Source organism: Mustela lutreola, chromosome 9 (assembly GCF_030435805.1).
Source record: "Mustela lutreola isolate mMusLut2 chromosome 9, mMusLut2.pri, whole genome shotgun sequence".
NCBI classification, from domain to species: Eukaryota; Metazoa; Chordata; class Mammalia; order Carnivora; family Mustelidae; genus Mustela; species Mustela lutreola.
The window spans coordinates 33,274,829-33,346,917 of record NC_081298.1 but is presented as its reverse complement, the minus strand read 5'-3'; positions in this window follow the sequence as shown (position 1 = coordinate 33,346,917).

The following is a 72,089-nucleotide window of genomic DNA, read 5'->3' as shown; positions in this document are numbered from 1 at the left end:
ACCACCAGGTTCTGCCTCTTTAAGAGGACTCTGCATACCTTTACTTTATCTGTGGGCCTCACGTTTAATTTTATTCCCAGTTGTAAGAGGGACAACCACCCATGTGCCCCGTAGCTTGTTCTCAGTGAGGCTCTAACACTAATCGGTTTTACACAGCACTTGGCCTCTGGCGGCCTCAAGTATTTGCCACTTTTATAGGCTGTTGTATATTCCTTTGTCTGGGATGGGTAGCCGGAAGCTTAATTAGTGACTCAAAGTTAGTGGCTGCAATTTTCCAAAAACCTTCAACATTTAAGGAATGTTTTCTTTTGCTTTAAAAATAAAATCAGACTAGTAATTTGTATTTTTATTATGAAAGTCACAGACATCTAGCTAAAACATTTCTTACTTTAATAAGTAAAAAAACCTAACACCCAGTTAGATTGATTGTCTTATTCAAATTCAGACAATTGGCCAGTGACGAAGCAGGACAGGAATCCGCATCTTCCAAACTAGTCAAATGGGAATCATTTGATTAAATCCTAGTTTAATTATGGAGCCTAATTGAGGACAGAGTTACTTGATCTTTATATTTCAGTACGGTCTCCCAGGGAGCCAATGGAACAAAAGCCACCAGAGTTAGGCAATTTTGTTATTGCTGCCAAACATTTATATCCAAAGTTCTTTATGTTCATTATAAAAGTTAGTAATGAAATAAACATTGCTATGGTTACCATGGTGTTAGACAAAAATTTCAACATACGCTGCTTGGAGGCATTGATTGGCTACTTCAGATGTAATTTCCAAGGTAAAGATTGTGGTAACAGTGACTCCTATGAAGGAGTCAGCTCTTACAAATATTGGGCTTCCTTATTGCAATGTCTTTCATACATTTATTTATTCTGATCTGGGCGGAATTCAGAAATATCGTGTGATTAAACTGGTCGATACCAAGGAGGTGAAAAACAGTCTTTTTTTTTTTTTTTTTTTCCTTCCAGAATGATACAATGTGCATAAAACTACTTTTATAGAAATGTTGGGGGTACATTTTCTTTTTGTGCCCAAATGTGAATCAATCAAAGAAATATTAATTGGGAACAGATTGGAATAACGTTAACCGCGCAGTTTTCAGAACAATAGAGTTTGTTTGACCGTGAGTTATATTTGGTTGGTGTCTTTTATAAAGTTAAAAGAGCTTTGTGATAAAAGTAGAATTTCTTAAATTTTGACTTCACTGTAGTGAGTAGCCAGGATAACAAGGACACATTCTGTGTCCGTCGAATTGTTTTCAATATTTTCTTCTTTCTTTTTATGGTGGACTTTTTCCTCTATAAAAGAAAAAAGATTTATGCGATCTGAAGAGAAACCATGTGCTTTGGTGAGTGCTGTGAAGTGTGTAAACCTGGCGATTCACAGACCTGTACCCCTGGGGATAAAAATATATGTTTATAAAAAATAAAAAATTTAAAAAAAAAAAGAAAGAAAAAAGAAGCCATGATCTTATTCACTGTCTTATTATTAACTCAGGGAAGTCAATATTCAAAGTCTGTTAGTAGATTTTACCTTGAACTGGCATTATTTTACAGAAGGTGAAGACCTTTTCAACGGCTTTGTCACTGAAGATAATACATTGGAATGGCCAAGAGTTCATAATGTCAAAGTGTGCTTCAAAGAAATAAAGGAACAATGAGGATAATTCCTGTAAGTGATTATAGGTAATTAGACTACATATAAGTTTCTTTGTTTTCACCCAAAGAGATACTATGTTTCAAATGAGCGTCTTTTGTTCCTGTGTCCTGAGAGCCTGAATAATAGGCTAAAAGAATAAAGCAAAGATGCAGAGCTCAGTGCACTCCCAGGGAACAAGTAACCACACTAAGACTGGGCATGAATCATACTGACTTTGTGAGTGTCATGTCCTGTGTGTTTTATAACAATTTGTGCAATATTTAGTCTGGGTGGTAAGTGGATTTAATTATATTGTGTAGGACTTTTTTTTTTGTTTTTTCCTTCTCAAAGAGTGAAGAGAAAGGATTTGGGGTTAGTAGGGATAATTGTAGCAGTGAATATAGTAAAGCTTGTTAGAAACAGAATAAATTTTATTATGATACAGATTGGTTTCCTATAAGTCTTTCTTTCATGGAATGATGTACAATCTTAACTTAAAGATATTCCAAGGATTATTTTCCATTAAAAAAGCAGATGAAATTCAAAGTATAAGCATAATGGAATTATCTGAATATTAGAGACTATGTCGATTTAAAAAGGGTGGGAGAAAACAATGTCAGTCCTGTAGACGAGATTGAAGGGGAGAGATGAAAGTGCATTGTAGTCATTTAAAAAAAAAATTCTATAATATCTAGATCCTTGAGACTCAAAGTGTGGTCCAAGGACAGGCAACATCCACATCTCCTGGGAACTGGTTAGAAATGCTAAATGACAAATGTTTCCACAGTAGATTCAGAATTGCATTTTAACAAGATCTCCAGGTAATTTACATGTGTGCTGAATTTTGAGAATTGCTGATACATAGTTTTTTTTTTTTTCTTGTAAATGTCTATAGAGGTAAAAACATGAAGTTTCTCTGTTGATGTGCAAAAGTGAGACACCTTTCTCCTTCCTACAGGAAAGACAGACATCAGGGGAACTCCTAGCCCCAGACGAGATGGCTAAAATAAGCGTCCTTCTCCACAACTGGAGTAACTGTGGATACAGAAGTCACATCTTTAAGGGATCAGATGTGGCTCGCCAATACCGTGCTGAGGTGATTTATTTATTTATTTTCACAAGGAGTGGAGGGAAGGTTGCATTCATTGGAGGAAGTTGTTTCTTATGCTAGATTCGACTGTGTCGCTTCTGGTAAATACTAACTTTTCTTTCCAAAGTGTGCTTGCCTCTTAGGTAATTAATTAGTTAATTAGTTAATTAACTGCAGCACTCCACAGTTAAGAGCCTAAAGTGGGTTCTCACATTCTACTTTCTTTTCTGGTCTTGGAAATGAGCAACTGTCTACCCTTTAGGGAGTCTATTAGGGCCAGCATCCGGGGTTTAATGGAGTTAAGTAGACACTGAAAGAGACCAAGAAACTCTTCAACTTTTGTGGGAAATGATGAATTTTCTCAGGAATTGGTTGAAGAACAAGGAGCCAGAGTTTAAATATAAGGGTGTGTGTGTGTGTGTGTGTTGTGGTGTTAAGTTGTATAATTTTTTAAAATATATTTTGGATACTAACCCCTTACTGGATAGCTATATGTGTGGTGGGCAAGCACGATGTATGGAGAGGTTGAATCACTGTGGTGTATACCAGAAAGTAATGTGACATTGTCAACAAAACAAAACAAAACCCCTCAAAGTTAAAAAAAAAAAAAAAAGGAATACTGAAAAATCAATAAATAACAATAAGGGTTGTGAGAATAGGATGGTGAAACTAAGGAAGAAGAGAGATCACAAGAGGGAACATTCACAAAGGATTTTCTCTGTGGTTCTCAACTTTTTGTTGCACATTAGAATCACCTGGGATGAGTTTAAAATTTCTACTTCTTTGGCTGTACCTAGACCAATAAAAGAATTTCTGGTGGGACCTATGTATCAGGTGCCTTGTTGTTGTTGTTGTTGTTTGTTATTGTTGTTGTTTTTTCAAAGATCTCCAATCATTCAATTTTTTAACTAAGATTTAGAACCACTAAAGGTCAAGGTTTATAAAACTTCCTCCCCTTATGTGGTCAGTATGTTCTGTGTGGGAAGTTTAGTAGGGAGGAACTATTCCAGCTTCCTGATTATTTGAGGAAAGCTCAGGGGTTGAATGGAGATAGGAGGCTCCCTTTGGGAATCACTAGGCAAAACATGCTCAGGCACCAGAGAGAGTGTGATTAAATTCTTTTTGGTAATGTCTTCTGCTCCCTCTTCTCAACCCCTGTAATATAGCAAGCAATGGTGCTGAGTATGGTAGCCGGCCTCTAAGATGGCCCCCAGTGATCCTAGTCTCCAAATAGTCATGCTTTAGAGCACTCCTTGAATCAGTCTCGGCTGACTTGTGTAATCAATAGAGTATGCTAGAAGTGATGATTTGAGATACACAAGGCTAGGTCGTAAGAGCTATAACAGCTTTGGCTTTAGCCAAAAGCTCTAGCTCTGGCTAGAGCTCTTTAGCCAAAAGCTCTAGCTCTGGCTCTAACTCTACCAGAAGCCAGCTACCATGTTGTAAAGACACTTACGAAGTCTCATGGAGATGAACCAACAAGTCACCTTAGCAGTGATCATCCAGGTCATCTCAGTCTTGAGATAACTGCAGGCCTGGCTGACATTTGACTGTAACTTCATTGAAGACTCGGGCACAACTGAGTTGCTGCCAGAATTATGGTCTATATGAGAGAGAATTAGTGGTTACTACTTTTTTAAGCTACTATATTTTGGAATGATTTGTTATGCATTTGGAATGATTTGTTCCAAACTCTGGTTATCCAGTAAAGCAATCAGTTCGGGGACATGTTTATAAATGACTTTGAGAGCATGGGAACAGAGATGAATATTTTCACAAGTTGCATTCAATTCTACCTTAAATCACACTAACTACTTTGTAAGCCAAATACAGACATTTGTGGCCAACTAGGGATGTCATTAAAACCTCAGCTTTTTGGGCACCTGGGTGGCTCAGTGGGTTAAGCCATTGCCTTCGGCTCAGGTCATGATCTCAGGGTCCTGGAATCGATTCGCATTGGGCTCTCTGCTCAGCAGGGAGCCTGCTTCCCCGTCTCTCTCTCTCTGCCTGCCTTTCTGCCTACTTGTGATCTCTCTCTGTCAAATAAATAAATAAAATCTTAAAAAAACAAAACAAAATAAAAACACTTTAGCTTTTCATTAGGTGTTAACATGTAGCTAGATGGTATTTGGTACATGGATCAGCACTGTTGACTATAACAATCTGCAACTAAGGAAATGTTCTATATCTGCATTGTCTAGCATGGTAGCCATCAGCCAATAGTTGCCTACTGAGCCCTGGAAATATGCCTAGTATAACTGAGCTGAATTTTTAATTTATTTAATTTTAAGTTGTTGCTAGCATATGGTCAGAACAGTTTATATAATTTCTGGGAAGAATGGAGATGAAAAAAATAATCTGCCCTAGTTTGTAAGTTGTGAATTGAGAAATATGTGGAAAACTCAGTAAGAGGGGCAGTATACCTATAGTATACACAGTTAAAATGTTTTTTAAATTTCTTTTAACCCCTATATATGGGTCTCTTGGAGTAAATGATGATAAACCACAAAGAAGCAGGTCATAAGCAAAACACCATATATCCAAGATGTAATTGATTTCAGGCTTTCTAAAGATAAAGGAAGTTATATTGGAATTTGAGAGGACTTCTGAGATGTTTTCAAACGCAGCTGTCTATATGATTACCTGCTGAGCTGAGTTCCAGAAAGGTACTGACTCTGCCATCTTCTGGCAGAGTCTTCTTCAGCTGTCATCTTCTTCCTTTTGACCCACCTTTAAAAAAAAATTTTTTTTTTTAGATTTTATTTATTTATTTGAGAGAGAGAGATAGCAACAGAGAGCACAGGTGGGGAGGAGAGGAAGAAGCAAACTCCCTGCTACGCAGGGAGCCTGACACAGAGCTCCATCCCAGGACCCTGGAGCTCAGTTCAAGGATCAGGACCTGAGCCAAAGACAGAGGCTTTACTGACGTAGCCACCCAGGTTCTCCCTGCCCCTACTTTTGCTTCATCTTATTGAGTGACTACATACTACAATGTAGGCTCAGAAAGATTTCCAGGGAATATGTCATCAACGTGGTCTATTTATAGTGTCTATCATCTGGAAATGTTTCTTTGCGATGATGTGATGATGATGATGGTGACAATGACAATTAGTAAATATCAATTACTAGTTAGGATCAAACATAATTTATTGTATTTGTCTAGCCTCTTGTACTTTTTTTGGTATTTAATCAGAGCAAATATTCAAAATCAGGAGACCAGAAATAAATTAATAGAAATTCCTACCACCTTTTTTTGTTTTCTGCTTTATCCAAATTTTTAATGTGTGGAAAATTATGTGTAGGTTAAATTTTGTCGACTGAGTTTTATTTAAAAATACATGTGAAATAGTCCCATTTTATGATCATTTGGCTATAGTTTAATAGAAAAAAATGTTAACTTATTATTATAGTAATCAGAGGTGGCTGAAATGTTCTTTAATAAAGTAAGGATATTTTCTGTCATACAGGTATCTTTTAATTTCTGCCTTCTTATTTTGGATATTTGCTTATACCATTTACCAAACTTCTTTTTTATTTGTTCATTATTACTTTTTTATTATTACTTTTATTACTATTAGTACTACTGTTATTACTACTACTACTACTAAGAGTACTAATTAGTACTATTAGTACTCATTACTTTTTTGCTTGTTTATTATTATTACAAAAATAAAATGTAATTTATTTTTGAAAAACTAAATCAGACACATAATGAAAAGAAGTAAAAACAATACACATCACAAATCTGGCCACCTATATACTTTGAATTGTGTTTATATACACACATTTTTATACAAATGAGTTCATATTATACATACTTCTTTGAAACTGTTTATTTTACAAGAAAAACCTAATTGTCATATTTTCATGCCATTGAATGTCCTATAGTTATTTTACAGAGCACTGAAATGAATAATTATTTAAAATTGTCCAGTCTTTAAAGAACATCTGATACACATTTGTGTATATATTCACATTCTACTGCTAGTCTGTGAATTCTAGAAGTATGCTATGTCTTCAACAAATCAAGATGCAAGTGAGGAAAATAATAGATGTCAAAGCCAGATATACACAGATGTTCCATTTAAATCTATGTCAGTCTACTGCTGTCTGGGGCAAGTCAGTTTTTTCCAGCGTGCAGAGGAGAGTACATGATTTTGTTTGGAAACGTGGGGAAAATGCTTGCAATAAGAAGTCACCAAAACATCTGTTACACCACTAAGCTCTGGAGGTCGATCTGAATGACTGCTCCAATTTTAAATATTCAAGGATGCATTCTTCAGTGTTGTGGATGGAAGAGCTAAACCCTTCTTCCTCCATCCACCTGTCTTGCTTCCCCAATGTCCTCCTGGCACTTCATGGGGTTACCTCCAAAATAAACTGCTTGCATTTGAATACCGTTTCTGGGAGGAGCTAAATCAAAACACCTACTTTTGAGAGGATATTTGGTATAAGAATAAGATCAAATTTGTTGTTTCTCAGAAATACATTGACAAGTGACAGAGAGAAAACTGAAGTCCTATTTTGTATCAGTCTTCGTTAGGGAAAAGGTTTTTCTAACGGGGAGGAATAGACTGATAATTGTGGTACGGAGTGAGTCATTGAGTGAATTTGAGACCTAAGGCCTTGACTGATTATGTCTCATTGCTTCATTCAACATCCTTCTATGCAATGGTGATATTATGCTGGGGACACTACTTTAGACACTGTACTGAGAAAAATCAGACAAAATCTTATGCACTTATGGGCAAGGGAGAGACAGAGAACTACATGTAAAGTGAAACATAAATGAACAAGATAACTTCATACAGTGACAGTCTATGAAGAAAATATCATACCGTGACAGTCTATGAAGAAAATAAAACCGGGGCACATCGGGCTTTCTGCTCAGCAGGGAGCCTGCTTCCTCTTCTCTCTCTCTGCCTGCCTCTTTGTCTACTTGTGATCTCTGTCTGTCAAATAAATGAATAAAATCTTAAAAAAAGAAAAGAAAAGAAAACCAAAGAATGTAATAGTTCATGTACTTTTCATTCATTTATTAGTTCTTTCATTTAATAAATATTTGTTGCTAGTGTAAGATAGCTATACTCTAATTTTGAAGAAATAGAGAACAGGATTTCTGGGAAAAGCCTGAACTAGGAAGTGTATCTTGGCCTTAACAATGGTGACAAGCTTATAAACTTATTGTAGAAATCATTTCCTTTTCTTTTTTTAGCTAATACAATATTCTAGAGTGAATTGCCATACCTGGAGTTTATAAGCTTTAGGAGTTACTATAGATACTCTCTAGAGCTAGTATCCACTCACTCAAGATAGACTATGCTAAATTCAAATGATTTCTCATTTTGTTAGAATCTCTAGAAAATAGAAAATTCCAGAGATAAAATGCATTTTCATTATTTTGATGACATTACTGCATGGAACAATATCTTTTGCAAGAACATTTGGTTAAGAACTACTTTGAATGAGGGGCACCCGGGTGGCTCAGTGGGTTGGGCCTCTGCCTTCCGCTCAGGTCATGATCTCAGGTTCTGGGATTGAGCCCTGCATCGGGCTCTCTGCTTCCTCCTCTCTCTCTGCCTGCCTGTCTGCCTACTTGTGATCTTTATCTGTCAAATAAATAAATAAAATCTTTAAAAAAAAAAAGAACTACTTTGAATGATTGAGTTACTGATATCTAGTGCTCTTACCTGCTATGTGTTGGCAAGTCATTTTATAGTTTTTGAACAGAATTTGGCTAGGCTATACTCTTAGCCATGTTGGCTCAATATTTATGGAGGTCATTTTGATAGAATTTAGAAAAGGAGATGCATAGGTGGGATGCATAACTAAAACTGTGTTACACCAAGCATGAAAGTGATGTCAACTGAAGGAGACACACTGGTCCAAAACAAAAGAAATGAAATTTAGCAGAAACTCATTTCAAGTTCTGTTTATGTTCAGAAAGTCAGCTGCATGAGAGTGAGCTGGCTTGGCTACTGTACAGATGGCAAAGTTGTGAGACTTCCATTTGATGACAACCATGAAAAAAGTCAATAGTGTGATGTGGCTGTTAGAAAAATAAGCTAGCATGACTGTCAGTTGCATTAATGAGATATGGGATCTAGCACAATAGAAAAAACAACAAATAACAGTTTCACCAAATTCTGTTCTAGTGAGATGACTTACGAAATAAGGTGTCAAATTTCTTGCATTATATTTTAGGACAGACTTCTCCAATTGGAGTATGTTCAAAGGAAGGCACACAGAATTCATAAAATCCTATCTTTTGAGACAAGTCTGAAAGAATGGGGCGTTGTTTTCCTGTAGGAGAAAAGACCAAGGGGATATTTGCAGGGTGTTTTTGTCTACATGGCAATCTTTCATGTGAAGAAACCCAAGATTTGTTCTCTGCTCACCTAGAAGGTTAATCTAGAATAAGAGTTTGAAGTTAGAGAGATGACGATTTTGGTTTCATATGAGAAACAAAAGAGAATTATCCTAAATATGGTTAACCCATGAAAGGTGTCCCCTTTACTAGAGTGGTTTAATCCAAAAGCTGCATCTCAGAGCGGAAATTTTGGATCAGATGGTATACAAGTTATCTATCACTGCATAACGAATTATCCCAAAGGGCTAGCACAACAGTTTTATTTTATTCATCCTTTTGTGGGCCAGGAACTCAGAAGGACTGCTTTCTTGGTCAATTCTTGCTTGGGGTTTCTCATGCATTTACATTATGTACCAACTGCAACCATATGACATTACGTACCAACTGGAACTTTGTGAACGTTTTACTGGGTTGCATGTTCAAGGTGGCTTACTCACCTGGCTGGCAGGTTTTGCTGGCAGTTGGTTGACAGTTCAGCTGGGGCTGCCTACTGGAACATGTATGTGCAACTTCTTTATGTGTTCTTTAAAAAAAAATTGAAGATATTTTATTTCATTTATTTGAGAGAGAGAGCTTGAGTGGGAGGAGGGTCAGAGGGAGAAGGAGAAGCAGACTCCCTGCTGAGCAAAGAGTCGACCTTGGGGCTCCATCCCAGGACCCCAGGACCATGACCTGAGCTGAAGCCTGATGCTTAACTGACTGAGCCACCCAGGTGCCCTACTTCTTTATATGTTCTTGACTTCTTCATAGCATAGTTGCATCAGAATAGTTGGGCTCCTCTTACCTGGTAGCTCAGAGATATAAAGTCATGTGTCCTAGTGTTCAAGGCAGAAGCTGTATTGCCTTAGAAGTCATGAAACATCACTTTTCATACATTAACGTCTTTGAAAGTGAGTGAGAAGCCTAGGTAGATGCATGAGAGGGAGACATAGACCCCGTTTTTGATGAAAAAGGTATAAAGCTTATGAACATGAAAAAACTGTCACAGGTTAACTCTTAACTTCTAACTTGAAGCCTCTGATTTTATGACACTTACTGCTTTTTGTAAGATTTTAAGAGAAATACGGGAATTTTTATCTTTTCTTACCAAAAATTTGGTATGGGTATCTGGGCTCTCTTGAAATTATTCATTGCTGTTATCAAAGAGAGAATTTTTAGCTTGATGTTATACACACACACAGAGTAGATATTATGAGAAATATACAACTAAAATTATAGATGTTTGCAGGTAATTTGTTGGATACTATGAATATAAATATGAAAATAAAGCTCTAAGACACTATTATAAAACAGGAGAGTTTATCTAGTTTTTCCACTAGAGAGACCATGATAAGACAGGTATGCAATTGAAAAGCTCACAGAATTTGAGGTTTCTACACCTGTCTTGCCGGGTAGAAATGGGTATTAGAAATAAAAATTTGAATGTAACTACCATGTTAGGTGACAAATAAACCTAAATTGTTGTGCCTTACAGGCATATAGAGTTATACTCATGACGATGGAGGAACCCTTATAGAATTTCAGTTCAAATAATCATTGAAGACAGCATGCGTGTGTATGTGTGTCTTTGTGTGTGTGTGTGTGTGTGTGTGTGTGTGTGTGTGTACAAGTTCCTGTCAACCAATTTCTTGTTAACTCCTCAGATCCTCAACTATCAACAAAAGTTTCATATGCTTTTGGGTTCTCCTGATACCTGACCCTGAACAAACCCTTACTCTATTTCTACCACAATAAATAGATATTTTAGCATTCTGTCTACTTCCTAATGGTATCTGACCCTTGCTCTGAATCTGACTTTGTCTTGGTGTCCTTCTTAAACATTGACAAATCTACCCCCCTTCATCACATTGCTGAGATCCACCTGTTATGAATTCCCCTTCTAAGATTTTGTTTTTTAATTTTTTAAAGTTTTATTTATTTATTTATTTTAAGAGGGAATGAGAGAGAGAAGAGGGAGGGGCAGGGGGAGAGGGAGAGAATCTCAAGCAGGCTCCCCACAGAGCATGAAGGCCAATGCAGGTTTTGATCTCAGGACGCTGAGATCAGGACCTGAGCCAAAATCAAGAGTCGGAGGTTTAACCAACTGACCCACCAAGGTGACCCTCCCCATCTGTGATTTTAGTGAAGGGGTTTGCTTCTCATACTTTTTTTAGGTTTACTTTCCCTATTGACTCAAACTTTCATTATCTTCTTTCACATTGATTAGTGCTTTTGGGGGGAAATATTTACAGAAGACTTAGCTGTTGCTTTGCTGTCATGAGACTAAGTAAAGGACTACTTTGTACTGCCCAAAGAAAATTCAGACAGTATTTTTCTAAAAAGAAATTTCATTTTAAAAATCCAATTTGCAGGGGTACCTGGGTGGCTCAGTCGGTTAAGCGAATATCTTCTGCTCTGGTCATGATCCCAGGGTCCTGGGATCGAGTCCCACTTTGGGCTCCCTGTTCAATGGGGAACATGCTTCTCCCTCTCCCTCTGTTGATCCCCCTGTTTGTGCTCTCTCTCTCTCTTTCTCTCTGTGTCAAGTAAACAAATAAAATCTTAAAAAAAATAAAAAATAAAAATCCAATCTGCTTGTGGTGCCTGGGTGGCTCAGTTGGTTAAACATCTGCCTTTGGCTCAGGTTATGATCTCAGGATCCTGGGATGGAGTCTCTCATCGGGCTCCCTGATCAGCAGGGGAGTCTCCTTCTCACCCTGCCTCATCTTCTCTCTCCCACACTCTTCTCTCTCTAATAAATAAATAATCTTTAAAAAAAATTCAATCTGCTACTCTGTCTAGCAAATATTCTGTATTTTGACTTCAGTTAAACTTCAAATCTAATTTTCATTCACCAGAGCAAAACAGGAAACCTCTGTGTGAAAAGAACCACCAGCTATGGCTTCTCATTAAAAAACAAAAACAAAACCAAACTCTTTTTCATCATGAAATATCAGCTCAGACAGAGCCTCCTGGTATCCAAAATGTGCTGTGAAGAGTCAGGAGAGCCAGAAGGGCAGATGTCATAGGCCCATGGATGGGAATTCATAAAGGTAATTTGGACAAATAAAATGTTGGGTTCCAAGGATTATAATGAGACTCTTATCTATTCTTTAACTTTTCTTTTCCTTTAAAGAACAAAAACAAACTCATTTACAATAAAGCTGCAATGTGATGCCTGCAAGAAGTGAAAATCTGCTCCTTTACTAACACGCTTCCCAGTGGAGTGGTCCCACCCCAGGCTGATTTTAAACAATTTCAAGTCTTTCATGTATGGCCTGGTTTGAAGTAACCCAATTCTGTCAGACGTATCAGCCCCTCCAGGTATAAGCTCAGCATTCAGGCCAACATTTGGCCAATGTCTGTAAAGCCTGGTCAAATCGATTCTTTATTTTTTTGGAAGCTGAAGCAGAGATGAAATATGGTTTGAGAGCTTGTGCCAAATTTTTCCTTGAAAAAAATCAGAGAAGTTACTCCTGTAAAATGTCCAGCAATGCAGTAAGAAAGTAAAATAAGGCAGCCTGTTCTTCAGCAAGATGTGTGCTCTTAGTACAGTGTCAATGATACACACGCTGTATTGTTCCTGATCTGTTATTGGCAGTGATGACCATTCTGTCACCCTCGCCAAAACAATGTCAAAAAGGTGGATGCAGAACAGGTTCTCAGAGGGCATTATTGCTCAGTAAATGGAGGTACTTTACTGGACTCAATAATCACTACCCGAGGAATATGTGGTTACTTTGGACAGGGTCACACTTTGCCATCCCATTGCCCCAGGACAGCTGGTTATGGACCCAGAATCTGAGTTGTGGGGCTGTTTCGTGGCAAGAGGTAATTGCAAAGATGAGAACAAAGGTTAAACCTCTTCTAACTAGAAACAGTGTCTGAACTAGTGGTAATAGAAACACAGTTTCCAGAATGTTCAGATGAATTGAAACAATAAAAACAGTGTATTAACTTTTACATACTTTACAAGAGATTAATAGAAAGTCTGGTCATGTTCACCAATGGAAAAGAAACGATCTTTATGTTTGAACAATGACAAATAAGGTCACAGCCAGTTTTATTTTTGTTTTGTTTTTTAAGATTTTTTTTTTATTTGACAGAGATAGTAGTGAGAGGGAACACAAGCCAGGGGACAGGGTGAGGGAGAAGCAGGTTTCCTGCTGAGCAGGGAACCTGATTCAGGGCTTGATACCAGGACCCTAGGATCATGATCTGAGTCAAAGGCAGATGCTTATTATCTGAGCCACCCAGGTGCTGGGTCATAGCCCGTTTAAAATTTAAAACAAATTTTTTTTTCATTTTTTTGCTGAAAAAGAATTTTTTTCTCTGCAAAAAATTAGCACATGAATGAAGCACATATAATAAGAAAGAAAACAAGTAAATTAAGAAAAATAATAGAGATTAAATTAAAAAATTAAATTAATTAAAAATTTTTTAAAATTAAAAAAAATTAAATTAAAAAATAAGAAAACAAAAGTACAAAACAAGCAAACCATGATTTTAGATTAAATAAGAATTGATTTTTAATCAATTGTTTTGATTGTTTTTACTCACATAATCTAAGTATAGGGTACACAGCAAAATAGGTAGATGTCGTGTTTTGCTCTATCTGATGGATACTTTTTAGACATATTTTTCATGTCACATTTTTCTAAGGACATTGTTTCCATTGGTTATATAGTGTTCCATCATAAAGATACAGAGAACCTACTGTTGCATATTTAGGTTTTTCTATCCTTTAAAATAAATTAATGAACACTACTGTGGTAAATAAGCTTGTAGATTTAGTGTTATGCAGCTAATGATTTTTCTTCTTAGGGAAAATTCTTCCAACTGTAAAGCCTTCAGTGACTCTAGACTGCTCATACGCTAAAGATAGGTTCTCTTACTCTGTCTCCTATTTTGCTCGCTCGCTCTCAGATCCAACTACACCGCACACGTGATTACTGTGCTGTTGAAGTCCTGCAGCTTTCTGGTATCTTTGCACCTGCTGAGAGGGCATTCCCTGGGCCCCTCTGTGGTTGGCTGAGGCCATGTGACTAATTATGACCTTTTAACTTTTCCCTTTAGTATGGTGATGGGTAACTAGCATTCTGGATAGTGGTTGCTTTATTAAACTGTGTTTCCATGTGAGATGAACAAGGAGCAGAGCTGCTGGGAGCAAAGTCAATTCACGCTGGTTAAGAAATGTGAGTGAGAATGAAATCTCTGTTGGTTTAAATCATGAAGACTTTGGGGTTGTTTGTTACAGTTGAATGGCAGAGTCTATGCTAACTGACACATTGGAACAGAGCCCATGCTAACTGATACACTGGCCTTTATATTCTGTATTCCCTTGCCTTCGTTATGTTGTTTGTACATGGTATTACATTTTATGGGTGTTCCTTTTTCTTACCTACTAAGCATTGGCTTACTCAGTGCTTCATAGATAGGTGAATCGTAGGAAATTTTGTTAGAATTCTGGGACTGCTCAGCTTACCTTATTATAGGCACCTCTAAGTCCATCTAAATCCTTTTCAGGGTTTGTCACAATTACAATTTTACACTGTTTGCTTTTTCAGTATGCCTATCTTGGGGAAGTGTCTATCCTATCTTGCAGAACGTAATGACTGTGAGAGGTAGATGTCTTACACTGTGCTTGGCATATAATAGATGCTTGGCAAAATATTTGTTTAATGAATGAATAAATGCTAAGATAAATTCTTAAACTTTATCATTGTCAAGCCAAGTTGATCTCCTGAAGATTTCCACACTGTACAAAAGTGAACATTCTCTCTGTTATAAGTAACTTCCCAGTTTAAGAGGCAAAAAGATCTCATTGCTCATTGTTTTAATTTTAACCTCTTCCATGAGAGGTTTCAGTGGCTCATTGGCCATTTATATTTCGAGTGGCCTATACCTTATTCTTTGCTCAATATGAGTTGAGTTTCTATCACAATTGAAAGGGTACTAAATGATGCAAAATGACGAGTAAATTCAGCTTCATTCTGCTATGTAGACAGTGACTGCTCTCTTTCATTCTGGATCTCTGAGCCTCTCTCCTTTCTCCAAAACATTCTAGGAGGGCCAAGTTCATTGTCCTTGCGAGTATTAAAGTTCTTCAGGAGCTAGTAATAACATAATATTTTGACTCCTACTCCATTAATTGCCCCTCTGTAGAGTGTCCTTGGGAATCTCTCAAGGAGATCCACATGATTGACAGGACACTATTAGGACATTCTAGAATTTATGGCTATGAAATAATTATTGAGTCACCAGTTCTTTAGAATCCTGACACAATACATCTTATCTAGCCATGGGTCTCACCCGTGGGACTGACTAAACTCAGTCATGTACATACCACCAACAACCATAGAAATGATAGCCCAGTCCTTGTTATAATACTGATGGCATGGCATTCCAGGAATTAATTTTAACCTATTTGTTTTCTTTTCTCTGGATGCCAAGTGTGAATAAAAATTCATTCAAAATATACAGATTTACCCATGTTCTTTAGTCCTCGCTCCTTGACAAAGTGCACCCTTTCCTTTTATAAGGGTGTTGTCTATATAATCTATAGAAAGATTAGCTTCCTATTAAATTCATACATCTTCAGCCTTGTAATGTAAATCCTATTCTCTTGGATTCTCTTGTAGCAAAACTTAATTTCATATGGATTCTATTTCCTAGTGAAAACGTGAATTGTTTCTCTTTTGGTCACAAAATGTATACATATACCTCCCTAATTTCATCCTAACATCTGCCTGAAAATCCCAGTGGAACAGCCTTTGCAATGCTGACCTTCACTCTAGTCTTGCCTTCCAGAAAAAAAGCAAACTTTTTCTTTTGTATTTCTCTTATTTGACATTTGTGATCTTTTTCCTCTAGAGTTAAGTTTTGTTCAATCGGTTGCTCTCTTTCAGTGGAGTAAAGTGCATTTCCAGATTTATACTGCACAGTCTGTTATAGCGATATGTTGAAGGAATTATTAATAAATATCTCCTATTTATTGTGCATTGTTTCAGAAAGCAGAGGCCTGTGGAGAGGAATGACTCCGGTGTCCATCAGATTCATTTAGTGGTCTTGGGGTGTGAGTGAGTTTGCTTACCATGTCACCGTCACCATATCCTTTGCTTTGTGTTGGGCTAGTCCACAATATATTACTGTTCTATGTACCACACACATGTGCCACAGATGGTCACATTCAATTTCAGAGCTCAAATGTAATAAATTCAGCACATTAATATTTGGCTAAGATTAAGTGCTGGGAGGCTACCACGGAAAACCCATCAGTCAAGTTCATCTCTAACCAGGACGTTGTGATTCCATTGCTACAAAATAAACCTTTGTTACGCCTTCTCCTTGGCTTCACCATCCTTTCTCTTTCTTTGTGAGTAAGATGTAAATCTAATCCACACGCTAACATTTGCTTACAAGCTGTGCAAAAGAACTCAAGGTTTTGGTATTTGGTTAGAACAGACCATTTGGGGAGACATTCTACTAGCTGTATTCATTAGAGCGGGTCCTGTGTTTCTCTTTGCTCTCTGGGTTCTGCATTTATTTTACATATTTATTTTATTTTTTATTGCATATGGGGGAAGGCAATCATATCACCATTAGCAATTCTGGGAGAATCACTGCATTGATGACATAATGTGAGAGGCTTGGGGGGGAATTTGAATTCTGTACTCAGGCCAAGTTTAAAAAAAATAACATCTTCAGGTGGAGAGGTGATAAGGAATACCAGATAAAGTTGGATAAAACTATGGTAGAGACTCCCACCCATTCTTTCTTGTCATCCATCCACGTTTCTTCTTTATTTCTCTCCATTTACAGCTTATATTCCAAAGTTTATAATTTCATAACATCCTTGCCAAAATCCTACCGGCTTACTCTCCTTTTATCCACACTTACCTGGTATTATCTTTATTCCTATTGAGCCCATGCTTGCAGAGATGAACACTGTGCTGTGTTTTGCTGTTTTCACGAGTCTCACTCATTCTTCCATATGTTTGGCCCTGTTGGAACAGTCTGTTTTCCACTCACTCTTCCTCTGCATGGTGACTGTATTACACCATCCTTGCTCTTCTCCATTACCTAACCTCTCCTCTTCATTCTCAGAAGCCCTCACATGCTGTTTAGGTGTTAACCTTCCTCCCAGAATCTATATGCTGTCTTTCCTGGCCATCTTGCTAACTTCAGCTATTTAACCCTTTCTCCCGTGAATATTTAGCCTCCCACTCTTACATGGGTCCTTTCTATTGTCCTGCAAACAGATGTGTCCATTTATAGACTCTCTGTCCTATTCCATTGATCTGTTTATTTTTGCACCAATATAGACTGTTTTAGTTTCAGTATCTTTATAAAAAGTCTTTAGGGTTACCTGGGTGGCTCATTTGATTAAGTGTCTGACCCTTGGTTTAGGCTCAGGTCAGGATCTCAGGGTGGTGAGATCGAGCCCTGAGTCAGGTCCTGCCCTGGGCATGGAGCCTGCTTAAGATTCTTTTTCTCCCTCTGGGGCACCTGGGTGGCTCAGTTGGTTAAGCATCTGACTTCTGCTCATGTCATGATCTCTGGTCCTGCGATCAAGCCCCACATTGGGCTCACTGCTCAGCGTGCAGTTGGCCTGTCCCTCTGCCCCTCCCCCTGCTCATGCTCTCTCTTTCTCTCTCACAAGTAAATAAAAAGAGGGGCAACTCACAAGAAAGGTAAAATAATTCTAAATATATAAGGCAGAATCGATTGTGAAGATCATTTAGTCTTTCCTTTAGCAGGGAATTGCTGTATTAGATAGTTATCAAGGTAGTATATGGGGTCTTCTGTGTCATTCTATATCATTATGAATCTCATTATGTACTTGGGAATTTTTACATGTTCAAGCATTTGTGTTACAGAGGGGGTTATTTTCGATGGTCAGATTAGCTCAAATTTGGCCAATGTGAACCTCTTTAAATGTTTCATCCTTTTAACACATACTAACATGTATGTTGTCTGGGTGTTCCGAACACATCACTTTTTCTACCTGGCATTTTTCCAGCTTAGAATTATTTGGGTCCCCTTCTTTTGCAACTTTTTTGAATTGATCCCCACTCCCCACCCCCCACCCCTACCCCAGGAAGCTTACCAAAACCAAGTTCAGAGTTTCATAGCGGGTCAGTCATATAGGCATGCAGGGCCCTTGTGACTGAACTCAATTACTTGGGCTCTGACTGCAGAGGTCAAACTGACATAGCTTGGCCCAAGGTTTCAGGCACACAAAAACACTCTTATCAAGCAGGATATCCTAAGAGTTCAGAGATTATCTTCCAGGATCCAATCAAGGGCTGATCCTAACAACTGGCCTTTCTCTGGAATGTGTGGTTTTGAGCAGTGCCTCAGGCTGAGTTAACCCTTTCTTGCACACAGGCTGTGGTACGTAAATAAAACTTCAGCCAGTTATTTTCACCTCATGAGTATTAAAATAATACTTTATCCCACAGTTGTTAATTAATATACTTTGAAAACTCAACCCTCTCTAAAATATGCCTATTAGGAAAATGTTACCCTTATTAAGAATTTCTTCCTCTAGAATGAATCTTCTTTTTTGTCTGCTTACTTTACACCTTTCAGTAACATGATTGTTACTGAAAACAATTTTCAGTTTATGGATATAAATACTGAAATTATTAGTAATCATAATAAAAACAAATGTTTTATTATAGTCAGGTCAAGTGTTCTTGACCCCATCAATTTAGGCTCTACCTCCACCCCACCCCCCCACCCCAGTTTTTATCAGAATCTCTTCTTGCTGAGTCTAGGAACACAACTGCCTTTGAAATACTGGAGTATGTCTATGCCCTGGGGAGACCTCAATGAGTACAAGTTATCTTTAATTCCACACAGCCATGGAGAGAACATTCTCTCTATAGTTTATGTCATGTCTGATCTAACTGAGCACCAAAGCATCTTTACTAGATGCCCTAGTCTCTCACAGTCCTTGGTGCAACAGGGTTTTCCTAGCCTGCCTGTAACCCATCCCCACGAGGTTCAGATTAACAGGGGGCGACTCACCACACCCATCCCAGCAACCTTTCCTTCCTGCAGATTTCTTCAGCTCATCCAACCAGCTGCCTGGCAGCTCTTTATTTTTCTGATCATCTGATGTGTGGGCAGAGGTTACAGTGAAATTGGAAGGCTGGTCCCAACGATACCAGATTAGTGTCAATTTCTGAAAACTTGTGGGAATCTCATTCTCTTCTTACACAATAGAGAAATTTGCCAAACATGACCAGTGCACTTTAAAGCAGTGGTTCCCAGACTTAATGCTTAAAAAAAAAAAAAAAAAAAAAAAAAAAAGTTAATCTAAATAAATTTGGGAGAATCTAATAGACTGTCCATATTTTTATTTTTATTTTTTTACTTTTCTAAGAAAGGGTATACAAAATACAGCATACAGCTATCATCTGCTATTCATCCATTTACTCCTGCTTATAGAATACAAGTGTCTATACAAAAGAATAGACAGAACATACTCTAGTAAAAAAAAAATTATTTAAATGAAATAAGTTCAAGTTCTTTAAAAATGTATTTTATTTTTTCTCAGGGTGGAGAAAACTCTGCTATGGTCCAGCTCTGTGTGGAAATCAGTATACATGTCTGCCTTCTTGCAAATTGTTTTGGTCATTCTCATCTTCCAAGAGCCTAACTCAAAGCCTGGCCCATAGTAGATACTCAGTCATTGGACAAATAAATGGGTGAATGAAGCAATGCATAGATGAAATGCTCAGCAGTGGATTGCTACTATTTTACCAATTCTTTTTGTTTTAGTTTATTTTATTTAAAAAATTTAATTCCAATGTAACTAACATACATTGTTCTATTAATTTCAGGTGTACAACATCATGATTCAACAATTCCATATATTGCCCAGTGCGCATCAGGATAAATGTACCTTTCATCCCCTTCACCTATTTTACTCATCCTCCACCCATCTTCTCTCTGGTAACCAACTGTCTGTTCTCTATAGTTAAAAGTTTGCTTTTGGGGGTGTCTAGGTGGCTCAGTTGTTTAAGCATCTGCCTTCAGCTCGGGTCCTGATCCCAGGACCCTCAGGCTCCGTGTTCAGAGGTGAGTCTGCCTCTCCCTCTGCCCCTGCCCACTGCTCCTGCTTTTGCTCTCTCTCTCTTTCTCTCAAATGAATAAATAATAATAAAAAAAAAAACTTAAAAAAAAAGGCCTTGTTTTTGGTTTGTCTCTCTCTTTTTTTTATTCTGCTTGTTTGTTTTGTTTCTTAAATTGCACATATGAGTGAAATCATATGGTGTTTATCTTTCTCTTACTGGTTTATTTCGCCTAGCATCATACTTTCTGGATCCATCCATGTTGTTGCAAATGGTAAGATCTTATTGTTTTTTATGGATGAATAATATATATATATATATATATATATATATATATATATCACATATTCTTTATCCATTCATCCATTCATCTATGATGGACACTTGGGCTGCTACCCATGATTTTCAATTGTCAAACTTCTTTCACAGTTTCAGTGAGTTGAATTATGACTCTCAAAAGATATGTCTATCTAGAACCTCAGAATCTGATTTTATCTGAAAAAGGATGTTTGCTTCTGTAATTATGGTAAGAATCTCATGATGAGACCATCCTGGATTAGGATGCGCCCTAAACTCAATGATGAGTGTCAGACAAACAAGAACAGAGACACAGAGTGAAAACCATTTGAAGGCAAGGTACTGATCAAGAGGGTGCATTTGCAAGTTTAGGAAGCCCAAGGATTGCAGGCAACCCCCGAAGCTAGGAGGGAGGTCTGTAAATAGACTGTACTTCAGAGCCTCCAGGAAGAACCAACACTGCCCACACCTTGATTTTGGATTTCTGGCCTCCAAGAATTGTGAGGGAATACATTTCTCTTGTTTTAAACCACCACCTTTTGGCAACTTGTTGTAACATCCTTGGAACAGAATATGGTAATCAACATAATAACTTGTAGTCAAGGGGCACCTGGGTGGCTCAGTGGGTTAGGTCTCTGCCTTCAGCTCAGGTCATGATCCCAGCGTCCTGGAATTGAGCCCTGCATCGGGCTCACTGCTCCCCCGCCCCCCCACCTGCCTCTCTGCCTGCTTGTGATTTCTTTCTGTCAAATAAATAAAATATTAAAAAAAAAAACCAACTGATCTTGTAGTCAAGTTTATTTATTTAAAAAATTGTGGCATATTTGCATGATAATGGCAACATGTTTCTTTTAAATAATTACGTTTCATTATTCATTATATTTTACAAAATTATTTAAATTGAGTCTTTAATATTCTTTATGCATAGACAATATATATATGTTGTTAGCATTTAAGTTGGGAAAAAAGGCTATTTACTTCTAAAAGTAAAATAATAAAATAGCAAAATAAAACATATGATCATAATATTGTAAAAGACAAAAGCATGATTTGTTGACAAAAATGGCATGTGATGTTTTGTTAGAAGACAGATGTTCATTAGATATATGTGAAATTTAGTTACATATTTTATATCATCAAAAAATAAGGACTAAAAATAAAGACTGGTTTTGTGATCTGATGTTTAGAATATTACCATTTTGGATTAGCAATCGGCTGGCCTATTTTTCTGAAAGATGTGTTTATTTTTAAGTCATAAGAGAACAGACTTGGTATTATTCTATTTTCAAACAGGAGGCACCTCTGGAACTTCTTCACTCATGTTAAACGAAAAGATAAATTGCATATAATCCCTTCTGTATTTTCTCTTTTTAGCCTCTGATTCTCTTAAATCTAAAGTAATTTTGATTTGATCTGTAGGAATTTTAATGAGAAGAATTCAGAATGCTGGTGTGGTGCCAATCATGTTGAGAAAAGTTACATTTGTGTGATCTCCCTATTGTAATCTATATTTCTTTCCTCTTGACTTCAATCAATTACCATCTATGGATACAATTTAAGCATATGTTAAGAACAGTAATAGATTAGATTCTTTTTCAGAAAATATTTTTACTCCCCCCATTCCCTACCCGTGATATTTCCTCACCATTTAACGTTCAACTTAATCTTAATATATACTTTAGTTTTCTGGTGTATATTAAAAAGGAACATCTTATTACTATAATTTCTGCTTACAAATTCAAATAAAAAATAATCAATTTTTAAGTACAAATAATAGGGCTGTCATGTAAGCCCCAAATTGGTTATTGGCCCTTATTATTGACAGTTATAGCATTTAAATTAGTAAATGTTCCAGCATTCAATGTATTTATATTTTTTCTTTTAGTTGAATAGAACCAAGAAAATTTACTTTAGAATAATAAATACCAGGGCGCCTGGTGGCTCAGTGGGTTAAAGCCTTTGCCTTTAGCTCAGGTCATGATCTCAGGATCCTGGAATCCAGCCCTGCATGGGGCTCTCTGCTCAGCAGGGAGCCTGCTTCCCTTCCTCTCTTTCTCTCTGCCTGCCTCTCTGCCTACTTGTGATCTCTGTCTGTCAAATAAATAAATAAAATCTTAAAAAAAAAGAATAATAAATACCTATTGGCTTATTTTTTTAAACTTTGTTTTATAATGTTAGGACTGTCTTTAACTAAACTAGAAATCTTAAAGTGAATTACTAGGTCATTATTTTGTTACAATAGCAATAAACAATATCTCACAATTATTAATGGTCCATTTATTTATTTAAGAGGAGAGGTGCAGAAGCAGAGGGCGAGAAAGAGAGAGTCTGAAGCAGAGTCCACTCTGAGTCTGATGTAGGACTTGATCTCACTGCCCTGAGATCAGGACCTGAGCCCAAACCAAGAGTAGCATGCCTGACCGACTGCACCACACAGGTGTCTCGTCGCAATAGTTAATATTCTTTTTTTTTCTTTTTGGCACCCCAATTGTTAATATTCTTAATTGTAATTATAAAAGTTAGAGAATAAGGAGCCAAACATCATATTAGTGGCTATATGTAATTACTAACAAATGGTAGACTGCTATATGTGACTTATTGAATAATTGCTCTGGCAGAAGTCCCGTCTGAGAGACACACCCAAGCCTTGACTGGTATTTGAGATAACACATAGATTCTAGTGACCTAGTTGCTTGATCTGTGCATGGCAAGTCTGATCTGTGGATGGCAACAACAGCATTGCCTGGAAGCTAACCAGAAATGCAGACTCTCTGGCCTTACCTGAGACCACTAGGTCAAAACTTCAGCAATCTATTTTAACAAGCCACCTGTGCGATTTTTTTGTAATTCAGGTGTGGGAGGTGTTGGGCCAGACACACACTTGGACAGTGTACCTATATACCTATGAATAGGTCAGAAATCACATAAAAGACCAGTCAAGTTCAAGTTTAATGCAGTGCAAGTTTTGTTAATGATTCACTCACAAACATTTCAAATATCTGAAAAAAAGGGCAGAAGGAGATGCATTTAAATGAAATTAAAGAAGAAATTAACTTAGATTCAAATGATTATTACAATATATCCATTTTATATTATATAATTAATTTTGATTTTATATACATAGTTTTTATAAATAGCTAAGTGTATTTCAAACATAAGTCTAGATCAAAATATCTGGAAATTTTGAGATAAAATCCCATGACTTCTGTGTAATTGCTTACAGTTTTGTGAGAGAGAAAAGCAGGAAAAGAGACAACTGGGGCCTGTGAGAACCAGGCAAAACGTACATTGGATACAAAGAGTCAACCCCTGGCAAGGGGGGAGATAGATATGGAACTTTGTAGAGGTAGCAAGGAGTTGTCCGTTTGGAATTACAAAGCCACTGATATGATCTTGTGGTTTTGTACTGATGGGCAAAGAAAGAATAGTCAGCTTCTTCTTTTGATTTTATAGCCATTTTATTGAGATTTAATTCATATACCATAAAATTCACCCATTTCAAGTGTATAATTAATTCAGTGTTTTTTAGCATACTCGCAGAGTTATACCACTATCTAATTTTAGAACATTTTCATTGTCCCACAGAGAAACACACATACTCTGAATATTCTGGACATTTCATATAAGTGGGATCATATGATAACTGTTTTTCTCATTCTTCTGTGCTGGCTCTTCTCACTTTGCATGTGTTCAATGTTCATCCATGATATAGGATGTTATCAATACGTTATTACATTTTATTGTCAAATAATATGCCATTGTATGGCTATAACGGATTTCATTATTCCATTTGTCATCTGAAGGACATTTGAGTTGTTTCTACTTTTTGGCTATTATGGATTAAGTTTGCTATAAATATTCTGAACAAGTGCTTTTGTGGACATATGTTTTCATTTCTCTTGGGTATATACCCAGGGGTGAGATTGTTGGCTCATATGGTAACTACGTTTAATCTTTTGAGAAACTGCCAGACTGAGTTCAAGTAACATTGCACCATCATTTTACATTCTTACCACCAATGTAGGAGGGTTCCAATTTCTCCACACCCCTGCCAACACTTATTACTGACTCTCTTTCTGATTATAGCCATTTTTGTGGATGTGAAGAAGTATTTCATTGCGTCCTCCATTTGCATTTTCCTAATGATGTTTTTTTCATAGGTTCTTTTGGCCATTTCTATGTCTTCTTTGGAGAAATATTAATTCACATATTTCATATTTTATCATTGAGTTTTAATCATTTTTCTATAATCATTACCTGGATGTAAGCCTCTTAGCAGTTATATGATTTTCATGGATAAGTACAATTTACACTTCATCATGCATGCAGACTTCCTCATCAATGTCTCAACTTGGGGCCTCCAAGATGATCCTTGGGTAGGCAAGGGCATGCCCTATACAACCGTCTAGGAGCCCTGAAGCTGCGGGGTAGTGCGCTGGGGGAAAACTGCGCATGCGTCCGCGGAGGAACTGCGCATGCGCCCGCGGAGGGACTCCGCATCCGCTTCCTGTTGACGGACTCTGGACCCGGACCTGCTGGAATATGTCAGACGCCGGACACGAACTGGGATTTCTGGTGGCAGCCACGTGCTGCCAGTTGACGCCCGGTCCCAAACGGATATCACTGTTCCTCTAATGTCAGAGCTCATGGGAGCTCAGCCTTGCCATCCTGAGTAGTGCCGAGGAGTCCACTCATAAGAGACAGTTGGGAGGCCTGACTCCCCCAGACGCCCTGGGTATTTTTCCTGCACTCGGCTGAAGAGGTCGGGCTCAAAAGACCTTCCTTGCTAGGCGTCAGGAATGCAGGTTGGCCCAAGAAGGTGGCCTGCAAGAAGGGGCAGCACCAGCCGCCCAGGGATAGAAGTCCTGAATGCCTGAGGGTGAACATGCTGCCAGCTGGGAATCTGGGAGCCCGGAGCTGGGTCCCTGCGTCGTCTGAGGGGGCACTTCTGGGGGACACACTCTGCTTTTGGGATCCACCCTGCTCCAGAACAGAGTTGCTAATTTCCCTGAAGCAAGATCTCGCCACGACCGCAGAGGCCATTCTGTGCCTGACCAGGGCTGCATGCGATGAGAGACACACCTGTCCATCGTGATGACCAGTCTGTAAGTCCCATATGAATAGCAGGTCCTTTAGGAGTCTTGAGGGTCGCCACCATTCAAATATCCTCATCAAGGAACTGTTTGGGAAACTGCCGACTCCAGGATCCTGGATTAGGATGATGGCAGTCCTTGTCTCAAAGGCTGGGGGATGCCCGAGGGTAGGCGCGTATGAGTGATCTGCGCATGCTCCTGTGGTGTTATTTAGTATCCAGATTCCCAGGTTTTGTATCTGGGTTCAGTCCGTGTGGGATACACGTGGCCACAGGCTGGGACTTCTGGAGCATACAGAGCGACATGCATGGTGTGAGGTAGGTGCATTATTTTATTATTTTGCTTGTTGCTGCCCTGTTGTTTCAGCACCATATTTTGAAAAACTACTACTTCGCCGCTGAATTTTCTCAGCACTCCTATCAAAAATCAATTGACTACCAATGAATGTAAAGGCTTATTTTTGGATCCTGAATACCATTCTATTGATTAATATGTCATTTTATGCCAGTATCATGCTGTCTTGATTACAGTAGCTTCGGGGTTTTCTTTTTGTTTTTGTTTTTGTGGTTGTTACTGTTTTTACTCTTTTTTAAAAAATTTATTTTCAGCAGAACAGTATTCACTGTTTTTGCACCACACCCAGTGCTCCATGCAATCCGTGCCCTCTCTAATACCCACCACCTGGTACCCTGACCTCCCCCTCCCCCACTTCAAAACCCTCAGATTGTTTTTCAGAGTCCATAGTCGCTCATGGTTCACTTCCCCTTCCAATTTCCCCCAACTCCCTTCTCCTCTCTATCTCCCCATGTCCTCCATGTTATTTCTTATGCTCCACAAATAAGCAAAACCATATGATAATTGACTCTGTCTGCTTGACTTATTTCACTCAGCATAATCTCTTCCAGTCCCGTTCATGTTGCTACAAAAGTTGGGTATTCATCCTTTCTGATGGAGGCATAATACTCCATAGTGTATATGGACTACATCTTCCTTATCCATTCATCCATTGAAGGGCATCTTGGTTCTTTCCACAGTTTGGTGACCATGACCATTGCTGCTATAAATATTGGGGTACAGATGGCCCTTCTTTTCACTACATCTGTATCTTTGGTGTAAATACCCAGTAGCGCAATGGCAGGGTCATAGGGAAGTTCTATTTTTAATTTCTTGAGGAATCTCCACACTGTTCTCCAAAGTGGCTGCACCAACTTGCATTCCCACCAATAGTGCAAGAGGGTTCCCCTTTCTCCACATCCCCTCCAACACATGTTGTTTCCTGTCTTACTAATTTTGGCCATTCTAACTGGTGTAAGGTGATATCTCAATGTGGTTTCAATTTGAATCTCCCTGATGGCTAGTGATGATGAACATTTTTTCATGTGTCTGATAGCCATTTGTATGTTTCATTGGAGAAGTGTCTGTTCCTATCTTCTGCCCATTTTTTGATATGATTGTCTGTTTTGTGTGTGTTGAGTTTGAGGAGTTCTTTATAGATCCTGGATATCAACCTTTTGTCTGTACTGTCATTTGCAAATATCTTCTCCCATTCCGGGGGTTGCCTCTTTGTTTTCTTGACTGTTTCCTTTGCTGTGCAGAAACTTTTGATTTTGATGAAGTCCCAAAAGTTCATTTTTGCTTTTGTTTCCTTTGCCTTTGGAGACATATCTTGAAAGAAGTTGCTGTGGCTAATATCGAAGAGGTTACTGCCTATGTTCTTCTCTAGGATTCTGATGGATTCCTGTCTCACATTGAGGTCTTTTATCCATTTTGAGTTTATCTTTGTGTACGGTGTAAGAGAATGGTCGAGTTTCATTCTTCTACATATAGCTGCCCAGTTTTCCCAGCACCGTTTATTGAAGAGACTGTCTTTCCCACTGTATATTTTTTCCTGTTTTGTCGAAGATTATTTGACCATAGAGTTGAGGGTCCATATCTGGGCTCTCTACTCTCTTCCACTGGTCTGTGTGTCTGTTTATATGCCAGTACCATGTTGTCAGCTTTGTAGTAAAGCCTGAAATCAGATAATGTGATGCCTCCAGTTTTATTTTTGTTTTTCATCATTTCCTGAGCGATTCGGGGTCTCTTCTGATTCCATACAAATTTTTGGATTATTTGATCCAGCTCTTTGAAGAATACCGGTGGAATTTTGATCGGAATAGCATTAAAAGTATAGATTGCTCTAGGCAGTATAGACATTTTAACAATGTTTATTCTTCCGATCCAAGAGCATGGAATGGTCTTCCATTGTTTTAGCCATGCTTGCTTCCTTGCATTTCCTTATGAATTTTAGGATCTGCTTTTCAATTTCTGCGCAAAGCCATCTGAGATTTTGATAGATTGCATTTTTTTAAGATTTATTTTTGTATTTGAGAGAGAGCATGAGGGTAGGAAGGGGAGAGGGAGAAGGGGAGAATCCTCAAGCAGATTCCCTGCTGAGCTCAGAGCCCCACAGAGTTCTCAGTCCCAGGACTCTGAGATCATTTCCTAAGTGGAAATCAACAGTCAGCTACTTAACCTACTGAGTCACCCAGGTGCCCCTTGATAGGTTGTATTGAATCTGTAGATTCATTTTATTTTCTTATGTGATTGTAAATGCCTTCACTATGCCAAGAAATCTCAAATATCTATACTTAACCCAGACGTGTTAGAAAGTCTAGACTGCCCAACTGGCCCTCTCTGAGACATCTCAAGTTCATCCTATTTAAATGAATTCTTGGTGTTTTTTCCCATCACCTGGACTTCCTCTAGCCTCCCCCCTCCCTGTTAATGACATTCTTTTTAATGTAGTGGCTTACACCCTGTGTCAGTTCATGTTGGCTGTAGGTAATTTATACATAAAAAGTTTCATTTTCTCATGAAAAAGCAATCTGGAGGTATGCAGGTCTGACTGGCATGTGAGTGTCTACCTTCTCCAACATTTGGCCTTGTCTCCATGGTCCAGCTTGACTGGTGAGGTTACAGTTTTACATCCAGACAGTAGGGTTTAGGAAGAGAAGAGTAAGGCCATGACATTTCAGAAGGTCCCAGTACTTCCACTTATATTTTATTGGCCAGTGCTTAGCTTTATATGTTATAACCATATGTAGCTGAAAGTAATACAGAAAAATCTTATCTGGAACTCTTGGCCAAACAAATAAATTTAGGGTTCTCCTGTTAAGAAGTGAAGGGGGCATGGATATTGGGATAGGATATTAGCAAAAAGGATGTTAGTCATTTTCCTTTTCTTTCCCCTCTCACCCAAACCATCAACAAGTCCTATTCAGTTGACTTTCCAAAAGTACATTAATTTTGTTCACTTTTTATTTCTAGTGCCTTCTTATCCAAGTCATCGTATTTTGTAGGCAGTAGTCTCTGGTTATCTCTCTGCTGCTACTCTTTGCCCCTATGTTCTCTAAATATCTATCAGAGTAACATTTTACAAAATGAAAATCTGGTAACATTGTTTAGCTTAAAACTCCTCTGTAGTTCTCTTTTCAGTTACCTATGCAGCCTTGTGTGGATTGGTTACTACCTATTTCTCCAGTCTTAACTCATACCATGTACTCTGATTCGGCCACATCAACTTTACCAGTTCTTCACATGCATTGTGGGTCCTGTCACAAGGCACGTACTGTTGCCTTTGTTGGAATGCATTTCCCTCTCTCTTTGACTAGTTAAAATAGAACCTTTCATTCTGCTGACCTGTTAAGAAGCCAAATCCTGCTATTAACAGGCTCCCACAGCTTCTCTCCTGTGAAATATGTAGTACTGTGGTAATTTCACATTTATATGATGATTTGCTCTTTGTCTTTTCCCCCAGTAAGCTCCTTAAGGGCAGATACAATGTCTTTATTTGCTCATCATTGTGTTAGAATAGCATTTGACATTTGATATAGTCAGTGAATTTTGGCCAAGTAAATGGAATAATGAATTGAATAGGTATCATGGGGAAGAGTGAACCCATTTTTGTGAGCTTCAGCAATTCAAAATTAGGAGAAATATATTGAATTTTTGGAAAGCAACATTGTTGAAAAAGAAAATGATATATATAGAATGGCCCAACAACTTGGGGGCAACTTTTCTTGTGAATGTGTCATTTTATTCATTCATCAAACAGTTGTTGAGAGCCCATTGTTTGCCCTGCCTCTTGCTGTTTGTATGAATTTGGCAAGTTATTCAATTCTCTTTCTGCTTGCTCATTTCCTCAAGTAACAGTAGTTGATTTCCCTGGACTCTGCTCAGTCTGTTGAGTCTACTCTTGCAGTTTCTATTTCTTGGGCCCCCTCATCTGTTCATTAATGCACTGATAATTAAAGATCTGCCTTTGAGGTTTCCATCTCTCTGGATAGGAAAGTTGTATATTAGTAGATGCTTTCTTCAGATTGACTATATACTGGCATTCCAATGAGCTGTCCTAAGCATTTGGTAGGATTCAGCATTGACCAAATTGGATTTAGTTCCAGTCCTCATGGGAAGTCCTAGTTGAGTGGGGAGGGAGGAAGATGTAAAACAATTTTAAAAATTGTAATTAAATACTACTTTGGAATAGGTATTATGAGCGGAAGTTAGGGACTATGATATGGGTGTGTAGAAAATGTATGTATGTATATATGTATGTATGTATGTATGGCAAGTTGTCAGACTTCTTAGAAAAATAAACAATATGGGGATCATTAGAATTAGGAAATGCTAATATTTAATAAATTAGGAATGTTAATATCCAATCTGTGCTCCTTCACCAGGGGACCTCCTGGGATCTCCCATTTATACTGATCTTACCGGATCTTTCCTGATGAAAACAAGAAAAATAGGAGACAGGCCAGGAAGTATGTATGCTATAGGCGTCTGGTTTACATGAGGGTTTGGGGACTGTTTCTAGTGGTATTTAAGTAAAGACTTGAAGGATGAATATAGAGCTGCACTAGCAAGGAATAGGAGGAAAAACATTACAGGCAGGAGTATTAAGCTTCCATGGGTGACTTTGCAGAAGATCTGGGAGGCTGGTGTGGGCTCAGGCTGCTGAGAACACTTCCTATGTCTCACCTTAATTTTCAACTTCTCCTCTTCAAATATCTCTCCTAAACAAGGACTCAAAGATTTGATAAAGTTCCTCTGCAGCACTATAAGTGCAAAGGATATTCATGTATTCTGCTCCCTATAGCCCTTTTCTTAGGAAGAGTGTGCTTCCATTAATGTAACTGAGCATACATTGGCATTTTTAAGCAGTTCATCAGGTCTGTGCTTATAGTCAGATAAGTCCCCAGAGTCTTGATCAAATAAATGGGTGTTAGAAAAGTTACATGCTTAGAATTAATATTTGAGACCAAAGAGGGCATTATTAATTTTTTAAATTAAATTAATTTTTTTCAGTGTTCCAGGATTTATTGTTTATGCACCACACCCAGTACTCCATGCAATATGTGCCTTTCTTAATACCTACCACCAGACCCTCCCACACCCCCCTCCCCTCCCAAACCCTCAGTTTGTTTCTCAGAGTCCACAGTCTCTCATGGTTCTTCTCCCACTCCAATTTCCCCCGACTCACTTCTCCTCTGCAACACTCAATGTCCTCTGTGTTATTCCTTATGCTCTTAAGTGAAGCTGTATGATAATTGACTCTCTCTGCTCGACTTATTTCACTCAGCATAATCTCCTCCAGTCCCATCCATGTTGATATAATAGTTGGGTATTCATCCTTTCTGATGGAGGCATAATACTCCATTGTATATATGGACCACATCTTCTTTATCCATTCATCTGTTGAAGGGGATCTTGGCTCTTTCCACAGTTTGGTGACTGTGGCCATTGCTGCTATGAACCTTGGGGTACATATGGCCCTTCTTTTCACTACATCTGTATCTTTGTGGTAAATACCCAGTAGTGCAATTGCGGGGTCATAGGGTAGCTCTGTTTTTAATTTCTTAAGGAATCAAAGAGGGCATTTTAAACATCCCTGTTAATCTACTATTATAATGTTATCTTTTATAACACTTTGTTTTTGAGATAATATTTAACCTTCAATCTTATTACACTTTATTTTGCTGTAAGAGATAGCACTAGATACTGTACACCAAGAACATCTTAAGCTTAATTACATACCTTTTTGTTCAGGAGAAGTGACTTATACCTGGGAGAGTAAGCAATAAAATGATGGCAAATATGTCAAAGTGAAGAAAGCATATCCTGCACAATTCTCTAAGTCAAGTATGGTCTTAATTGAAGGCAGGACTTTATTCCTAGTGAACAAATGAACAGATGAAGAGGGCCACAAAATAAAAATAGGAAAAGAAGATTTGGAGGGTATTTTATTTTTTAATCACAGTAATACCAACAAATGGACTGAAAAGTTTCTTAAGGTATCAAGAAGTCAGTCACCCTCACTTGAAATAACTTATATCTAAATGGATGGCAAATACGGTTTGATTATAGTATAGTACACACACATACACACACACACACACAGCACACACACACACAGCACACACACATATTCTTTCCAATAAAGGAAGGGAAATGGAAATAAGGATTCCTATTTAATGTTTTTATATAACAAAGTGCTTAAGTAGTGACGTGTTTCCCGGGAGTTGGGTACACCATCCCTCATACTTTGAGAATTCCCACTAGATGATTTGTAAGCATGTCTAGTATTCACATGTAGCATTGAAAAGATCAACATCCATGAGCTTATATTTATAGTCTGGACAATGCTAGGCACTTGTCAAAATACTGGCCCCAAATGTGATTCCTGGGAGGCTCTTATTCCCAAGACATCATTGAGTGTTTCCAGTGTCCATGGACTGATGTTAGCTTCATGGAGTCAGGACTGGATGAACCCTGGTCAACAAGTGAATTCTTCTTTTCTAGTGCAAAGTGTGACTATGTCCATCTAGTCAACAAAAGACAGATGAGAACCATGTCTGTTCATATTCTCTCTGAAGATTATTTCACAAACTCAGCCATTCATTTTTATATCAAGTGACTTCCTTTGTTAAGCAATTGTTTCTTATGTCTAACCTTTGAAACCTGCTCCTTTCCTATTTTGTCCCAGTCGAGATGAGAAGTTTGGCCACCATATAATCATGGCAATTACTATTCTTTAACTTTTGTCCTTTCTGGTTTACAAAATTATCTTAGTTTCATTTGCTTTCTTTGATTGACATTTAACAATTTTGACCCTTTCTTATGATGTTGAATATTATTATTATTTTTTTAATAAAAAACAATTATAGCAGGGAAAGGAGTTTAACTAAAGGCCAAAAATCAATGAGAAAGTAGATTTCTGAACTCACAGGCTAGTGTTCTTTCTTCTATACCTCAGTAAACTCCCCTTTCTGTTACTGGAACAGTGCCTAAGGATTTCTAGAGTGCAACACTTAGACAAGTAGAGATTCATTGGAGTATGAGTGTTTGGAGGATGATGGTAGTTGGTAGGAGGAGAGTCAATTATCTATTTTAAGCCCTTGGGAATGAGAATTGAGACCATGATGAGTTTCCCATACCTCTTGGGGCAAGCATGTATAGAACTACTCAAAGTAGGAATATGAACACAGTTGAGTTTGTTATCATTCCTAGTCTTGGTTTGGTTTAGGGTTTTGGTGATATAAATAGTCATTATGGCCATCCTACTGCAAGTTCTAGCACAGGATTATAAGAGTCATCAAGTCCACTGGCCTTGACTGGTGCTCCATGAGTGCATTCTGCAGCCCTGGCCAAAGAACACTCTTCACCTCTTTCAACACCTGCTCTGTTATCTTTAATTATAATAATAACAGAACCAACAGTTATTTCACACTTAAAATGTGCCATGCATTTTGCTAAGGGATATATATATATATGTATATATATATATATATATGGATATAAGTAATATAAAATATATATGTACAATATTTTATATATTTTTGTGTAATTCTGTATGTATATGTGTGTAATATTTATATGTGCATATGGAAAAATACATACATGTATTTGAATATATAAACACTGTCTACATAGATACATACACACATACAAACCTATATGCATGGAGTAAGTTCTAGAAAGAGATATAATAAAATACAAACTCTGGTTTTCTAAGGCTTATGGGATTGAAGGTATATTTGCGTTCTTCATATGTTTCTGCATTTTCAAAACTTCTTAGCTGAGCATAAATGGATTTTATCATTAAAAAGAACAAATAAAATGTGGAAGAAGATATCATAGATTCCAAGTATGCAAAATATTATAAAGTTTGAAAATATGTTATGTACATTACCTCATGCATTGTTCTATTGGAGTCACAAGACCGTTTAGTAAAAGATTGAGATAAAGCTATATTTTGGAAGCCCCCGTCCTGTGAAATCTCTGTGAGTATGTATTTGACTTATCGAAGATACCAGCTTCAGTTAGATAGTTCTGGTGCTGGTAATATGTAAATTTGCAGGCAGCTCTCTTTAGTTTTAAGTAAGTGTAATTAGAAGTGAAATTGCAGCCATTCCTTATCCAGGAACTCACGAGGTGAAGTGAGTCAGAGGAAAGATCAATCTACTCAGCAATGAGAATACATTGATATTTATGTTCATATTCATATTTACATATAATTTAGAGAATATAATATAATAAAATATATATTAGAGCCACCATGTTAGTCACTCAGACTATTTACATTTTTGTTTTATGTGCTATGAACAGGTTGGACTAGTCTTTGAGGACATCTCCAGATCTCAGGGTCTGGAATTCTGAGTTGATATGAATCGTACCATTAAAAGACTCTTGGAACACTCACAGGAATGATAGAGTTATAGATGAAGGATAAATGGAAACTTCTTTCTAAGAATCGAGAAACTAATCAGCAGCAAAGGGTCCCAAGGGTAGCTCCACTTACAATAAGAAAAAACTTTTCAGTTTCCACTGAAAACCTTCCTTAATGTTTTTATTGTTGTTTGCAGTGGGGGTTTTTTTCCCCACTGTAGTTAGAAACACCTAAATTGGAAGGGCCTGTGTTACTGTTTTCTGGTCAGCTTGAAAAGACAAGTCAAAATTTTTATAAGACACAGTTCTGTAGATGAGAAGAACCAAGAAGATAAAATGTGTGTGGGAATACCCAGAGTTGAGAGGTTATTGATCCAAATTCTTAGAATCTGAAGATAAGTGGAAAGTGATGTGTAGAGATAGTTTGGGAAAGACATACATACATTTTCTTCCAGAGCTTAAACCTGTCCATAGGCAAGAATGCTGAACTTTTTATCTTCAGATCATGCGGTTCCGATAAGCATGAGACTCAAACATCCAAGTATCCATTTGGCATTTCTGTTTGGATATCTCATAGGCATCTCAAGCTATTATTAATATGGCCAAAACAGAACCCTTAATCTTCCCCTTAAGCCTGGCTCTCCTCAGTCTTTTCCATTTCTATAAATGGCGCCATCATCGACCCAGTTACCAAAGCCAGAAGCTTGAGAGTCATTCTTGATTCCCTTTCCCTCATTCCTACATCCAATTCATCAGCAAGTGCTGTCAGTTTTCTCTCCAAAATATACCTCATTTCCATCTTTCTTCTCAGTCTTGAGAACTCCCACTGTATCAAAATCACTATCACGTTTCACCCAGACCTCGGCAACAGCCTCCAGACTGGTTTCTTCATGTCTGCTCTTGCCCCTCCAATTTATTATCCACATCACAGCCAGAGGGAAGAGATATTTTAAAAATATATGTCACTTACCTATTTAAATCCATTGTTCTTAGAATAAAAGCTGTTCCTATCCATGGACAGTAAGTGTCTGTGTGATCTTGCTCATTTTCTCTGCATCTCCAGGTCCTATTCTTTCCTTTGAAATATCCATGAGATCTAGCTCCTTACTAAGTTTTAAAACAAAACCACTTATTTAGATCTCAAGGCGTTTGTCTACTTTTCCTCTACTTGGAATATATTTTTTTTTAATCATACATTAGTTCTCATTGTGTTTGCCTTTACTATCAGTCTTCCTCTGAAATTTCACTTTATCAAAATGTCCTGAATGTGACCAGTTTATTGAAAATTAGACCTTTCTCTCATGCTGTACCCTGAAACTTGTTAATTTTCTTTTGTCATCAGTATCAGTCAGTTATTACTGTTTATTGATTTAATGAATTGTGAATAGCCAGTCTCACCCTCTTGCATCAGAGCTCTCAGCAGATAGGACCTTTGCCTTCTTTGCGGGATCCACAGCACCTACACAGTGTCTGGCTACTGAAGGGCACTTGGTAAGTCTTTGTCAAATGTATGGATAAATACATAGGCTTGGGCCACAACCAGTGGAAGATCCAAATGCAGTTTTTACCATGGCACTATGACAGGATGGAGAATAAAATCTTCAGAAGTGACTTTTGAAAATCATTCTCAGTTGGATGCATAACCTTTAGAGAGTTTAGATGAAGAAAATAAATGTCATTAGTTTATTTTCAGACCTTTATCTGTATGGTGTCTGCAGACTGGAATGAATTCCAGATCAGTAGTGACACTTGTATTTTCTTAGAGGAATTCTTGGTCCACCATTTTGCTCCTAAAATATGTGTGTCAAATATGAACCCTCCTACTAGCCCCTGCATGGGATATGGAACACAGTTCTAAATGCAGCTTTTCCCAAAGTTTGTATAACTTCAGCAGCCAATGACCCTCCAATCCTCAATTTTCTTATAATACAGAGGAAGAGGGGTTTGGAAATATTTTTTCCTTGGGTTACTTTTGACTCTTAACTTTTTCCAATTGTAAGAGATGAATTTATTCCCTCTTAACCACAAGTAGGGGGCACTTAGCATGGTGTTTCCAAACATTATTACATTTGTGTACTTCCTGTAATTTTTTTTTTTGTCATGTATACTTTCTACCTATACAGTCGCTGATAGATATAATTTTTTTAAAGATTTATTTATTTATTTGGGAGACAGAGAGAGTAAGCAAGCCAGGGAGGGACAGAGGGAGAGGGAGAGAAAATCTCCAACAGACTCTCTGGTCAGTGTGAAGCCTGATGTGCTGTGGTTGGATCTCACCACTTGAGATCATGACCTCAGAGCTGAAACCAAGAACTTGATGCTCAACTGACTGAGCTACGTGAGTAGACATTGTTTTTAAATTGATTCACTTTTGTTTTGGTTACAATATCACTGCTATATATATAAACATAGAATCAATGGTCATAATTAGAATTTAAATTAAAAATATATTTAAAAAATTAAGTATAATGATTATTTGTATCCCTGCAATAATAATTTTATCCTTAACTACTGGTACTATAAAAAATGATCAAAATCCCAAGTTGAAACATGGATAAAAATCCTAGCTCTTTCAAATCCAACTTGGGGGAATTGGAACACACTTTTTGAGCCTTAGTTTTTTCAGCAACAAAGTAAAGATATACACAGATAGATGGCATCAGAAGAAGGACTAACTGGCAAAAGGAGAGAATTCAGAGTTAATTACACCTTTATGGTGTGCTTTGAGTCCTTTTTCTTGCTGGACCTAATAGAGACAAAGAGAGAGGGCACCTGGGTGGCTCAGTTAAGTCTCTGCCTTTGGCTCAGGTCATGATCCCAGGGTCCTGGGATCGAGTCCCATGGGCATCAGGCTCCCTGCTCTGCAGGAGCGTCTCCCTCTCCCACTTCCTGTGCTTGTGTTCCCTCTCTCAGGCACATACTCTCTCTCTGTGAAATAAATAAATAATATCTTTAAAAAAGAAAAAAGAGAGAGGGAGGGAGGGAGGGAGGAAGGGAGGAAACGAAAGAGTAAGAGAGAAAGGAAGGAAGGGAAGTAGGGAGGGAATAAAGAAGGGAGGGAGGAAGGAATCCTGTCTCTAATCATGCCTACTGGAAGACAGGGTAAAACAAGCCACTAAGAGTCATCACAAACTCTTATTGTGCAAAAGCAACAATTGTGACCTTAAAAAGTTGCATTGTCATTGCAGCTATTTATAAGAGCAGCTTATTAAAGTTGTTAATATTTGTTGTGGCTACAACTGTTATATTTAGCAATAAGAAGGCTATTTACAGAAATAGATGCTTAACAGAGTAGCCATGGGAGTCTTTTCACTACTGTGATTCAGTTTTGACTTATTTTTCTCTGCCTTATGTTTATGGTCCAAACAAGCCTGGCTCCTAAGGCTTTCTTTTCCTCTGCTACCTAGTAATTCACCTAGCATCCTTAGCTCCAAGATGTGTTATGAGAACATTGAGCTAGCTTGAGGCTGTCCAGTGGTTCAAAGCTAACTTTGTATAGTCAGCTATCAGCTGGATTTCTCAACACACATTGCTTAATTTCCTTTCCATTCAATGTTTGCATTTTACTCAGCTTTACTTTCCATTGAGCACATATAATGGGCTTTGCCAGTGGTGTAGTTCGTGAAGATACAATTTTCTATCTTGTCTAACTTCAGGTGTGGAAAAGTCAACAGACTTCTCCTGGATCCACAAGGCATAGATAATTTTTTCATGAGAGCTGTTTTCCCCTATGTTTGTAAATAAATACCTCCTCAAAGACACAGTCAACCAAGAATTCCTTTCTGCACTTATTCATTATTTTCTTACTCTTCACAGTAAGCTGGAGTCTGACTTTCAAACTAATTACCAAAATCTTGGCCCCATTATTATTTTCTGTCTGGTGAGTTACATTCATCAGAGTCAACTGAATTTGAAAACCCTTTTAAATGACCTCTGGAAGAAAACCGCTCCTGGCAATTAAAAAAGAATAATTTGTAATCATCATATATTGACTAAGATCAGTCATAATATTTATAAATAACCATAGAAACACATGACTAACAGGATCTACACAGTTGCTTCCAAACCTCCTTCCAGCACCAGGGGAGTCATATAACAGTTACAATCTGAGATGCCAGGTGATGGCAAATATTACTTACATGAAGATAGAGAAACAACCTGCTGGGGTGGTTCCTTAATGGGGTTACTTTGCAAGTAGCCTCACCATATTCATGTAGAGTCCTGATGACGGATGATTGATGAGACCTCAGTCCAGCCACATGCCCACTTAGTTGAGAAAACAGATTTCAAAAACACCAGAAATATGTGAAATAGGATTTACAGTCCATTCTAAATCACAGTAGAGGAAACCTTCATATCTGGAATGGAAGCCATTCATTCAGGATCAAAATAAATGCAGTCTTTTCTCTGATAACAAAAACCAAAGTGCCTTGTGAATGTCATGGCACCAGATGGGTATAGAGCCAAGTGTTGAGGGACTGCTATTACTTGAGAAAGTTATTTCTGCCTAGTTAGCTTTGTCCTATGAAATCACATGGGTAAATACATTGTCCCATGTCACTTACCCAAGGATGACTTCAGGAAGCTGGAAATAAGGATTGTCTCACACCGGAACGTAATGAATCCAAGTTGGCTTTTCACGATCAGAAGCATTAAACCTTGTGTCAGCTCCAATGTCCTGACAGTGTATCACTTGTCCCAGACTCCCATCTGTTCACCCCATTTCCATCAGACATCATATCTCCTGGGTTCTAATACAGTGTTGGAGATATGGCAGTAAATACACAGAATGGTCCTTACTTGAATATGAAAGTGGTTCCTGTAAGTTACTTATCTCAGGTAATTGGCTTTAATGATAATACTATAAGCAGTAGTTAGTAAAGTGTTAAGGATTTATTTGACTTCAATCTAAATGTTAGTTTGGAAATATCTACTTATGAATAAAGTAGCTAAATTAGAATTCTTTGGTATTTTCTTATTTTAATCTTTCATGACTATAATTCTGTTGGAAGTTTATAAAATCACGAAGTCTTAGACAAATCCCCTGTATTTCAGGCCATACTCAATTAAAATTGAAATACTATATATGTTCCTCAAGGGTAGGGATTCTGAATTAGAATTTTTTGGCTTTTAATATTATACTAGGAAGTCCCTGAACAAATATTAAATGAAATGAAACAAAACAGACCCTTTCTCTTGCTTTTAGGATGATAATCTGGGTGCTCTGTTTCTTCATTTGCCACATTTAAGGACTATAAGTTGGAGATGAAATTGGTATTGCTCTGTGTTTTAGGATCCTTCAAAGTCAGGGATGATAGATCAAGGTCCTTTTGTTTGTGCATGTGTATGTGTGTGTTATTCATGTTCATTTTCTGAAATGTTGAGAGTACATTGAAGACATGATTTTCTCTTACCTATAATCACTTCACTGTGTGTTTCCCAAAACCAAGGACATTCTGTGATATAAACACAGTACAATTACCAATATCTGGGAAATCAGCATGTATACAAATAATATTACCTAATATGCAGACCTCTTCAGGTCTTGCCATTTGCCCCCTCAGTATTGTTTTTCTGGCCGATGATCCAATTAAGATCCTACACTGTCATGCTCAATGAAAATAGTTCATCTGAAATTATTTCTGTCCTGCCTGGTCTTGCATGACCCCAACATCCCTGGAGAGTACAAGACAGTCACTGTGTAATGTACCCTCGATTCAGGCATGGTATTTCCTCATAGTCAGATTCTGGTTGTGCATTCCTTGTGGAAATCCACAGAAGCAAGCCTGGGTCTCTCAGTGCATCACACCAGGAGAATGGGTTTTGACACTAGAAACCAGACATGTCAGGCAGTGTGACTTGGGGAAAATCATAGAACTTCTCTGAATTTCAGTTCCTTCTCTTATAAAATGGGAATATTAGTATGAACTCCACATTGTTGCTAGGAAATGATATAATATGGTAAAGACATAGTGCATTGTCTGGCATGTATGAATTGGTTAACAACTGTTAGTAGTTACTACCTTAACCTCAGAAGTAGGCCTTCAGAAATTACAGTAATTGATATCCAGGTTCCCTCATATCTCACCAAGAAAACAATAGCATCCTTGTGATTTGTTGTTAGTTTTGGCAAAGCATTTAGGAGGAAGAAGAGGTGGCTGCAGTTACTGTTTCATGTAAAGTTTAGGATTAACTGAATCATTCAATTCAGCAGACTAACCCTGTCCATGATAACTCATGGAAACTCAGGCTTTAAGTCATAATCCAGCAATGCAGTTAATGTAAAATTCATTTCCCATTCAGTGTCAGTGAGCCAAATTTGGATGAAAGGAGAGTGGGAAGATGGTGGGGGTTTGGCTTTTGAGGAACCAGCTAAAAGACAAGAGATACACATCCAACCACATTTATTTCATTTCACCTAGTGGAACTTTATTTTTTAAAGTTACGAATTGTCTTCTGAACTAGGAGGAAGTCATCTTGGTCTGAACATTCTTGTTTTTTTGTTGTTGTTGTTTCAGACAGATTATTTTTTTTTAGAGCAGCTTTAGATTCACAACAAAATTAAGCAGAATGTATGGAGACTTCCCATATACCCGTTGCCCTCATATTATGTGTACAGCTTCTCTATTAGAATCCTCTGTGGGAGTCATGTTCTTTAAAATCAATCAATCTGTTTCTCCAGGAAATCCATCCTAAGAACACAACCAAGATGAATCCTTTTTTCCTGCTGCACGTGTGAAATGATAGCACGGCCATTGTGACGCTGGGCTGCGGCGGCGTCATAATGTCGTTTAGTATATGGCATGACAGTGGATGCTAGTTCTTAATAATTAACGCTAAACGAAAAGTACAAACAAAAGGTCTGTACGATATGTATGTACACATTGTCACAGACCGTGATTTCTGTGGGTGGTGGTACTGTGATTTTTAATTTCCTCATCGTCCTTTTTCTCTGTTTTGACAATCAGCACTTATTAATTTAGAATTAGAAACAACCCCCAAGTGTCTTCTGAAAAAAAAAAAAAATCAATCAATCTGCATAGATACATCATTACCATCACCCAAAGTCCATAGTTTCCATTAGGGTTCACTCTTGAGTTCCATATTCTATGGGTTTTGACAAATGTGTCTACCATTATAGAATCATACAGGGTAGTTTCACTGCCCTAAAAGTCCTTTGTGCTCTGTTTAGTCATCTCTCCTCCTCCTGACCCTTGGCAACCACTAATCCTTTTACTATCTCCGTAGTTTTGACTTTTTCGGAATCATACATTATGTAGCCTTTTCAGATTGGCTTATTGCACATAGTAATATTTAGGGTTCCTCCATATCTTTTCATGGTTTAATAACTCAGGTTTTTTTTTAAGCCCTGCATAATATTCCATTATCTGGGGGTACTACAGTTTATCAATTCACCTACAGGACATCTTGGTTGCGTTCGTATTTTTGAAATTATGAATAAAGCTGCTTTAAACACCCACGTCCAGGCTTTTCTGTGGGTGTATGCTTTCAGATCTTTTGGGCAAATACGAAGGAATGTGATTGCTGAACTGCATATTAAGAGTATGTTTCGTGATGGGTATTAAGGAGGACATTTGATGTAATGAGCACAGACTGTTGTAACTGATGAATCACTAAATTTTACCCCTGAAACTAATAATACACTACATATTAACTAAAAAAAGAGTACATTTAGATCTATAAGAAATTGCTAAATTATCTTATGAAGTGGTTATACCATTTTGTATTACCACCAACAAAGAAAGAAGCTCTTATCACTCCATATCTTCCTTGGCATTTGATTTTGCTAGCACTTTGGATTTTGGCTATTTTAGTAGGGTTATTTTTTTCCCCCATTTAAAAAATAATGTTAGGATTTTTTTATTATTATTATTGAGTTTTAACAGTTCTTTTTACATTTTAGATAACAGTCCTTTATCAGATGTGTCTTTTGCAAATATCTTTCCCCAGTCTGTGGCTTGTTTTCTCTTGACAGTGTTGTTTGCAAAAACCAAGTTCATCAGTTCTTTCATGAATTATGCCTTTGGTGTTGTATCTAAAAAGTTATCATCATACTCAAAGACATCTAAAATTGCTCCTATCTGACCTTTGGGGAGCTTTATAGTTTTGCATTTTACATTAAAGTCTGTGATCCATTTTGAGGTGTGTGTGTGTGTATGAGAGAGAGAGGGTTAAGTATGTGTGTCCGGTTGTTCCATCTCTATTTGTTAAAAATGCTATGATTTTTCCATTCTATTGCCTTTACTCTTTTGTCAAAGATTTAGTTGACTTTGTTTATGTAGATTTATTTCTGGGCTCTATGCTCTGTTCCTTTGATCTGTCTATTCTTTTGCCAATACCACTCTGTCTTGGTTATTGTAGTTTTATAGTAATTCTTGAAGTTGACAGTTTCAGTCCTCTGATTCTGTTTTTCTCCTCAGTTTTACATTGGCTACTCTGGGTCTTTTGCCTCTCCGCATAAGTTTTAAATTTAGTCTGTTGATACCCACAGAATAAGTTGGTGGGATTTTGATGGATTGCATTGAATCTATATAGGTCAAGTTGGGAAGAACTGACATCATGACAAATTCTATGTTCTTATCCATGAACATGGGATCCCTTCTTTTTTATGTAGTTACTCTTTTATTTCTTTTATCAGAGTTTTGTTGTTTTTCTCATATAGATATCATATATAATTTTTATAAAGATTTTATACACAGAGAGAGTGTAAGAGTACAAGCAGGGGGAGCGTCAGAGGCAGAGGGAGAAGCAGGCTGCTCACTGAGCAAGGAGCCCAATGTGAGACTTGATCCTGGGACCCTAGGGCCATGACCTGAGTGAAGGCAGATGCTTAGTTGATTGAGCTGCCTGGCCATCCTTATAATATTTTACTTATACTGAAATATTTCATTTTTGTGGGTGAAAATATAAATGGTATTATATTGTTAATTTCAAATTCCACTTGTTTATTGTTAGTACATAAGAAAGTGGTTCTTTTACATATTAATGTTGTATCCTGCAACCTTGGTATAATTACTTCTAGGAATGTGTATGTGTATGTGTGTGTGTGTGTGTGTGTGTGTGTGTGTGTGTGTGTGTAATGTGTTTCAGATGTTTTACATAGACAATCATACCATCTATGAACAAAATCAGTTTTTTTTAAAAGATTTTATTTATTTATTTGACAGACAGAGATCACAAGTAGACAGAGAAGCAGGCAGAGAGAGAGGAGGAAGCAGGCTCCCCACTGAGCAGAGAGCCCAGAGTGGGGCTCCATCCCAGGACCCTGAGATCATGACCTGAGCCGAAGACAGAGGCTTTAACCCACTGAGCCACCCAGGCACCCCTGAACAAAATCAGTTTTATATCTTTCTTCCTAGTTAGTGTATCTTTTATTTCCTTTTGTTATTGCATTAGCTAGAGTTTCCAGTATGATGTTTAAAAGGAGTGATCAGAGGGGTCATCCCTGACTACTTACTAATCTTAGGAAAGCTTCCAGTATCTTACTTTTAAATATAATGCAGATTATAGGTATTTTTTGTATTTGTCATTTATCAAGTTGTGGAGGTTCCCCTCTCTTCCGAGTTTGCTGTTTGTTTGTTTATCATGAATGGGTGCTGGATTTTGTCAAATGCTTTTTCTGCATTTGTTAATATGATTATGTGATTTTTCTACTTTAGCCAGTTGTTTCAACTTATATTTTCTTTCCTGTGATCTATTTTAAAAAGGCTTGCAATCAATAAAGAACTTTCCATATTAAGAAATAATCTTAAAAAATATCTTTCTCATAATGCAAAAAAATTAAAAAAATCTTTCTGATATCACCCAATTTCTTTGTTCTCCTTTTCAGGAACATTTCTTGAAATCATTATGATTTCATCTTTGCCTCTGATTCTGTCCCTCCTGGTCCCTTGAAACTACTCTTTTCTAGGTGGCTAATGGCTTCTATCCTGTCAAATCCCATGGCTATTTCTTTGATCTTCTTCATCTCTTAGCAGCACTGGATCCATGGTCCACTCTCCTTTTTCTGATTCATTCTTAGTGTTTATTAGTAAGTTCCAAGATTTCAAGCTTAATGAAAGCCAAGTTTTGAACTATCTTTATTTCTGCAATGTAGAATGATGGTTGGTATACAGATGTTCAATATGTATTTATTGAATGAATGAATTTTCTGAAGTACTATTGCAGACATCATTATATAATCTGATTACTCAACTTTGGTTCACATAATAAATCATTGTCATGAGTTTGATCAAAAAGACAGAGAATACTGGTAGCTTACTCAGGAGATGAAAGGAAAACTAACATTCTCTAGGTGTCTGGTACTATTCAAGGTCCTTTATGTGAATCTGGTCACTTAATTCTTACCCATAAAAGACTTATGGTTAAAGATGAAGAAAACTGTTCAGATATGTTTAGAAATTTTCACAAGATCACATAGTAAATTGCAGAAAATGTATATAAATATATGTTTGAAGACTTCTCTGCCTACATACTTTCTATTAAAATGAACAAGGACTTAGATCTATTGTTAACCTCTTGAGGGCCATTGTTTTAAGATAAAAGTCACTAAACTTTCACTATTAAGGGATGGTCTCTTGATTTTGAAACTCCAAGCCTCCAGAACTGTGAGAGATAAATTTCTCTTGTGTTTAAGCCACCCAGTCTATAGTGGCTTTCGTAAGTCTGAACTGACACCATATTAGTGGTATTAAGTCTTCCAATCTATATATGCAGGATGTTTTTCTGTATTTATTTATTTATTTTAAAAATTAAAAAAAATTTTTTAAAAAAGATTTTATTTATTTATTTGACACACACACACAGAGAGAGATCACAAGCCAGCAGGGAGATAGGCAGAGAGAGAGGGGGAAGCAGGCTCCCTGCCAAGCAGAGAGCCCGATGCAGGGCTCCATCCCACGACCCTGAGATCATGACCTGAGCCGAAGGCAGAGGCTTAACCCACTGAGCCACCCAGGCGCCCCTCTTTCTGTATTTATTGTCACTGGTTTTTGATAGTTAGGAAATTAAGTGTAGGTAAATGGTAAGCAGAATTGAGTTTGCTCACAATTCTTTATGCGGTTTTATGATTTTGGTTATATGTATAGGCTTTCTCAGCCTCAATTCTGCAGTCACTAAAAAATGCTGTAAGGCTTACTCTTTGTTTACACCTGTGAATCTGGAGGCTGGAGACTAGCGTTTTAACAGATTTCAGCTCTAAATTGTTTATATTATTGATGGGGGGCAAAGGGAGGAGGAAAAACTTTCTCTATTCTTCCTTTACACAACTCTGTATTTTTCTATAAGTACAACTGGATTTTTGATTGTGATTATGTATTGAGAAAGCAGTAATTACTTCTTTACACTTTTGTGTTTTCAGGAGATATTAAATGTGGGAGACATACAGGGAGCCAAAATCTGTAGTTATAAGCAGCTGAAGTATTTTAATTATGCCTGTTCCTGCTACTCAAACCACAATTAATAGAAAAGTCTTACTGAAAACTTCTATGCCCTAAGTGCCATGCTAAGAGTTTTAAATACATCAGCCTATTATATTCTCACAGAAACCATATTTAACATGTATTATTATTATTATATTCATTTTAAATATAAGAAATTTGAGGCATTAAGAGATTGACTTTTCCAAATTTAGGCAGCATTAACATCCTGAGCTAAGATTCAAGCCAAACTTTATATATAATGTTCTAACCTGTATATTTTCCATGTGGCATACAGGATCACATTGGTTGGGTTGAGACATGCCTGCCAGTTGTTACACAGCATCTTCAGAGCAACACCCTTTTGCCATTTACTGTTGTCGTTTCGCCCATTTGAAATTGTCTCCTTCTGCTTTAAACTTCATGCCAATTCAATTATTAATACCTTTTTTTTTTTAAATTTTTGCTTGTTTTTCCTTCTGGGGAGTTCTAGTCCCTCTGAGCCACAATTATAACCCTGTACTCTGACTTTCTGTGGACGTGAGAATTTGAAAGGATCTGTGAGATGATCTCTCTGAACCTCCTTGTCTTTCACAATAGGAAACTGAAGCCCAGTGGTGTTAAGTCATAGAACTAAAGGTTGGTTGGTTTTCAGGGCTAGATTTCCAACATAGGCCTTCTATTGTATGTTATATCTTCCTTAAATAAGATAACCTACTATATGATCATATATTGTCTTCTCTTATTTTATGCATGTGAGTCCTTCTTTTTTCTAAGCAGCCTGTGATGGCTACCATGTCAACAAGTTCCTCATATCTGCCATAGCACCTCATTATTAGAAATAAGCTTTCATCATATGCTTGTAGAATTCAATCTTTGTCTAAAAACAGAGTATCATAATTCCAAAGACAATGGGTTTTAGTATAAGAGAATTTGTTACATGTGACTCTGGATTTTCGCAACCAAGCCTAGAAGGTACTAGCTGAGCATTGTACTAGGCAATGAGCTCTGTTCGTGACAGATCCGTTATTGACTCATATGCCTAGTGTACAGAGAATTATTCACAAGTGAATTCCAAATCTTGGGCAATGAATATACCTTATTTTTGCCATAGCTTAGGACATTATTGAGATCTAAAAGGTCTTTCATGATATGTATATATATATATGATTAGAAGTTAAATAGTAAATTTGACTATTTGATTAATGGACAAACATTTAAAAAGTGAGAGGTTTTTATTTGTTTTCAGATCTTATGTGGTAGCTTCTATTATTTATTCACAGTTACTCATTCTCTTTTGTTTTTGTGTGTTTCTGTGTGGTTGGAGAACACTGGCCTGTCATATTGATTCGGGGCATGGCTGTATAACTTGAGCTATCCAATGAAACTTTCGCAAGTATAAGAGCTCCCATAGAGACTGTAAGAAAGATTCATGTTTCTGTTTCCCAGGTAGGGGTATAGAGGCTTTAAACTTGACCTGCATTTAGAGCAGGGGTACTGCAGCTAATCCACGGATCTGTTAGCAAGCAGTAGATGTTTATTATTGCAAACTGCTGAAATTTTGCAATAGTTTATAACTGCAGCAAATATTTAATAATATAGCTATACTTTGGAAACTAACTTTCAGAAATTATTGATTCATGATAAAGTTTGTTATTAAGATTATCCTTTGCACAAGAATACTTTTTTTTTAGTTTTCTTTGCACCAATGAACAATCTTAGATTGAATAGAAACAGAGTCGTTCTACCTTCTGACAACTTTAGGAAGGTCCTACATGTCAGGACATATTAAGAAAAACAAAGACTAGGAATGTAATAACACATATAGTTGTTGATTCAGAATAAATTTTCTAAAATAATAAAAATAAAATAAGAACATATAGATTAAGAAGTGAAGCAAATTGGGTCACAAGAAACTCAGCCACAGCATTCAGGTCGTAGGAAAAACTATTTGGAGAATATGGGGACTCATATAACTTTCAGAAGAGCAAAGAGACATGATTGTCTTGAATCAGAATACTTCTGCTCAGACTTTTGCCTCTGCTTTCCTCGCTGCATCTTAACTTCCTTTTCTCTTACTGTGAACCACCTACATGGCAGATAAGTCCTTAGGTAGTCTCTCAGAGATTATAAAGCACTATAACCAGGGAGAGACTTCCTTGTCTCTTTGTTTCCAGATAGAAAACTCCCAGTTAAGGACTCTTGATTGGACCACCTGATGCCACATGTTCAACTCCAGGCTAGTTGACTGCCTTTAGGTGCTGTGTTAGGAATGGAAGTTTTCTAGCAGACCTCCATGACTGAAAAATGAGAAAATATTCCCTAGAGGTGTTATTTCCAGTTGCAAGGAAACTTCCTGGGTAGGAAAAAAAATAGATAACAAATTTAGAGGATTTGAAAGAATAATCAGATAACCTGAAGCCTGGTAAAGATTTATTGTAGCAGTGCATATTCAGTAGTCCTTGATTTGGTTTTAAGTCAGTGTTTCTCAAAATATGGCCTATGGATCATCTGCATCAGAAATCACTGGCAAAGTGTGTTACAAAGCATCAACGACTTACATACCTACATTGCATACCTACATATTCAGAATGTCTGTGACAGGGGCCAGGAATCTACATATTAAATCTGCATATTAAATCTGCATCTAATTATCCATCTGATAATTATAAAGCCCGGCTGAATTTGGAAACCGCCATTTTAAATTTTCCCATGCAAAAGTGTTTGTGAGATTAAAAGGGAACAAGTTAAACAATCTGGCAATAAAACCAGAACAAAATGGTTCCGTAGTTCTTCATAGATAGGGCACGCAGTTTTGCTTCCATATTTTCTGGTACCTCAGTTGTTTTATTTTGTTTACTAAAGTGGTCTAATTACATATTTTTCTTTTTAAATCTTCCTTTTCTGATGACTCAGTTTATTTATTAGCCAAGACTTTAATTTCACTTCAGCAGTCTTCCTGTATTTTCTCACCTCTTCCCACTGAGGTATTTTCAGTTCAGTCTCCAATTACTTCCCATATTCCACTGTATTATTAGAATACAATCCACAAAACTGTACCTGAAGCCCAAGGGCCCAGATGTATCTCAGAATTTTTTTGTGTTTTCCAAATATGAGCTATATGTCATATACTAGTGGAGTTTGGGTCAGTACTCCATATTCAAACATTAATATTTCTGCAGTGAAACTAAGTGGGTATAGATCACAAAAAAAGTTTCCTGGGTCAGTTTTGGTCCCTTTTGAACTGAATGAGTTGCCAATGAATGGGATTTTGGAATTGCAGATATGAAACTGTTTCATATATAGCCTTATTTCTTGCCTCCAATTTCTCTTTCTCTGTGTGTGTGTGTGTGTGTTTTAAGATTTTATTTATTTATTTGACAGATAGAGATCACAAGTAGGCAGAGAGGCAAGCAGAGAGAGAAGAGGAAGCAGAGTCCCTGCTGAGCAGAGAGCCTAACGCGGGGCTTGATCCCAGAACCCTGGGATCACAACCTGAGCCGAACGCAGAGGCTCTAACCCACTGGGCCACCCAGGCGCCCGCCTTTTCTGTTTTAAAGTTATTACATACCTGTCTTCCGTTCACAAAAACTCCATGCTGGACACTCCAGGAGATGCAGAGAGGAGAAAAACAAAATGCCTCCCTTCAAGGATGTTCCTTTCTTTCTTTCTTACTTACTTACTTTCTTTCTTTCTTTCTTAGTTTCTTTCTTTCTTTCTAAGGAAAAAATAGATATGAAGTGAAATACCTGAAGGGACAAAATGAAAGAAGGGTACAGAGGGATGAGCTCCTCATATTATAGGCTGAGTAAAAGTCTACCAAGTGTCAGGGTTTGATTTGGAGAGTTTTTGTGGTGTAGAGGGAGTGCTGACAAATTTCTCCTCAGGATCTTAACTGTTTGAATGTCCCATACAGATTTGAGGGGTTGCCTGTTGACACGGTATCTTTAAAAACCCTATACTACCTAGATGTACGACGGGAGGTTTTGTCACAAATTCTCAACCCTTCCTTGTATCACCGACCTTTCTGTCTTCTTGTCATTTCTTATCATACAATAAACAACAATAAAAACCCCAAGTCATACACAAGTTTGAGTTTATCGCTCACATGTCTGTAGTCATCTTAGGGTTGAGTGGACCTCCTCAGCTGTGCTGGGCTTACATGTCCAGAGCTGCCTGGTGGTCAGCTGATCTAAACTGTTTTGGATGGGCAGCTGTGGCAGCTGGAGCTCCATGTCTCTGCTTCATGTACCTTCTTCCTCTAACGTGTCGTCTCAAGGCATTTTTCTCTTAGCAGTGCCAGAGGCATGCACAAGCCCATTTCAAGCTTCTGTTTGTGTCATACCTGCTAACATCCCATTGGCCTAGGCAAGTTACATGGCTGAGCCAAAGCCAAGGGGCTGAGCAGATCACCATCTCCCCAGGTGGAGGATCCAGCAAGGTTACAAGGCAGAGGATACAGACACAAGAAGGAGGCACGAAGAACTGAGAAAATCTTTGCTATCTTCAACACTTCTCTTTCACAAACTTTGTTTTAACCTTCATGAAACAGTATGATATCACTACAATTTTTCCCTCTTTTTTTTTCTTTTTTATGATTCACTCCATTCAATCTTTGTCCTGGTAATCTCAATTCACTTTCTATTCCTGTATACACGCTGTGACTGTCCCTCTTCCTCTTCCTATAAAGTCAACCTGGAATGTATGTGCGGCTTTCCCTCTGTATGACAGATATTTATAGGTGGTACCTCAGGCTAAACAACAGATGGAGGGCAGGGTCATCGTCTGTTTCATCTTAGTATATACAACTATGCTTTGGACAAATAGAATCTTGAGAATAGCATGGCTAGTTTTATGAATAAGAGGCACTGCCAAGAGGTTCATCATTAAGAAGAAAGGTATTAAAAATGTGAGCTGGATGGGATAAATTTTTCTTGTCTTATGAGTTTAAAAAAAAAAGAGGAAAATCAAATCATCAAAATAGAGCAAATTTGAATCTTTAGTTAGGGCTTTGATCATAACTGATGCAGGGACTGGTATAAGAGAGAAAATATCATGCATTCTGAGGGCACTCCTTTGAATCCTCATATTTTCACCTTATTCTTTGTAAAATTTAGACAGGTTAGAGACGGAGAATTTAATTTTCCTTATTGTTTCACAATGTATTAGAAGAATTAAATGAATTGTATAAATTATGTAAGGCAACTGGTACATCACAAGCATCCAGAAATGTCAGTTTACAATTCCTTTTTTAAGTCTTTCAAAATAAAAGAAACAAAATAATACAAAACAACTTATAATTTAATCTTTCCTTGAGAAATTTCATGTAGCTGGTATTATCCATTTTTTAGTTAGTTTCTTATTCTATTGTTCCTCGGATAACAAATCACTTGTGAGCTTTGTGAGGCACACACAGAGAGAAAGAGAAATAAGGTACCTTGACCTCTGACCGCCAGTGATTTGTGAAAATGCTTATCAGCTCATGCGACATCCTCTGTCTGATGTGTCTGCCTCACAGCCCAGATTGTTGGCAAAACATAATCAGCAAACCTTCTGCAAAGCCTTTCCTGACATTTGGAGATATGCTGATGTTTGATGTCCTGATCCAATTCATCGAAGGCCTTATGGCGAAAACCACGAGTCTGTACAATTGCCTGCATACAATTCAAATACATAGCATTCGCACTGAAATAATCTGTCAGGTTCAGGAGCAAGAAAGAAGAAAATTGATGGTGGCTCCAGAGTGACCTTAAACCTACCATGTACCTTGTTCTAACATTGCTCAGCTACCCAGAAGCTTGCTGCTAGTCTTCTAGAGACTCAAAACAACCATTTAATGGCCCTATGAAAGTGATTTATATGCAGTAGAGGAATATCACAATACCAGTTCTGTGGTCAAAGAGAAGCAAATTGTTAACTTCAGTACTTTGGGTTTTGGTTTGTCAATTATGTAAAGATGCTCCCAACAGTGTACTTGCCCCTCAAATATTAAACACCTGGCAATCTGCCACATCCTGTGGAGCTGAGTTCTTTCTTTTGATTTGAAAAGCAGCATCATAGTTGGGTTTCCACTTAAGTGACTTTCAGCTGCTTTTGAATAGCCTGAAGTTGAATGAAAATATGTTTTACCAGGTGTTTTCCAAGCCAGGTTGGTCAGAGTCTGCCAGAACAGTTGGTAACCGGTTTGCTAATATGTGTAATCATGACTGGGCTCACCAATCTCTAAAAACAAATAATAAAGATAGAAAGACGTAGCAAATCTATAAAAAACCACTTTTTATGAGAGCATGTCAAACCTCTATCAAAGGCTGAAAAGAAGCAAAGGCATATTCATTTAATTAAACCGTGCCAAATAGAAGACCAGGAAGCACATACTTACTCTGGGAGAAATGTTTATACAAGAATAAAAATAACAGGGAGCACTTTCTTGCCTGGGCTCATGTGTGAGACAGCCTGATGAAGTGGAAGAAATTGATAGGAGACTTGATTCCTAGTTCTCTGGGATAGAGATTCAGATGGCATTGTATTAAGAGATGCTGTCATGATGAACACTTGCGGGAGTGGGGCAGGAGAAGCAGGACTGGACAGAGGGAGAATTCAGGCCCAGTGAAGCAGGACATGTAAGAGCAGGACCCCAGTGTGAGTAATCTTCAGGTATAGGCCGCTCTGGAAGAAATCTCAGTATTGGGCAAGGCTGTGTCTTCAGCTGAGGCAGTCCCCAAGGAGGCCTGGCAGTGGAGGCCAACTTCTCACCGCATTCCAGCAAATGGAGGGACAAATCCTTCATTCCCGGCAGGGCATTTGGACATCACATCAGTGTACTACCTCACCATTTTATTTTTTCCTCATTTCCTAATCCATTGGTGTTACTTCTGCCACCTCCTATCTCAAAGCATTAAACAATGATCAAAAGTGCCAGATTCATATGTAAGTCTTTTTCTTTTATAAAATATAATGATTTAAGCCTGTTACTCTATATTAATTGAGTATTCATATGTTCATGGAACTCAGCAAATAGGCAAAGGATTGGGAATGCTCTGGTGAGCAAAACAAAGCCCCTGCCCTCTTGGAGCTTACACACTCATTCGTGACTAATCCAGTTAGGTGCAGTTATTATTCTTGGTTTCCTAAGGGTTGCTACTTGGTCAGTAAAAGGCAATAGTTAGCCAATGATCAATCAAAGTATATTCTTAAATACCTTGCTTTTATATCTTCTATTCCTTGTCAAGGAGTAGATCTGCTTGTGATCTCACAAGGGGATCTGTATATGAGAGCACACCTTCAGAATCCAAGAAATTTACAAGGCAGTCTTGGTTTTCACTTCCGATTAAGCAGTGCCTCAAGGTCAGCCAGAGGTGAATGATTGAGGTTTGTACTTGCCCATGTTTTTTGTGGCATGCACATAGCACCTTAGACATGCAAGAGGACTTATAGATCCCTGGGAATATGTTGGAACTCTTCAAAGTTCCTTCTGGTCCTGCAGTTCTCCAGGACTTCCTTTTAAAATTTTTGTCTAGGATCTAGAATTCCCTAACTCAAATCACAGCTTTAGGCATCTGCAAAATAACTTAAAGATTGCCATTGTTTACACCAATCACCTAGGGATAGGGCTTTTTCATTTTTCTATTTTTCTTTATGCTTTTTAATGAGCTGACCTCTGAATCAAATCAATAGCCATACAAACATGGAACTGAGAGATTTTCTAGGGAGCTATCAGTTTGGACAAAATATTGACTGTGCTGTAAGCGTGAGGCTTACAGAACTCCCAAAAGATGCCAGGCATCTTCAGGTGTGAGGTTGCTGGCTTTTCATGGCTACAGTGCCACTGCACTGGTAAGGGAGATCATGGCCGAAATAGTCAGAAGTTTAAATGCCATACAACCTACTGTCTCTCTTGGATATAACAGTCATTTCTTTTGGACAAGAAATTTTTAGTTTGTTCAATGGTTTTGGTTAATTTCAAGAGTTCTGCAATTACTGGTTTTAATTGTTTTGCCAGCATTTTTATTGTTTTTGTAAGAGAGCAGGTTCAAGGACATCTCTGCTTCATCATTCCATCAACCTATCTATCCTTGGGTTCTTAAGCTTCATGATGATGTACATTCATATGGCCCTTTTATTTAATTTTCCTTTATTGTCTCAGGCTTTTCCAATTAAGAAATGCATGTATTTTACCTTTGGTAAAATTTCTTTTTTTCTAAGATTTTATTTATTTATTTGACACAGAGAGGGAGAGTGTGATAGAGCACATGCAGGGGGAAAAGCAGAGGGAGAGGGAGAAGCAGACTCCCCGCTGAGCAGGGAGCCTGATGTGGGGCTCAATCCTAGGACCCTGGGATCATGACCTGAGCTGAAGGCAGATGCTTAGCCAACTGACCCACCCATGTCCCCCCCAACCTTTGGTAATATTTCTCATATGATTTTTAAAATAATTTCTTCCCTGGGGCACCTGGGTGGCTCAGTCACTTAAGCAGCCCACTCATGGTTTCAGCTTAGGTCATGATCCATAGGGTCTTAAGATCAAGCCCTGCATCGGACTCCATGCTCAGTGGGGAGTCTGCTAGAGATTCTCTCCCACTGTCCCTCCCTCCACTCACACTCACTCCTACTCTCTCTAAGATAGAATAAATCTTTAAAAAAATTTAAAAAATAAAAACATTTCTTCCCTTCCCTTTTCCCTTTTTTCTCTAAATGCCTATTTCCTATATTAATTTTCAGACCTCTTATTATTTCTCTTCTATTTTTCTCTCTATCCTTTTTCTTATTTTCTCAGCTCTTTCCTTGATAGTATTTTCTCAATCTGTTTTTGAATTTTTATTTTGATGCCTATAGTTTTAATTTCTTTTCTTTTTAATTTTAAATTTTTTATTTTTTATAAACATATATTTTTATCTCCAGGGGTACAGGTCTGTGAATCACCAGGTTTACACACTTCACAGCACTCAGCAAAGCACATACCCTCCCCAATGTCCATAATCCCACCCCCTTCTCCCAAACCCCCTTCCCCCAGCAACCCTCAGTTTGTTTTGTGAGATTAAGAGTCACTCATATGATCTCCCTGATATGAGGAAGTGGTGATGCAACATGGGGGCTTAAGTGGGTAGGAGAAGAATAAATGAAACAAGATGGGATTGGGAGGGAGACAAACCATAAGTTTTAATTTCTTTTTTAAAAAAAATATTTATTTATTTATTTGACACAGATTGAGAGAGAGAGATCACAAGCAGGCAGAGAGGTAGGCAGAGAGAAAGGGGGAAGCAGGCTCCCCGCCAAACAGAGAGCTTGATGCGGGGCTCCATCCCAGGACCCTGAGATCATGACCTGAGCTGAAGGCAGAGGCTTAACCCACTGAGCCATCCAGGCACCCCTATAGTTTTAATTTCTAAAAATTGTTTATTCTCTATTATTTAAAAAAACTGCATGTTGTTCTTGTTTTGCAATTTTTAAAAAATTTTTCACTGTTAAAAACAATTAGCATTTCTCATGAACTTTTGCTTAATGTTTTCTTGAGTGTTTTTTTTTCCCCCTGCTCATTTTATCTCTTTTTTATGTTGCTGGCACATTATAGTGTCTGGTGGTCCTTGGTTATCTATTTCACAAAAGTGAGGCCCTAAAACTTATTGGCCACTTTATGTGCTTTGGTTGGGCTTTTGGGTGAGATTTACATTAGGGTGATTATTTGGGTTGTGAACAGAACATTTAATCGAGGGACTCATGCCAGTATGCAAACAGAATTTTTTTTCACTGGGGACACTAAGTTCTATCAGAGAATAAATATTTTATCATTTGAATGAGAGCTAGAATTCTGGTCTTTGGCATTCTTGTATAAACTTCGAGTGGATAACTTTCCTTTATTCTTTAACCCCACGTCTTGCCTCTTTCGTGTACTTCAACCATAATATTTGGTGCCTCTGAAAGCCATGCCTTTCTAGGATTCTTGAGGGAAATTTTCCCTACCACTATCCTTCACCTGTCTCTTTTACAGTGACCTTGGGCTGCATTTTCCTGCATCTGCAAACTCAGTTACCATCTTCCATATGGTTTCTGCCTTCCAAAACTGTTGAAATATTTTGTCTGCTAATGGAGACTCTCTCGTCTCCAATCACTTTGTTCTTGACCTATAGCATTTTATACCTTACTTTTATGGGTGAGACTCTAAAGGAAGTCTCACGAAAAAGAAGAGGAAATAGATAATCTTTTAAAAATATTTGAAGAATAATAATACATAATCTTTAGATGGAAATCTTCTACATTTGACTTTATAACTAAATCTTTGGACTTTTTTTTTTTTTTTTAAAGATTTTATTTATTTGTTTGAGAGAGAATGTGTGAGGAAGCATGAGCAGGGATGGGGAGCTGAGGGTGAGGGAGAAACAGATTCCCCACTGAGCAGGGAGCCAGACTCAAGGATCAATCCCAGGATCCTGAGATCATGACCTGAGCTAAAGGCAGATGCTTAACCAACTGAAACATCCAGGCACCCCATTTGGACTTTTTTCCATATTAGACTTACCATCAACAGTTATTAAATTCCAGCATGTGAGCAGCTTTTGAACTTAGATATAAGGCATATTTCACAAAAAGTAGTTTATCATATTAATGCAATTTTGAAATTAAAATTGTCAATTAAGTTATAGCATATAAAATGCACAAGTCATAAACTCAATGTTTACATGTACATGTATCCACTTTACTACGTAGGATAAGATACAGAATATTTCAGCATTGCAGAAGGCTTTTTCATGTCTCCATTTAGTTAAAACTCCCCTCAAAGACAACTACTCTTCTGAATTTTATTGCTATAAATGAGTTTTGTTTGTTCTTGAACTTCGTTTAAATGGAACCATACAATATGAACTCTATATATCTCATTTCTTTTTTTGCATCTGTGAAAGTCATCATATTGTTTTGTGGCACACAAACTTTTTTTTTTTTAACTGTTGTTCCATACTTCATTGTATAGATATCTCATTATTTATTTATTTATCATTCTGTTGTTAATGAACATTGGTGTTGTTTTCAGTCTTTTTTTCTATTATAAATAAAGCTGATAGGAACATCCACACACAATTCTTTAAAAAATTATTTTATGGAAGCGTTGGTACATACATAGCCAGCCAACAAAAATCAAAACCCTAAAAAAGAAGACATGGATTTGGTACATTGATACATGTGACATGTAATACTAACCTAAGGGAGTTCATGTGATGTCTCTCCCCTGGTACAGGAGGCCAGAGATGTTGGGGGGTTTTCAAAAATTAGAAGAAAGCTGTATCCTAAGGAATGAGATAAACATGAATTAGAGAAATATTTTGAATTATTGCCTTTTTGCTAATCATGGTGCAATTACATAATTCTCTTTCTGTGATGACTTGCTGCTCACATTTTCAAGTGAATTGGGTGAAACAAACCAGATACTTCATGAAATTGATTATAATCTGTGGTATTTACAAGGGTTACAATTTCACCTAAGTACCACATAAGTGGTTTGTTTAAACATCTCAGTTATATTTTATGAGTTGGATTTCTTCTATAATTGGGAGGGAAATGAAGCCATTAAGACTTATTCTTTGGCACTGTCACCACTATTTCCATTAGTTTGTCAAATTAAAGATTATATAATGCTATTAAAAACAGCTGTTTGTATTAAACCAATTTCTCTAAAACGTAAACAAATGAGCTTTATTTCTTTTTCTTAAAACTGTCAGATCAACATATTCATGTAAGACATTGGTTCTCAAGGTGTGGTTCTGTATTAAAAGCATCAGTTTCAGCATCACTTGGAAACTTGTTGGAAATGCAAATTTCTGGACTTCACTCTATACCTACTGAATCAGAAATTCTGAGTCGAGGCCAAGTAATCTATATTTTAGCATGTGCTCCAGGTGATGCAGGTATGCTCTGAAGCTTGAGAACTATACTGATTTTTAATCATTGGAATCACCATGCAATTTCAGAGAGTACCAAAGCCTGAGTCCCACCTCCAGAATTCCTATTTAAATGGGCCGAGGTGGGATGGACTTTGAGATCTTTGAAATTCCTGAAGCAGTTCTAATGTGTGGCCAGAGTTGAGAACTATTTGTTTAACAGGATCAAAAGAAATAGCATCTTAGGCTTGCTAATTGTTGGTCACTGAAAGGAGTAAGATATGGAAACTATCACTTGCATTTTGAGATAAGTCTTCGATAATGTTCCTGTCTTCATCTGTGTCCAATTAAGAAAATTAAGTACCTCCAGAAAACAAGCAGACTACTGAGTGTAAGAAATGGCTCTTTCATTCCAGTTCAGTAGAAAATCCTTTAGTTAAGAAAATGTAAGTAGCCCATTCAGTGGTATACATGAAGAGGATACTGTAAAATAAACTTCTTGGTTAAAGAGAGAACTTTAGTCCTAAAGGGTAATCAGTTCTGGATCCTTCCTAGGTATAGAGAATCTGGAAAGAGTGCCACTATGGTTTGTATTTTTACATCTACTTCTTTAAAGCGAAACAATGCTACACGCCCCTGTTATCCTCAAATTTCTCACTTAAACTAAGACTCAACCAATAATAACTCTTGTTTTCTTTGTCTTAGAATGTGTTACTTTTCCGGGCTATAAGAGACATATATATATATCTTTAAAGATTTTATTTATTTATTTGACAGGGAGAGATCACAAGTAGGCAGAGAGGCACGCGGGGCGGGGGGGGAGCAGACTCCCCACTCAGCAGAGAGCCTGATGCGGGGCTCAATCCTAGGGCCCTGAAGTCATGACCTGAGCTGAAGGCAGAGGCATTAACCCACTGAGCCACCCAGGTGCCCCTAGAAGAGATATTTTTTGTGGGGTATGGGGGCGGTGGAGAGCTATAGATACTTTGGAAATCAAGATGGGAGGAAGAGCCATTCTCTAATGGCTTGATTAGAGTCACAAAATGTTATGTTTACCTATTGGTGAAACCTCCAACTATAAGCTCTCTGAATGTAGGGGGAAATTTGGTACAACTGCTTAACTAATTCTTACCCTGATAACATCTCTGTTATTCAAGTGAAGAGGAGGGACTGAAGTCAAGAAGGGGTTGTAAACCGGTTTGATGGAAGACATGTTTCTATAACTTTATATGAACTTTTTTGAGAGCTGTGTACATAGTAAAGGGCTATCCTTATCATTCCTGTGAAGACACAAGCAATATATTCTACTAAGATTTCCTAAGCTAGAGCAATCTGACATCTCTATCAATACAATTTCCTAAGACTCTGAAGGTCAAACTAGTTCACATTTCTCTTCCTTAAAACCTCCACCCCCAGCAGTTGTGAGTAACTCTAATAAGGCTTTGATAAGGCTCTGAGTGATGTGGACTGATCAGGGAAAAGGAATGCTGTTGCTTTGCTCTTCGTAAGGTATCTACAATATCTACAATATTCTTTGAATATTGGGGAACTAGTCTGGATCTTTTTCAGAATGACCCAATCAATGGCAAATGACTCAGTGATTTCTCTCTTCTAATTGGGTATTTGTTAATGTTAATGTGAATATCTAAGGAGACAAGAGAGCTATCTTCATCAGTTCTTCTTATTGGGATTCAGCCATGGGTTGCCTTAATAAGGGTTTCTCTTTAGTCAGAGATCTGTATGGGCATTTGATGAACATTTATAGGTTAAATAAACATGAAAATGATGGTGATAAGATTATTTAAATAATCAAGTATTGGCTGCCTAAGAGCACCAAATTTCAAAGGTATAAATCCTTCTTCTTGAATTGTTTATTAGAGATTGTATAGAAATCTAGAAGTTATGTAGTTGTAGTAGGATCCCTTCAAATGTAGGATGACCATGAGCCAGTAACATATTACCATATATTTAGCTAAATACAATTGAATTCATGTAGAAGTCCTCCTGGACTCCCAAGAATTGGGAATGTAATGAAAATTCCCTGTCCTAGCTTTCCAACTATTCTAACTTTTGGGTTTTACAAGAGTCTCTCACAGTAAAGATGTTCTGACTCAGTATAGAAGTTGATATGGTTCAAAGCAAGCCAGACATGTTTTCTTTCCATCAGCATCTAGAAAATGTTATTCCAAAGTGACCTCAGATTGTAAATATTTGTAGGATTTCCTGGAAATGAGCAAATTTGGAAGAAGACATTCTAGGTGGCACAGCAGAGCTGCTAAATTTGTTGGCCGCATTTGTGAGATACTGTGAGCTGAGAAGGAGGCCTGGCTTTCTCTCCCATGAGTTCCAGCAGGAGGGTGGTTGACCCAGGCCTTATTTTTTAAATTCTGATTGGGTAGTATATCCACTGGATAGTTTCATTACCAGGTGAAAATATCTGAGAGGGAAAACCCAACCATTTTTCTGACCGACTTCACCAGACCTACTAACATTAATGCTGTGAGACTCTGGATGCAATTTATTTTAAATGAGCAAAGTCCTGATATTTTAACACACAGTTCTCATTCTTTCCAGACATTGTCAGCATAGAAAAACATGGATCCTGGGAATGCTTGTTTCTTTCTCCTTACCAGCAGCTGGGTGGTCCAGCCCAGACCATTTGTTAAACATTATTGGAGACGATTGAGTAAGGATAAACACTTCTTGGCAGGAACAGGAATCAGGTATAGGAGCTGCTATATCCTGTGGGTGAAAATGGAAATTTAAATCTTCATTTAAAGTAGACTGTTTGTGATGATCCCTGAAGAAGACAGGTTCTTCTCTCAGATGATGAGGCATGACTTCTGAAAAATAATACCTCACCTCTGGTTTCATTTATTATTAGTTTTTGCCCCAAGTTTTTGTCATTTGAGGCAGTTGAGGCATTTACCCCTGGGTGGTATATATTTTTACTTCTTATGATATAACAGAATGTGGAACCCTGGCCCCCTCAGTCAGAAGTTCTGGCTTCCAGTATCTGCTCTGGGATTAGCCATCAGTGTCTTTCCATGTCATGTCTGCTCCACAAAATAAAGTTAGTCAATGATTCTTAATCTTTCAAGAATATAATGCAGATGAAAGTAACACCTGAAGAAGTGGTGGTGAATCTTTGAAGAAAGAATCTATGTAAACATCAGATAATAAATAAAGAATGATAAAAACGTCAAGCATCTGAATGTGGGCAAAAATAATTTAGAATGAAACCACATCTAACATATTTTTTAAATGCTATTTCCTGCACTATGTTTATCTTAGATGAATCTAATCCAGCCTAATACCACACATGTGCAGTGAACTCTGGAAGTCAGGGGTGGGGGCTAGAGGGAATAGGAGGTGTGGGGTGTCAGGGACTGGCTTTTTATGCCTCCAGTGGGAGCTGAGTGGTAGCAAAGAAACAAGCACATTGTTTTTCCCTTCTCTTTTTTTTTTTATTATGTTATGTTATATTGTATTATATATCACAGTATTATATTTATCACATATATTCATGGAAATTTTTAAAAATTTCTGTAATAAAAATGGTTCATTTCTTTTATTTATTTATTTATTTATTTATTTATTTTCAGCGTAACAGTATTCATTGTTTTTGCACCACACCCAGTGCTCCATGCAATCCGTGCCCTTTCCAATACGCACCACCTGGTTCCCCCATCCGCCCACCCCCCGACCCTTCAAAACCCTCAGATTGTTTTTCAGAGTCCATAGACTCTCTTGGTTCACCTCCCCTTCCAATTTCCCTCAACTCCTTTCTCCTCTCCATCTCCCCCTGTTTTGCCCTTTTCTAACGAGAACTAACTTAATGGGATCCTGCGTAAGTTAGAGGTCACTTACATTGTTGTCTTTATTATGACATTATAATTATTTGTGGGCATGCTTTTATTTTCTTCTTAATTGTCAAGTCTAAGTGTTTAAAGAGTGTACCTTATTCATCAGAGTAATTCTAGCATCTCACCAAACGTCTGGAAATAGTAGGTGCTCAAGAGAGTCTGACAAATAAAGAATAATGTTGCCTTCTGTTTAAGAGCCCAAACTCTTTACTAGGTATATTTCTAAACAATTTTACATGTGATTGCCCATGTTATCCCTACTATAGCCATGGCCACACCCTATTAGCTTTAGGCAATACAGATATAAAAGAGAGATTATTTGGGATATGTTATAGTCAGAAAAGTAGTGAAGTGTACATCCTCAGACTCTCTACACCCAGAGCCCTTAGCAAGGAACTGTCTCCACAGTGTTCTATATTGGTGGTTCTCAAAGTATATTTCAGGCTAGCATCAGTATCACTTGAAAACTTGTTATAAATGCAAATTAGCAGACACAGTCAGAGCTACAGACTTGGAAGCTCTAGGATTAGGGCTCAGAAATTTGTGTTTTGTCAAGTCCTCCAAGGGGTTCAATGCATGCTGAAGTTTCAAAATCATAATTCTGCATAATTGTGGTGAGAATGGGATTGGAGGAGAACATGCAGGGAATGCCTATGAGATTATAAACTAAGATAAACTCCCTCATCAAGGAAGTGGCCTTGTTAGAAGTGGATATGATAGGGGCACTTGGGTGGCCCAGCTGGTTAGGTGTCTGACTCTTGGTTTGGGCTCAGGACATGATCTTAGGGTCCTGAGAGAGAGTCCTGCATCTGCACTCTGTGCAGAGTCTGCTTAATATTCTCTCTCCCTCTGTCTCCCCTCCCTATGCTGTCTTACTCTTAAATAAATAAATAAATAAATCTTAAAAAAAAAAAAAAAGAAGTGGGTAGAATTAAGTTGGTTCTAGTATCAGCCTGTTCTATTGAGATAACTCAAGACCTGCTGAGCCATATCTCTGCTGGTTTAGTCAAAAAGGGAGAGGGAGAGTCTCCACAGCTATCCACATGCATTCCTCATTAGATGTGTGCTACCCTCCTTGCTCTACAGATATGGAAAATGAAGCACAGATGGAATGCCTAACTTGCTTAAGGTACACCATTGAGGGGTTGTGAAACCCTGATTCGAACCCACAGCCTCACTCTAGATCTGTGTTTCTCAAACTTGGTAGGTAGTAGAATCACCTAGGGCACCTGATAAACAGGAGTCCAGGCTCTGACCTACTTGAAGGATCCTGGGCCTCTGTGTTCCCTATAGCTCTCCAGGTGGTTTTGATGAACCCCACATTTTATGAAGCACTGTTCTAGAGGGCTCAAGTCTCATTAGAGAACACAGAAGAAACACAATAGCTCAGGCTACACCTCTATCTGAAACTTGGGTTCTTAGTTTGGGTCTTGGTATCAGCATTTTTCAAAGCTCCTAGGTGATCTCAGACATAACTGGGGTTGACGAACACTGCTCTGGGGTCCATGTTCCTAACCAACATGAGGTAGCAACCTACTAGTGAAGACACTATATCCAAACCACTGTTGCAATGCCTGGCAGGTAGTTATACTTGGTGCCTGTTGATCTAGAATTATTTTGTGGTCTTATATGTCTTAAATTACTGTTCTTCCCTAGATGGGTTTTAGGCGAAGTTTTGAAATATGATTTTTTTTTTGGGGGGTGGGGGTCCTCAGCAACTGTTTGTCTTCTCTTCCTTTTGGTCTCCTACTACTTTCTGGAGTATTTTGCACTCAGAAGTTTCCCATCACTCCCTGTTCTTTGAGGCTTTGCTATAGCTAGAAACACTTGCCAGAGTCTTGCTCTACTCAGGTCTTTTCTTAAATACTCCTCCCATCAAATTAGGTTATTTCAGTGGAGGCATAGTATAAATCTTTAGAGGTATCTCAGTGTTGTGCTTAAACCATCCCTAGAGTGTCTATTAAAATGTAAATTCACATTTGCACAGTCCTTATAAATCAGAATATTTGGGGTTACAGCTCAGACATCTGTCTTCCAATGTTTTCAAGTGATTTTTTTTTTTCACATTTGGGTTTGAAATTGATGCCTCTCAGCCTAACACAATGTCACGTAGACAGTAGACTTCCATAGACATCTGCTGAACTGACTAGAATGAGTGGCTAATTATGTGTCTGATGAAGTAATGTCTCCTGACTGATGTCAGGTATGTAACTTTTCAAGCAGTCTTTTACATTTAACAAAAACTGCCTAGGGCTACTGACCTTGATTTCTTACTACCATGGACCCCACTTTTACCTGTCCTTTCAGAAAGGTTTTCCAATAGAGCTCTTTAATCACATTTATTTATAGCCACTCCCCAGATTTATACCACAACAGACTCTATTGTTCTCCTTTCCCCACCCATTAAAGGGTACTCAAGGACATAGCAGGTGTCTTACTTTTCCTTCCAGCTGTGTATTCTCCACCTGTAGCCCAGAGAATCTGCCTCCTACATTTATAAATGTTATTAGGATTTTCTTATTGCCAGTTTCTGGGGTAGCATAACAAGGAGGTTTGCCCTGTATTTGGAATTGATGGTTTTTAAAAACTCAATTTCCAAATCAAATATCTAAATTGGCACCCAATTCCTAATTACCCATTGATTCTCGAAATATCCCATGAACTCCACCAAGAAGAAACGGGAAATGAACTAAAACAGGCCATCTGCCTACGGAACAGATGCTATTTGAAGGAGTGGTTTTAAAATTTCATTTTGGTTTTAAAGATTTGTTACTTGGAAGAGGTGGTGTGCTTGGCACTATTTTATTTTGATGGAAAAATAATTGTAGAGTATTAGTATTTTTCAAGAGAGTTTATTTTACTGAATCTTTCATGCTCACATTTTTGTTTTCAAATCTACACACAGTTTTCTACACTTAACAAGTATCATTTGAAGATCTACATTCCATTTTAAGCATCTTGAATAACTGAGTGGCTCTAGAGTTTCAAACCGTCTGTCCTTCTTGTGCATTAGAATAAACTGGGGACATTTGAAAAAATATTGCATCTCAGGTTCCACACCTAGGGCTTCAGGTTAAATTAGTCTTTGAGCTAGTCATCTGTATTTTTTTTTTTAAATCTTCCCAATTAAGTCTGTGAGATAGCCAGTGTAGAAAATATTGGACCAGAAATGAAGTTTTTGAAGGTAATTAATTTGATGGACAAGATAATGGACAATTCATTTTATAACTTTCTTTATGAGAAAAACTCTACCTCTTTTACTTTAAATTCTTCTCTATTGTCTTAATTTTTATACTAATGCAAACAACGTTATCTTAAATTAGTTTTGGAACAAGATGAGCATAAATATTTTGATTTTTAGAACAGAAACTGAATGAAGCATGCAAGAATCTGATTCATAACAGAGTTAAGAGAGTGAACATAAACTAAAATGTACAAGGACAAGGACAACACAAATTGAAGAATTCTTTTAAATTACAAAAATTTACTTAAAACTATAAGCACTAGACATTGGGTTTTGACTGCTTAAGGTTAAAGGATAGATAACATAATCCTGTGTTAGGGTTCTTTGGTTGCAAGCAACAGAATTCATTTTTGCTAACTCAAGCAGAAATGAATTTTTTTGGACGGACTTGGGGGTGGGATACAGGACTGAGGGAAAGACAAAAGAAGAAATGGAGGAAAAATTAAAAAAACCAAAGTTAGAAGGGCTGAAACCAGGCATTCCAGTGATTTCAGGAAGAGCAACCATACAACAGTTTTGTTAGGGATCTAAGTTTGAAATGAAAGATTTGTTCAGGGCTCAATGTACCAACTCCCAAAACACAAACTCCAATTTGTTCTGCTTAAATAATATGCCCACAAACTTGGCAGGAAAGGCCACGCACCTTGATTTATAGCCTCTCTAGGACTGGACCTAATGGGGAGAAATATTCCCCTCAAACGCTGTTACCAAAAGGTGGAAAGGGTGCTGTACAGCCAAACAAAACAAAACAAAACAAAAACACCACAAACACAAACAAAAATTATTTAGTCTCTCATTAAATAATTTTGATTAGAGGGCAAACTCAGAATTACAAGATATAATGTTTAGGGGCCATGTAAATGTTACTTATCATGGGACAACTTCATTCATTTATTCCTACAAAAGCTGGAGAAGTAAATACTGTTGTCTTACCTTTTGACAGATATGTAAAAATTAAGGCGTGGGGCCATTTCGTTAGCTGGCAAAGGTCACAGAAGTGACAGATGTCAATGCTGGGGTGCAAACTGAAAACTGTTAGATTCTATTGTCACGTACTTTACTGCCTACTAACATCTAAGAAGTTTAAGAATGTTAATATGAGAGAGAATCCAGTGAAAGATGGTAGATATCAAAAGAGAATAATGTTTCCTTTGGGGGAACTGGGAAACCTGAGGCAGGCTTGGTATATCTGGAAACACCATAATCTAAGGGAAGGCTGTGACAAAATGCATTTTAGGGAGAAATAAAATGAGTGAACAAGGGCTTAGAAGTAATACAAATGAATCTGTGATGGAAAGGCTAGTATGTAGCCTAACTTGGGTCTTGGTTTTGGATTTTATTTGTCCAGTAATAGGACACCACCAACATATTTTGATCAAGGCTAAGCAAGAGAGGCACAAGGGAATCTGTGTTTAAGAAAATTAGTCTGTGCTGTAGGGGCTTTGAGCCAACCATGGGATTGAGTAGATGGAAAGTGAAACCAGGGAAGGTGTGTACTAGTAAGCTGCCAGCAAGAGTAGAGGAGCACTGATAGGTTTCAGATACTGAGTAGATGTAAGGACGATGGTAAGAGTGAGGGAAATGTCAAAGATTCTAAGATTTTGGGCAAAGAAGGCAGGTTGATGGCAGTGTCATGTTTGGAGAAAGATGGAGATATTTGAAAGCCTTTGCAGATGGGGGACTGGTGCATGGAAAAATGGAGTGTCCTGGACATTGGGGATGGGAAGTTATGCATATGGAAGTGATGCTTGAATACATGACAGGAATCAGGGGAAGTGAGCTGTCGAGCTAACAGAGGTGAAAAATGATTAGAAGCATGCTAATGTAGCTTTGATATGTGCCCTAAAGTTAATCTGATCCAACCCTGATTTTGTGTATAAGTCAGAGTTCATTGAAAGCTCTTTTTAATAGAAAAGTTCTAGTTTTTAAACCAGTCACCAAAGTAACATATTTTATATTTCAAGCTTGAAATATTTCAGACAAGTTGAATTCATCTTTCTCCTTAATCAAATCCATGTTTCCTTCATTTTCTAAAACTCTTATGTTGATGGGGTTGATGAGAGAGGAGGATTCTGAGTAGTCATCTAGGCTACAAATAGGTAGTTACTGTATAGCAGAGCTGGGAAATACCGAAGAGCTTTATATTGGTGAGTTGACTCATTTTACACATGTAAGGAAGATGTTTTTCTGTCCATTGATTCTGAAGACGTAGGGAGTATTGGACACTGAAGGTGTCATCAGGAATCTAGGTAAGGTCGATGTAGTCTCACCAGGGCACTTCTGAGCTTGTGTGGAATGAAGAGAAGGGCCTCACACTGCCTGCCTTGTTTTTCCCAGGCATTTGCGCAGCTTACCCTTGGTGTTGAGTATAAGAATGCTGGCATGTTTACCTCAGAGCTAGATTGCCAGTATTTTAATTTTCAGAAGTTAAAAATATAATTCTCATATAAATACAGAATAAACACTAATTGACGTATAACTCATTAATTGGGGGGTGAGAACTTTGGCAAAGCCAGTCAAAGAGCCTTTGAGGCTCTAGGGTAGATAGAGTCAGTCCTTTGGGAAAGGCATACTAAAATTAAGATTTTATTTTTGAAGACAGGATCAAAACTGTTTGAAGTCCTATAGGACAGTACTATCCTAACTTTTGGGACTGTCTTGTCTACAAAATAATGATAATTGATAACTCTAAAGGATCAATATGTAATTATCAATGTCTACAAGTTAACTTGTGACCTGGGCCCTTACTGAGTGAAAATAGCAGGAAAAGTTGGCAAATTACAGTGAACAAAAATCCACTGGCCACCTATTTTTAGAAATAAAGATTTTGATAAAAAAAGTTTCTTTGGAACAAAGCCATGTCTGTTCAATTAAGTGTTGTCTTTGGCTGTTTTGTGCTTAAACGGTAGAACTGAATAGTTGTGACAGAGAGTCATAGGTAGCCCCCAAAGCTTAAAATTTGTTCTTTCTGGCCCTTTAAAGGAAAAGTTTGCTGACTCCTGGACTAGAAAATGAAATAATCTTTGGTTGGGCTCTTCGACAATAAATATGAACATGCAATTATCATTCTGCCTATTTCACACTTTTTGAAATTTCAACAAGAGAAGGGAATGAAAATCTTAATAGTAGAATTCTATGAGAATGGGGAATAGCAGAGTCTAAATTATCTTGTATACTGATTGGAAAGGTCAAGAGTTATCTCCACGTTCCTAGTCATGATCCAGTTTCACGTATATCATTTTCTTTCTTTTTTTTTTTTTTTTTTTAAGATTTTATTTATTTATTTGACAGAGAGAAATCACAGGTAAGCAGAGAGGCAGGCAGAGAGAGGAGTAAGCAGGCTCCTTGCGGAGCAGAGAGCCTGATGCGGGGCTTGATCCCAGGACCCTGGGATCATGACCTGAGCCGAAAGCAGAGGCTTTAACCCACTGAGCCACCCAGCCGCCCCTATCATTTTCTTTATACAGACCCAGCAGCTTAGGATAGCCACAGCAAATAGTCTGGCTAAGGTACCATTCTGGGGTCCAGGAGATCCACATTCAGACAGGAGTTCATTGTTTTGAGGCATTTATTTGGGTCCAGGGTGAACTATGTTTTCAACTCCTCAAACACTCATCACCTCCCTTCTCAGGAATGGCCTTAGAGATGAATCACAAGTCCTGCCTGCAGAAACACTGAATTCAGACTTAAAGTCCATTTGCTTGGGAGACAGAAAACCTGCCTAGTCCTGTGAGAGAGACTGAGACTAGATGAACCCCCCCTTCCCCCAAAATCTGCACTATACTTCAAGTAATACTCCCCCCCTCCCCAGATGAAATAAGGAGCCTGCTCTTCAACAAAATTGCCACTTTAATTCTTGTGAGGCAGCACAACATTGGCTCTTCTAGAATTTAACAGATCAAAAAATCACTGAGAACATGATTATCTTTCTCACTTGAGTTGGATGCTTCAAGCATTAGTTGTTATCACCATTGGTACACTTGTTTTTACTGTTCCTTATATGTTTCATTGTATATTGTTATAAGCATATTTGAAAGTAATGCTGGAGAGGTTGAAACAAACTAAATGCCTATGGTAGGTGAATAGATTTTAAAAATGTGGCTTATACAAACAGTGAAATAGTATTCAGCCTTAGTTTAATAAAGGGAAGCACAATAAAAAAAAAAAAAAAAAAAAAGGAGATTCTGTCATAAACTACAATATGGATGAACCTTGATGACATTTTGCTAAGTGAAATAAATCAGTTGTAGAAAAACAAATACCACCTAATTCTACCTATGTGAAGTATCTGAAGTAGTCAGATTCAAAGAAAGAGAAAGTAGAATGGCTGTTGTCAGGCCTAGGGGCTGGGAGAAAAGAGAAACTGCTGTTCAATGGGTAGAGAGGTCTAGTCATGCAAGATCAAAAACTTGTAGAGGTCCATTGTACAACAATGTACAAAAATACTGTACTTTAAACTTAAAATATTGCTTAGAGAATAGATTTCATATCATGTATTATTTTATCACAATAAAAAATTGTGCCATTTATATAACCATGTATTCCTTTTTAAATCATTGTAAAAATAGATTATTGTGCAATAAGGAAACATAGATAGGCCTCTGTCTCTAGGTATGGAGATCATGCACCATTGTTTAGATACTCAAAAGTAACTGAGGGTTTTAAATGTAAACCCTAATCAGAGACTACTGGAAACTTTCATAGGAATAGTGGCATTTAGGTTCCTATATTTGAGTTTTTTACCAGGTATGCAATTGTTGAATGAGGAGGGCAAATTAAGAGTTTGGCTCCAATCTTGGTATTTCAATGGGGGATTTCAAAAGTTACTTAGAGTAGTAGGTGTTGCTTAGAGTGAATATCATCATACAAATGAATATCTACACCCAAATAAACTCAGGTGGTCAGAAGTGTAGTGGAAATGATATGTCCATTTAAAAGACCCAGTTCTTTATAAGGTGCAACTACAATTATCTTCAAGCTACTAATAATAGACTCTTACTATAATGACCATGTAAGTTGTCACTGAATTATGAGAGAAAACCATGAAAGGTATTAAGTTCAATGAGATAAAATTCAAAATCCACAATGGCTACAGAGTCCCAAGATTAAATGGTACTTATGTTGGATTCCACCAAGTTTAAAGCACAGACAGAAGTCTTTTATGACCCTTACCTATCAAATGACAAAAGCAAAATCATAGATAACCAAGTTTGAAGTTGCAGATTTCTTCATATATTATGAATCCAGTGGTATCTTGAAATAAGGCCACTTCCTTTTATTATTATAGGTTAATTGACATAGCAACTATAGATAGAGTTTAGAAGATCCATTCATGCTTACAGTAAGAATCCAATCAAACCCCTGACCAAAATTCTCATTCTTACTATTCTCAAGGACTAAGGAAGCAATGACCAAAATTATATAGTATGGCATAATATTTTATATAGTTCCAAATACTATGCTTGGCCTAAATCTTTAATGGAAAATAGCTACAGTTAAGTGGATGGGAGATTCTTTTCCTTTTAATTTCAGGTATATTAATTCCAATACTATTCAAAGTATAAGTATAAAGTGTAAAATGTTTAGAAGTATGAAATATTTAGAAACTTCAAAACCACATATTAATATCATTAAGAAATCTGTAGTAGTTTAGTATTTTATGGTTTTGTAATGTTTAAGATTATGTAGCCTATTAGAATACAGAATAAGTCCAGTTTTAAAATTTAATAGCTTGATATTTCATTTCTTTTTAGAACTTAATAATATCCCATTGTCTGGAGGTACCACACTTTATTCATTCCTTGGTTGCCGTCAAGTTTTGGCAATTATGAATGAAGCTACTATTAATATCCATTAACATGTTTTTGTGTGGACATAAGTTTTCATCTCCTTCAGTTAAATACCAAGGAGCTCAATTGTTGGATAGTATCATAAGAATTTGTTTAGTTTTCTAAGAAAGTGCCAAATTATCTTTCAAAGTTACTGTACCATTTTGCATTTTGACTAGCAATGAAAAAGAGTTCCTGTTGCTCCATATCCTCGCCAGCATTTGGTGGTGTCAGTGTTTTGGATTTGGACCTGTCTAGTAGGTCTTTCACTCATTTAAAAAATAAAGTTGTTAATTTACTTATTTTTGAGTTTTAAGAGTTCTTTGTACATTTTGGATAACAGTTCTTTAACAGATAGGTCTTATGCAAATATTTTCTTCTAGTCTGTGGCTTGTCATTCTCTTGGCAGTGTCTTTATAAAATAGAAAATTTGAATTTTAATGAAGTCCAGCTTATCAATCTTCCTATCATGAATCTTGTCTCTGATTTTGTAAAAATGCATAACCATATCCATGTTTCTTTTGTGCTATCTCCTAGGAGGTTTATTGTTTTGCATTTTACATTTAGGTCTGTTTTGCATTTTGAATTAATTTTTGTAGAGGATGTAAGGTCTGTGTTTTGATTTATTTTTGCATAGGGATGTCCAATTATTCTAGCACCATTTGTTGAAAGCACTGTTTGCTTCATTTGTATTGCCATCACTGCTCCCTCCCTCTATCTATGTCTATCTATCTAATCAGTTGACTATATTTGTGTAGATCTATTTCTGGACTCTATTCGGTTCCATGATCTACTTGTCTGTTCTTTTATCAACATAATACTGTCTTTATTACTGTAGCTCTTTAGTAAGTCTTGAAATCTTACTATGTCAGCCTCCACCTTTGTAGTTTTTCATCACTATTGTGTTGGCTATGCTAGGTCTTCTGCCTCTCCTTAAAAACTTTAGAACTCATTTGTCAATATCTACATAATCAACTTGCTGGGATTTTGACTGGGATTGCATTGAATCTTAGATCAAGTTGAGAACTGAGTTCTTGGCCATACTCAGTCTTTTTATCCATAGAGGTGGAAAATTTCTCCACTTATTCTTCTTTGATTTATTCATCAACATTATATTGTTTTTCTCATATAGGTCTTTATTTTTTTTTTTTATTTTTATTTTTTTAAAGATTTTATTTATTTATTTGTAAGAGAGAGAGAGTGAGAGCGAGCACAGGCAGACAGAGTGGAAGGCAGAGTCAGAGGGAGAAGCAGGCTCCCTGCGGAGCAAGGAGCCCGATGTGGGACTCGATCCCAGGACGCTGGGATCATGACCTGAGCCGAAGGCAGCTGCTTAACCAACTGAGCCACCCAGGCGTCCCTCATATAGGTCTTATACATATTTTGCTAGATTTATACCTATATGTTTCATTTGGGGATGTTAGTATAGGTATAATTCACTGATTTTTTTTCACTAATAATTTCTTATTTTGTTTCATTGATTTCTGCTCTAATTAGTATTTCTTTACCTGTGCTTGCTTTGGATTTGACTTGTCTTCTTTTTCTAGTTCCATAATACAGAAACTTACATTATTAAT